General features: G+C 53.2%; 5 protein-coding genes across 17 annotated transcripts in view; 2 read left to right on the top strand and 3 right to left on the bottom strand.

Moving 5' to 3' along the window:
• Cfap157 (cilia and flagella associated protein 157) overlaps positions 1-8924 on the top strand; it is a 9061-nt gene extending 137 nt beyond the window's left edge. The window contains exons 1-9 of the mRNA XM_059260090.1: positions 1-95; positions 5332-5603; positions 6186-6339; positions 6702-6969; positions 7236-7366; positions 7542-7692; positions 8029-8195; positions 8290-8476; positions 8739-8924. The exon at positions 1-95 is cut by the window's left edge and continues 137 nt beyond it. Of these exons, the coding sequence (XP_059116073.1) occupies positions 1-95; positions 5332-5603; positions 6186-6339; positions 6702-6969; positions 7236-7366; positions 7542-7692; positions 8029-8195; positions 8290-8476; positions 8739-8810 (1497 nt within the window). The 3' untranslated portion in view covers positions 8811-8924. The remainder of the gene's footprint in view (positions 96-5331; positions 5604-6185; positions 6340-6701; positions 6970-7235; positions 7367-7541; positions 7693-8028; positions 8196-8289; positions 8477-8738) is intronic.
• On the bottom strand, positions 8710-10877 carry Ptrh1 (peptidyl-tRNA hydrolase 1 homolog). Of its 2 annotated transcripts, none has more exons than XM_059260095.1 (5): positions 10506-10877; positions 9774-9993; positions 9497-9596; positions 9283-9328; positions 8710-9091 (listed from the first exon to the last, which is right to left on the bottom strand). In XM_059260095.1, exons 1-5 carry the CDS (start codon positions 10599-10601, stop codon positions 9002-9004), a joined length of 552 nt encoding a protein of 183 aa, XP_059116078.1. In that variant the 5' UTR covers positions 10602-10877; the 3' UTR covers positions 8710-9001. The 2 variants fall into 2 exon arrangements, with proteins under 2 accessions (XP_059116078.1, XP_059116077.1); XM_059260094.1 differs by having other exon boundaries at positions 8710-9184; positions 10506-10856.
• Ttc16 (tetratricopeptide repeat domain 16) lies at positions 10779-25417 on the top strand. 10 transcript variants are annotated; one of them, XM_059260081.1, is made up of 14 exons: positions 10779-11036; positions 12674-12801; positions 13071-13161; positions 13342-13485; positions 15266-15366; positions 15449-15578; positions 17350-17564; positions 18266-18510; positions 18617-18758; positions 19825-19990; positions 20334-20476; positions 20633-20801; positions 23626-23701; positions 24553-25417. In XM_059260081.1, exons 1-14 carry the CDS (start codon positions 11019-11021, stop codon positions 25263-25265), a joined length of 2481 nt encoding a protein of 826 aa, XP_059116064.1. In that variant the 5' UTR covers positions 10779-11018; the 3' UTR covers positions 25266-25417. The 10 variants fall into 10 exon arrangements, with proteins under 10 accessions (XP_059116064.1, XP_059116063.1, XP_059116065.1 ...); XM_059260080.1 differs by having other exon boundaries at positions 10781-11036; positions 12638-12801; positions 13346-13485; positions 15454-15578; XM_059260082.1 differs by having other exon boundaries at positions 10782-11036; positions 12638-12801; positions 17410-17564.
• Positions 25349-29699, bottom strand: Tor2a (torsin family 2 member A). Of its 3 annotated transcripts, none has more exons than XM_059260091.1 (5): positions 29349-29599; positions 28002-28267; positions 27242-27417; positions 26410-26537; positions 25349-26061 (listed from the first exon to the last, which is right to left on the bottom strand). In XM_059260091.1, exons 1-5 carry the CDS (start codon positions 29497-29499, stop codon positions 25817-25819), a joined length of 966 nt encoding a protein of 321 aa, XP_059116074.1. In that variant the 5' UTR covers positions 29500-29599; the 3' UTR covers positions 25349-25816. The 3 variants fall into 3 exon arrangements, with proteins under 3 accessions (XP_059116074.1, XP_059116075.1, XP_059116076.1); XM_059260093.1 differs by having other exon boundaries at positions 25959-26061; positions 26406-26537; positions 29349-29603; XM_059260092.1 differs by lacking the exon at positions 28002-28267 and having other exon boundaries at positions 29349-29699.
• A 1665-nt stretch (positions 29700-31364) lies between these two features.
• On the bottom strand, positions 31365-67100 carry Sh2d3c (SH2 domain containing 3C). Its single transcript, XM_059260078.1, has 12 exons — positions 66923-67100; positions 64394-64871; positions 50452-50491; positions 42592-42720; positions 40880-41334; positions 40066-40190; positions 36884-37416; positions 35543-35658; positions 34957-35128; positions 33626-33737; positions 33140-33346; positions 31365-31943 (listed from the first exon to the last, which is right to left on the bottom strand). Exons 1-12 carry the CDS (start codon positions 66957-66959, stop codon positions 31768-31770), a joined length of 2580 nt encoding a protein of 859 aa, XP_059116061.1. The 5' UTR covers positions 66960-67100; the 3' UTR covers positions 31365-31767.
• Positions 67101-67445: the final 345 nt, after the last annotated feature.

The following is a 67445-nucleotide window of genomic DNA, read 5'->3' as shown; positions in this document are numbered from 1 at the left end:
AGTGCCGTCGCCAAGTCTACAGACCCCACCGTGGTGGAGGAGCTGAAGGAGTTCTACCACAAACAGATCCAAGACCTGGAGGACCGGCTGGCCCGGTGGGTGGGCGCCAGGGATGCTACTGTGCCAGGCCAGAAGCCCACACAGGCTCAGACAGGGGCCTTAGATCTGGGTTCTGGCCTCCTATGGGATGTTCAGACCACTCGTAAGTGGTGAATGGATCCCCCCACCCCTTCACAGCTCCCAGAGCTTGGGGAGCACTCCGCTAATTAGCATCTCAATCACAGGTAACCCCACCCCCGCTCCAGCAGAATGGGACCTTTTAGTTTGGTTGGTTGTTTTTGTTTTGTTTTGGGGGTTTTTTGAGACAGGGTTTCTCTGTGTAGCTCTGGCTATCCTGGAACTCGCTCTGTAGACCAGGCTGGCCTCAAACTCAGAGATCTGCCTGCCTTTGCCTCCTGAGTGCTGGGATTAAAGGCATATGCCACTGAGCTGGATTTTAAGCATTATTAGTTTAGTAAGTGGGATGAATCAGAAATGGCTCCCCCTGGTGGCCAGGGAGGTCATTCATTCCCTCTTTCCTTATGCCAAGCCCCAATCAGTGTGTTTCTCTAGGTTGGGGCTGTTTCCTTAAGGGTATTTGCTTTGTTTTAGAGACAGGGTCTTACTCTGTAGCCCAGGCTAGCCTCGAACTCATGTTAATCCACCTGCCTCAGCCTCCCAAGTGCTGAGATTACAAGTGTGACCCACTACAGGTCCTAAATGGGAACCTGGGAAGGGGATTTTCTACATGGGGTTTTAGAGCTGGGTTTGGAGGTGACAGAAGCGTCAGGGAAAGGACCTTCCTAACATTTAATAAGAGATGCTGCATTTGCCCATCATTTTTCTTACTTTAAAACTAGTTTCAGAGCCAGTGAGATGGCTCGGAGGCCCTGGCCACGCATCCCGGCCCACGTGCTGGAGAGAGGACTCCTGCAGTTGTCCTCTGATACGGCCCACACGCACGCATGCACATACACAGTCAATAAGTAAAATATGATAAGAGCCGGGCGGTGGTGGCGCACGCCTTTAATCCCAGCACTCGGGAGGCAGAGCCAGGCGGATCTCTGTGAGTTCGAGGCCAGCCTGGTCTACAGCGCGAGATCCAGGAAAGGCGCAAAGCTACACAGAGAAACCCTGTCTTGAAAAACCAAAATATATATATATGATAAGAATTACCGAAATGTCCCCGGGGGCTGCCCTGAGGAGATTTCTCCAGCGTCCTGGGAAGATGCTACAAACAGCAGGGGTAATCTGAGGGAATGAATCTACAGTGCACCGAGCTCTACAGTCCATTCACTTGATTCCTCTAAGACAAAACTATCTACACAGCTTCAACTCTGCCCTCTACTTAGCTCCTCTCTGTCCCTTCTCCTGCTGCCCCTCATAGCTCTAACTAGGTTCTTCATGTCTCATCCTCATTTGTCTTCATCTTCGGTCCCCTGCATCTTCGTTCCTCCTCATTCTTCCCCGGAACCAGTCTCTCTACACCTACAATCTGCAAACTCTGCCCTTTCTGGTCGGGTGGGGTAGCTCTGCTTGGAGCTAGGAAACCTGCCCCAGAGCCTCACTGCACCAGGTATGCACAGAGCCCTTTTGTTCTAAGTTGCTCGAGGTTGCCACTTTGGGCTGTGAGAGGAAGGGGGGTCCTTGCTTAATTTGCACATAAAGCAAGGCTATGTACCTAACCCCCGCCTGGCCTAGGAGACAGGCAGTGTCTCTATATGGGTGTTTCCCTTAATTCAGGAGACCAGGTTGGCCGGACATGCTTTGTCCTTAGATGTTAGCTAAAGGAGATATTGTTATGCCCAGATCATGACCCCAAAGAGACCATCAAAGACCGAGGTGTCCAGAATCCAACAGCAAGGTTTATTCTATAGATACAAGTCTAGACAGGGAACTCATTCCTACACCCAATAGAGTGAGGCAGGGAAGAGTTGCTCTTTCTTTGTGAGGCTAGCTTTTTGTTTTGTTTTGTTTTGTTTTTGTTTTTTTGGAGACAGGGTTTCTCTGTGTAGCTTTGCGCCTTTCCTGGAACTCACTTGGTAGTCCAGGCTGGCCTCGAACTCACAGAGATCCACCTGGCTCTGCCTCCTACGTGCTGGGATTAAAGGCGTGTGCCACCACCGCCTGGCCTGAGGCTAGCTTTTTAAAGGCAAAAACTGCAAGCCCTTCAGGGTGGTTGGGGGTTACAATTATCATTTTGGGGGCAGTCCAGCACAAGTCCCAGGCTTTGTCCTTGAGCTGCCGTGGAGGCTGGCAGGCCTAGCACGTACTGACTGTGGGGGCTGGCTCAGTGGTCCAGGCTCTGTCCTTGACTCATGCACATAACTCTAAGTTGGTGAGGGGTCCCAGACAGTAAACAACTGACTGAACCTTGAGCGGTCAGAGTACGCGCAGAAAGGGAGCTACTGCAAGGACTGTGTCTTTTGTTCATGGCCCTCCCAGAGACTGCTTGTTCAAGTCTCAGGAAACTGAAATGCAGGCCTGATCTCTGAGAGAAGACTGAGCAGCCTGTTATGATATCTGCTTGGTCCTTTCAATATCTGGTTTTAATGCTAAAAAAGGAAAGCAGAAGGCAGAAAACCTTGCCTATGTGACTGTATCCAAGTACCTTAAGTGTATATACCCAAGGAATGATCAAATCCACAGTTAGAAATTCTTGGGGAGGCTGTGAGAGTGCACTTGAAATTCATGGCAGGAAACAGCTGATATATCAAAAGCCGAATAACACCAACTTCTCCTTGAGATATGGCTTTTCCTCTGGAAGAATTTCTTGATTCTTTCAGGTACAGCTTTACCATACTCAGCTGAACTCCTACTACATTCCTGTGGCCTGCAGCATAGAATGTTTGTAAAAATCTAGTTTCTAACCTGGGAACAGTGGCACATGCCTACAACCTCAGCACTTGGGAGGCAGAGGCAGGTTTGTTCTAAATTCAAGGCCAGCTTCAAGGCTACCCAGTAATTTCCAGGCCAGCCTGGGCTATAGGTGTGGGAGCCCATTTTCAGGTTCCTCGTGGCTTTACCCAGCAGGTCCACATAGAGAGGATGATTAGGACCACGGGCCTGAGTGCAGGTGTCTGAAATGGTCTGCACTTGGCTGTGCTGGGGGGGAGGAGGTCTTTTGCTCCACCCCTTGGTGTCTCTATAAATACCCTGGGGCAGAGACAGTCAGGGCCCGTTGGAATAGGTTCCAGGCCCTCTCTAGGCTATCCTGTATTTTCTATTTGTTTATCTCCACAATCTAAATCCTTCTATTTCCTGCTGCTCACACTCAAGAAAACTCTGGGGAGCTGTGGGGTTGGTGGATAAATGCCCCAAATATAGGGTAACACCCTGTCTCAAAAGAACAAAAGCTCTGGACAGCAGTAGTGGTGCACACCTTTAATCCCAGTTCTTAGGAGGCAAAGGCAGACAGACCTGAGTTCGAGGCCAGCCTGGTCTACAGAGTGAGTTCCAGGACAGCTGGGACTACACAGAGAAACCCTGTCTCAAAAAAACAAAACAAAACAAAACAAAACAAAACAAAACAAAACAAAACAACAACAACAAAAAAACCAAAAAGCTATCTTGCTGACACTATGAAGCTCCTGCCCCAGCCCCAGGGCCCCACTCCCACTAAAAGAGATGGCCCAGTGACTAAATCACCTGCCACTCAGAGTGAGGACTGGAATTTGAATCCCCAGTACCCATACAAACGAGTAGGTATGGTGCCCACCTGTAACCCCAGAGTCAGAAAGGATCCCCTACAGCAAACCAGCTAGACTGGTGAACTCCTGAGCACTGGGTTCAAGTGGGAGACCCTGCTTCTATATAGAAGGTGGAGAGCCTCCCTTTCCTTATCTATAAAATGGGTATAATTATCACAGCACCTACATCCTTGTCATTGGGGATCTCAGCAAATGTCTACCTCTGACCTCCACACACATACACACACGTGAATGTGCATATATGTGTGAATACCACACGCCTGTAATAAATAAACATATAAGTCCAATACAAGAAGGCGGAGCTGCTCATGACTGAGGCTGCAGAAAATCATGGCTGGTGTTGAGTCTGTGTGGACTCGGACAGCCCTGTGCTGTCCCGTTTTATACCAGTTCCAGAAGAGAAGCACAGCCAGGGTCACTGAGGCTCAGAGAAGAGGAGGAAGCAGGATGACAGCCCTGGCCTCTCTGACTCCTGTTTTCTCTCCCAACAAAGGCACCCATACCCTGAAATGCCTTGTACGCAGAATCCATTCAAAAGACTTATGAATACTTAAATATTTGTGCATAAAACAACTTCCAAATGCTTTAATTCTCCCATCTGAAACCAGTAAACATGGTATTCTTAAAATTCACAAATGTCCTTTGACCGAACACAACAGATAGAATGCATCGTGAAAAACAGATTTAGCACATGGTTAGTGGGTGCTTACTACTGGCTAAGCCGTTAGGCCCCGCGATGCAGAGGCGGGGCTGCCAAGTGCAGAAGGGCTCTCCCGGCCGACTGGCTGCACTGTAGGGCCAGGCACTATGCTTTCAGGTAGCCTGGCTGGGGTCAAGTTCTAGGATTATCACTTTCTAGTTCCTTCGTCTCTCCAACCTCAATTTCCCCGTGTGTGTTGCTGGGGACAAATGCACACCACCTACAACCCGGAAACAGATGGGAACATCTGTTACCACTGTGAGCAGAGTAGAGGCTCAGTCCCCACAGGACTTACATTTGAGTGAGGTAACCAGGCATGGTGGTGGCGCACGCCTTTAATCCCAGCACTCAGGAGGCAGAGTCAGGTACATTTCTGTGAGTTTGAGGCCCTGTCTCAAAACAAACAACAAAAAACATCTGAGTGAGGTAGTAAATATAAAATACTGGCTGCGAGATGACTCAGGGAGTGAAGTCCTGACAAGCAGGAGAACTGGGGCCCAGATCCCCAGAAGCCTGGAGAAAAGCCAGGCATGGCAAGGAGTCCCTGAACCCTGGTATTGACGGGAACGGAGACAGCTCACCAGCTAGTCAGCCTAGCCAAACCATCACACTGTAGATTGAGGGAGAGACTCTGCCTCAGAAACTAAAGGTGGAAGACCATCAAAGAGGATGCCCAACACTGACTTCAGGGCTTTTATGTGCTCGCTCGCTCGCTCGCTCGCTCGCTCGCTCACTCGGTCTCTGTCTCTCTCTGTCTCTCTCTCTTGGCCCGAGGCACAGTTAGTAGAGGCTGGATTCAGATCATGAGGAACTTCAAATGGCCCTTTACAGACCGGGCCTAGCCTGCCTTGACCCTGCATCTCCCTTCATCCCCAACCCTAGGTACCAGCGGAAGTGGGATGAGCTGGCTGTGCAAGAGAAGCTCTTCCGCCAGGAGTTCGAGCAGCTGGCCAACAACAAGAAGGAGATTGTGGCCTTCCTCAAGCGCACACTCAACCAGAGGGTGGATGAGATCACGGAGCTCAACGACCAGCTGCAGAGCCTTCAGCTGGCAAAGGAGATGGAGAAGGACGCTTTCGAGGCACAGCTGGCCCAGGTGCGCCATGAATTCCAGGAGACCAAGGACCAGCTCACCACAGAGAACATTGCCCTCGGTGAGGGGACCAGGGGACCAGTCAACACACCTCTGTCAATTTGCCACTGAAGGCTGCGAGACCCAAACCCACAGCTGTCACGGAGCGAGGCTGGGCCTCACTTGGGAACTGGGGCTAACACAGCTACCTTGAGTAGTAACAGCAGCATGCTACTTCAAACACTATCTGCCTTAAGTGTCCATGCAAGGCCAGAAATGTCCCCCTTCCCGTTTGTAGATGAGGAAGTGCTAAAAAAGGTGGTCTTATCTATGGCACCCATTTGGAAGGGGGCACTAAGACCTGACTGCCCAGATTCAGCTGAGGTTGTCATGGTCACCCTCACGTGGGGAGGTATCAGGGAGGCTTCTTGAGAAGATGGGCTGAACAAGGCTTGGTGATTAGCAGAGTGGTGGGAAGGCACTCCAGGAAAGGCTGCCCATGTGCAGGGCCAGCTCTGTCCTGTGCAGCCTAGTCCTGTTGGAGCAGAAAGCATGTGTGGGGAAGGGTAGGCAGGAAGACATGGGCAAGGTTGAGCCCTCGGAGGGGGTCACTCACGGCTCTCAGGGGCAGCTCCTCACCAGCCTTGTGGCCCCTGATGGGCAGGGGTAAAGCTGGCTGCCCTGGAAGAATTTCGGCTGCAGAAAGAGGAACTCACAGACAAGTACTTGATGCTAGAGGAGCAGCTGAAAAAGCAGGAGAGTGAATACAAGGACTACGTGTACAACCTGGAGAAGAAGTCTGTGCTGGACAAGGACAGGTGGGCGGGCTGGGGACCGGCTGGGGCCACACACACCCGTCTCCACATTCCTCCTCACTTCCTACAAGGGGCTCATGGACTCCCCAGACTGTCCCCCAAACCCTGATTGGGATTTAGTGGGGGAGGGAAGGAAGGAAGGAGTTAGGTCCCGCCAGTTCCCTGGGCTGGCACTGAACATTACTTCTGTGTCACTTCCTGTTACTTAATTGCATTTACTAAGAATGTGTTTCAATGGTTCAAATTCCAAGGGCTCAGAGATTCTGAGGGAAAGCTCAGATCCCTCTTGGATCCCCACCCAAAAAAAGGGGTTCCAAGACATACCCATCTGCTTGACTTCCTTCCAATCGCACCCTCCTGGTCAGGCTAAGGAAAGAGATCATCCAGCGTGTGAACCTAGTGGCCACTGAGTTCCGCAAGGTGGCCACTAACCAGATGTGGGAGACGACCAGGCGGGCCATCCTGGAGAACAACAACGTGACTCTGCAGCTGTCCTGGGTGTCTCAGCAAGGGGTGCAGCTACTGCAGGAGAACGAGCAGCTCAAGGGCGTGCATGATAAACTGTACCAGCAGGTGGAGCTCCTGGAGAACACCCAAGAGATCATGGCCAGAAACAACAGAGGCCATAAGAAGGTGTGACCACACGCCCTCCTCACGTGAAATGACAGTGGTCCCCATGCCAGAGCCAAGTCATGAGGTGTGGGGGAGGGTTTGCAGTGAGGGCCCAGGCTTTCCTTGTGGGGATGCTGGCCCTGGCTCTGGAGCCCATTTGCATGGGCAGCCCACCTTCCGGCCTAGCTGTTATCCAGAGGTGGTGCTGGCTGTATCTCCAGCAGGGAGGAAGGGTGGGCTGGGGTCCCACCGTAAGTCCGCACACGGACACCTGCCCACCGCTGCAGGTCATTCTCATGCTGACAGAGAAGTGCCGCCAGCAGAGGCAGGTCACAGAGGAGGCAGAGCAGCTTCGCCTCCTGCTGGCCGAACTGGAGCAGAACTTCCAGAAGCTGCAGAAGGACGACCAGACCCTGAGGTGAGCCTGAGTTGGGTGGAAGCCGGCCTGGGAATTCCCTTGTCTACACAGCCTCAGGGTTTGGTCTATCAGACAGGCTGAAGCCTGGATTTAGATAGGCTGCACAGACCAGGCAGGGCCCCGGCCAGAGCCGGGAGATGGGGCAAGCAGTGGGCTCTATCTCGTCCTGGCCCAGGAGTGAGAAAGACCAGCTGGAACAGCAGCTGAGGGAACAGCAGGCAGAGGTGAATCGGCTCCGAAAGAAGCTGGCTGAGGAACAGAAGGTTCGGGCCAGGCTGGAAACGGTCCTGGCCCAGGCCACCTCCCTCCTACAGGAAATTGTGCAGGTGAGCAGTGGCGGCGGGAGAGGCCAAGAGGCCACCGGGGCCAAGCTTAGAGAGTTCTTTCCTGAGAGGCACAGGGCCAGACTCCTTTTCTGATTCTGGACCTCAAAGATCCATTCGAGAGTTGGTTCTGATCATACAAGCCACTGAGGAGGCCGAGGCAGGATCCAAATTCAAGACCTGACTGGGGCTACAGACTGAGTTCAAGGCCAGCCTGGGCAACTTAGCATCTTAAAATAACAAGGCGGGCGTGGCGGCAGTGCACACCTTTCGTCCCAGCGCTTGGGAAGGGTGGGTATCGGCCACTGGTATGTAACCCGTCTCACGTCACACCGACAGATGCGAACAGATGCGGAGGATGGGGACTTTGACGTAGTGTTCCAACTGCAGCGGAAGGAGCTGCTGCAGCAGTTGCTGGCCCTGCTCATCTCAGCTGTGGCTTCCAAACTGCAGCTGGCTATGCACTGCCACCAGGAAAACCAGCCCCAGGGCCCAACCAAAGAGAGGTGAGCAGACCCCGACTCTCCGTTCTCTCAGAACCTCAGCCTCCTCTGTGGAGATGGAGGTGATGACCCAGGGTTCTTCCCACACCCGACTCAGCACCCAGATGATATCCAGGACCTCGGCTGCTTCTCTGATGCAGGAGCTCTCAGCCATCACAACCTACAAGCCTGGGGATCTCGGGCTGGTGCCTCGCCGGGTCCACATCCCACCCAACCCCCAGGACCTCAGGGCTCTTTCCTATGTCACCCGAATGGGGATCTGCCAGTTACAGAACACTAATGAGGTAGGAGTGCCAGGGACCCTGGGGACAGCAAGCTGACAGCTGGCCCTAGTTTTTCCATGCGTAGTTGGGCAGCTTCAGGGACCTCTCTGGTCCTCCCTACCTGTCAAATGGCCCGACGAAAACAGGCAAACCTATGTTACCCTTGGGAGAGGGTCTGCTAGACCCTTCTGTCTCAACCCCATTGGTACGGAATGGGTTAGGAGGTTACCCCACCCACCCAAGGAGGCTTCAGATTTCAAGCAAGCATCTTTTAATCTTGCAGATCTCCCCATCTGGCGCTCTCAAAAGATTCAGAAAGTTCAGCCTTCCTAAACCTTTCCTACACCGTAAGTAGCGCACGGAGAGACCAAGCCAGCGCAGACATAGACTGTTGTGGCCACAGTTCCTCCTTCACCTGCGAGTGGCCTGGGGCAACCCAGAAGTTATATAAAGAGTGGGTACCACATGAGTCATGGCAGTTCTGTGGCTGTGTCTGGGCTCCAGGGTACCGGCAGGCAGTCAAACAGGTAGATAAGTCCACTGGTGTCAGAGGCCCAATGATGGCTCCTGGCTTCGAGCACGGATGTGGTCCAGAAGCAGGTCGGTGGCCTGATCCAGCAACGGAGACAGTAGCTCCTGCTCCTCAGGGGAAAAGCAGCCCAGGACGTGGGCCTGTATCATACTAGGGTGTGTGGGGCGCCCAATGCCCACCCGCAGCCTCGGCATTGCCTGTGGGGTGCCAGAGGGATGAGGGGGCCTTGGTAAGATACACTGGGGACCCCATGCTGGCCACCCCCACCCAGGGCAGGGCAGAGGGGTGGACTTACACTGGAGTTCAGACAGCTAATGCAGGACCGGACTCCATTGTGGCCTCTTGGAGGGATTTGAGGAGCAGTTAGTACTTCCTGAGGCAGCCCCCTCACTTCCCTTGCCCAGGCTTCCTTCGGAGCACCCCAGCCTGTAGAGATAGGCTCAGCAACCCTACTCCACCCCAACAAAGGCCAGCATCCCTACCCAAACCTGAGCACATGCAAGCCTCACCTTGCGCTGCCCCCTAGCTTCAGAGCCAGCTTCCCCAGGGGCTTGTCAAGTTCATCGTGCACCAGATAGATCTCCTCTGCAGCCAGCCCAAACAGCTCCGCTTGGCACAGGGAAACACCCTAGTTACCGCCTATCTGCTCAGAGGGATCACAACGACCCCCACATAGAAACAGGTCCCAAGTCCTCACTGTAGTAACTGGGGTTCACCGGGCACTTGTCACAGTGGAAACCCTTCTCTAGTCCCTGTGCCCTCTTATCCATGAAGGCCAAAACTCACCAGCTTGGGCCACGCTGCGCCCATTGACGTTCATGAGGCGCCGTGGCAGGAGCAATACCAACTGGGCATCCCCAAACGGGGCCAGGGCAAGGTCGGCAGCACAGCGCGAGTCGCGAGCCCAGCTCTCCGCCACTCCCAGTCGCCTCGCTATTTGCCCCAGCACCGCCATACCCACGCTGTGCCGTGTGCCAGGCATCCCATGGTTCCCCAGGCCAGCCACCTGCAGCAACACCACAGAAAACAGACCGAATAACCTATCACATAGGACCCAAAACAGTGATTAGGAAACAGAGGAGCGCCAGGGTCGGGAAGGAGCACTTAAGGGTTTGGGAACTCCTGGAGGCCCCACCAAGTTGGAGGTGCTGCACTCTGGTGCGGGAGCAGAACTCCTAAAAAGTTTGGAGCCGGCCAATACTGCCGGTCATCTACTTAACTAAGCAGAAAATCTGAGAAGGGGCTCGGTAAGGTGGCTGAGAGGGTAAGGGCACTTGCTGTCCTACAACTTAGGTTCGATCCCCGAGACCCACATGGTGGAAGGAGAGAACTGACTTCCAAGTTGCCCTCTGACAGACACACGGCACATGCACACACAAACGTAACCTAAAATCTTAAATGTTAAAAAAAAAAAAGAGGGTGGGGGCTGGCAAGGAACTCGGGAGACTTTACCCGGGAGACAGAGGCAACATCGGAGCCGGGCCCGAATCCCTGCGTAGTCACCCACACCCCACTCACCAGCCACCGCCTCCCGGGGAACCGAGCCTCCGAAACGCGCTGCCTCAAAGCCCAACTCCGCCGCATCCCGGAGCGAAAAAGGCCGGTCGGCACCATGCCGCCCCAATTCACGGCCAGGACCCCGCCCCTTGACGTCAGGCAGCCCTAAGCCAATAGCATCGCCACGTGTCTAGCGACGGCCAATCCGGGCCGAGTTCGGCGGCCTCCATGTTTTTGCGGGGAGGAAGTGGGCGGGGCGCCGGCCGCGGCGGGCCTCCGGGTGCGTTCCACGGCGGCGCGTCACCCGGTGTCGCCCGCTCCTCCCTACGTTTTCACCCCGCCCAGCTCGGCGCGCACAGCTCGCAGGTTCTTTCCCTGACGTAGGCCTCGCCCGGCCTTGTGATGTTTCTACTGACGGTCGAGGCGTGGCCAAATGGGCGGAGCCTCTGGGCATCCTGAAGCTGGTGCCTAGCAACAAGGGAGGCAGGGAAACGGGAAGTTAGCTCAGCCCAGAGGTCCGTCTGGAAACCAGTCATGACAGACGACAGCAAGGTGAGGGCTGAGAAGGGGAAAGCCGGCCGAGGCAGAGGGCAGGGCCACAAGAAAGGCTTGAGGCAGAGCCGGCCAAGCCCTTCAGGGGACCTAGGAGAGTTCATCGTTTGTAGTGTGGGAGGGGAGAAGGGTGACTGGCCGCCTACTCCAAAAGGAGAAGGCAGAGAAGTTTTTAATTGTAGTTGTTCTGTGTTTGTTTGTTGTTTTGGTTTTTCCAGACAGGGTTTCTCTGTGTAGCCCTGGCTGCCCTGGAACTCGCTCTGTAGACCAGGCTGGCTTCTAACTCAGAGATCCGCCTCCCTCTGTCTCCTGAGTGATGGGATTAAAGGCGTGCGCCACCACCACCCGGCTTGTTTTGTTTTTTATAGACAGGTTTTCATTATACAGACCAGGCTGGCCTCTAACACAGAGAAATCTGCCTGCCTCTGACTCTCAAGTGCAGGTTGTAAGTGTTGGAACTCGGATGGTAAAGTATCCTGGCAGTCGGCAGTGACCACAAAGTCACTGTAAGCATGGCAGCTTACAGCTTTGCTCCAGGGAAAGGTTTCCCCAGTGCAAGTGTTCACAACGGAAAGTACTAGAGTTCTGCTCCGCTCTGCTCCAGCGAAGTGTTACAGCTCTGCTTAGGTCCCCTGGAGTGTAACAACTCTGCTCTGCTAGGGGAAAGCTTCCCCAGCCAACAAAAAGGTCACACCTCACTACAAACCCCGCTCAAGAGATTTATTGGGAAGGGAAGATACATAAGAGTGGCTGCCTCGAGGGTGAGAAGCAGCAACAAAACTAAACAGAGTTCATATAAGGCTGGGGTGTGGGGGTGGCGCTTTCCAGGGTGGCTTGGGATTGGTGGGGTTTTGTAGCCTGATTCTGGAGCAAGCAAGATTCTGGTGGGATTTAGTGTTCAGAGATTGTGGGATTCTGCAGTCTGACTTTGGGGGCCAGGTCAGGGGTTGGTGGGATTTCAAGCCCTGGTCCTGGGGTCAAATCCGGGTCAGGGTGTTTTTCCTTGGCCCAGGTCTCCAGAGGGTCTAGTCAGGGGCATGGTGTGTTTTCCTTGGCCCTTTTCGCTCTACACAGGTATTAAAGGTGTGTGTCACCACTGCTCAGCCCAAGTGGAGAGCTTTTAAGGAGTGAAACACCGGACTTGAGAACAGATGATAATAGGTCCCTGATTCTGGTGACGGACGATGGGGAGGGTAACCACACAGAAGTGAGAAGTCAGGGGAAGTGCTTGCTCAGTTGTGTCCAGCTGAGTGTGAGAGTACTGGGGGATTTATAAGGAATCTCAGAGCCCAGATGTGGAGCTGGATCTGAGCTGGGGTGCTGAGAACAAGGGGCAGCTATAACACAAGAGGAGAGCGGTCCGGGGCTGCGGTGGCTGTGAGGACTCTTATCCCTTCATCTTGACCACAGGAGAGGGAGAGAGGCAGGGCTAGAGAAATGTTGGGATGTCTGGAGGACAGTCGCACCCCAGACTGGATGTTCCTTCTACCGGGGGCTTCCCCACACCTCCTCCACCGGGCAGCATCCCTGGGGAAAGTGTAGGAGTGATGTGGGGTAGTCCCTGAGGCCTTCCAAGCTTATTGCCCCTGATTTGGTTCTAGGAGCCTGACAATGCTCACTCACAGAAAATCCCAAAGCTACAGGTTCCTGAAGCCCCAGAGAACACCATGCAACGTATTTTCGGGACCAGCCAGGTGTTCTACAGCGTGAGTGATATGAAAGCAAGGTTGACCGGGTCAACAGTGCCTGTCAAAGTCAAGGAATAGTAAGTGACTTCCTTGTCCCCAGCCCCAGGCTCCTGTTCCACACAGCCATTAAGGGGGAATGCAGCCCTGAGCTGGCTGCTGTCCCTCTCTGGGCCTCAGAACACTAATGGATAAAAAGTAAAGAGAGCCCTCTCTGGAACTCTGCTGACTCTTCCAGCCTCTTCACTTCTGCCCACCCTCCCACCTGCCCCACTGTAGCCCACAGAATGTCCTGGGCTGGTCCAAGACCAAGGCCAGCCCCGCTGCCTGAACTCTCCTGTCCTCACAGCTATCACCAAGGCCACATGTGCCTAGAACAGGAGGACTGGGAGATGGCTGTCCTCTACTTCTCCCGTGCCCTCCACCTGGACCCCCAACTGGTAAGAGGAGAGTGAGTCAGAAGGGCCACTGGAAGCTCCTCCCTCACTGGCACACCTGCTAGGCTCTTCCTCCCAGGACCACCAAGCTCTTTTAAGGCTTGAGGAGCCAGACACTCCCTCTCCTTGCCCTGAGGGGCGGATGGTGGAGAGGACACAGCAGCCTGGGTCTCTTTCCTTCAGGTAGACTTCTATGTTTTCCGTGCGGAGGCCTTCATCCAACTCTGTGACTTCTCCTCTGCCCTCCAGAACCTGCGCAGGGCCTACTCCTACCAACCAGATAATACCAAATACCTGGAACGGCTGGCCTTTGTGCTGTACCTACAGGTGCCTGGGCTGCTCCCACCCAGAGGAGTGCACACCTTACGCCAGCCGCAGGCTCGCCTGCCCTCCAGCTGTCTGGAGCCTTTCTGGAATCAGATCTGAGTGCTTGGGGACTCCTCTCCTCGTGTCTGTGCCCCCCCCACCTGCTGCCCCCTCACAGACTTACTAGTTTAGACAGCTAGGGGTGTCTCAATAGAGCTTTGCAGGGAGGACATTAGCCGCTCGCCACAGTCCAGTAGGTTTGCCACCACCCACGTGGAAATGGTGAGCTGTCAAAATGGGGCAAGTATAACAACAAAATTTGAAATTTGATTGGTTTGTACCGGCAGGGGTGTGGCTCAGAGGCACGATGCCTACCTCACCTACAGGGGTCCCTGGGTACTGTGCCTAGTACTAAGTGAAAGGTTCATTGCTTAAAATTAACCTTGAAACAATAAATTTATTTTTACATTTATTTATTCATGCCGTAGTCAGTCGTGGGTCCTGGGCATCACACTCAGGTCATGAGGCTTGGTGACAACGCACCTTTACCACTGAGTCACCTCGCTACCCTCAGTGTCCACTTTTGTTCTTTGGGGGTTTGGGGTTTTTTTTTTGTTTTGTTTGTTTTTTGTTTTGTTGTTGTTTGTTTTTGTTTTTGAGAGAGGGTTTCTCTGTGTAACAGCCCTGGCTGTTCTGGAACTCTCTCTGTAGTCCAGGCTGGCCTCGAACTCACAGAGATCCACCTGCCTCTGCCTCCCGAGTGCTGGGATTAAAGGCGTGCACCACCATCGCCAAGCAATGTCTGTTTTTGTTGTTTTGAAAGCCAAATATTGATTGGATAGAAGCTGAGTTGGGGGGGCTGGAGAAATGGCTCAGCGGTTAAGAGCACTGGCTGTTCTTCCAGAGGTCCCGAGTTCAATTCCCAGCAACCATATGGTGGCTCACAACCATCTGTAATGAGATCTGGTGCCCTCTTCTGGCCTGCAGGGATATGTGCAGACAGAACACTGTATACATAATAAATAAATAAATCTTTAAAAAAAAAAAAAAAAAAAAAAAAAAGAAGCTGAGTTGGGGCACGGCAGTGGTAGATCATTGCCTAGCGTCAGTAAGATGGCTCTGCAGATAAGCGTGCTTGCCTCTAAATCTGACAACCTGAGTTTGCTATCTGAGACCTACATGGTGGAAAGAACTGACTCCTGCAAGTTACCTAGGACTTCCACGTATGTGCCGCTACGGGTGTCTGCCCCCACTCATACACAAAATAAATCAATGTAATAGAAAAGAAACACTGGGCCAGACGTGGTGACTCAGGTTTACAGTCCCACACTCCAGACACAGGCAGGAAGATTGTCCTGAGTTCAAAGTCTGCCTGGGTTACGTAGTTCCAGGCCAGTGTGGGCTACAGTGTGAATCACTATCTAACCAAACAGTCATACCTGAGAAGGAGAAAGGGGACCCCTTGAGGCACTCAAATAACTGTGTCCTGCCTCCCACTTCCTGTGTGACCCCGGGAAAGTCACTTCACCTCTCTGAGCCTCTTTCCTCCGTCTGAAAGGGAGATGCTGTGAGTGCCAGACTTTTGGCCAGAGGCCTAGCTCGCTCACTCACTGCCCCACTCTGTCTCGTTAGCTGTGTGCTGCTGTGTTCCTCTTGCTTCTTGGTATCTCTGCGAAGTTCTGCATCTCTCCATCTCAGTGTCTTGAAGTCTCTGTCCAGGTTTCTCTCCCTGTCCTCTGCCAACTGTGGAGTTCATTGGAGCTGGAGTTATAAGCAGAACTGACAGTCCCTGTCTCCTCAGGGCCAGTGCCTGTATGAGCTGTGTGACTTCCAGGAAGCCCTGTACGTCTTCCTGCAGGCCTCTGACCTCCAGCCCCAGAACCCTTCTTTCAGTTACCGATGGTGAGTGCACAGCACCTCTCCTCTCCCAGCAGCCTGCCCCTCACTGCCCCAGGCTGAGTACACGCCTGCCCTTTGCCCCCAGCATAGCCTGCCTGCTGGCCCTCAAGCGGCATCAGGACTGCCTCTCACTCATCACCAGGGAGGTGAAGCAGGGCAGGGCCAGTGCTGATGTCTACATTCTCCGGGCCCGGATCTACAACTTCTTCCAGAAGGTAGTGAACAGTGGGCAGGGCAGGGGTTGTGGGCTGGAGCCTCCAGTGTGCCCCAGGATCATAGAGGGGCAAGGCCAGCTGGAAGTCTTATCCCCATCAGTCCACATAGAGCCCGAGGCCCTGCCTACTGAGATAGCTGTCCTTGGTCACTCAGCCCTGGCTTTGTGTCACACTGCACTAGGCTCTGTGGTAACCACAAAAGGGGCAGGAGTGCGTATGTCCCGCTATCCCTGTGACTTAGAGTCTTGACTGAGACTTGGGTTCTGGGGATCCAAACTGTGGTCCTCAAGCCTGAGTGGGAAGCACTCCGCCAGTAACTGTCCCCAGCCCTCAGCTGTGTGGCATCCAGGACACCATAGACATTGGCTGATGCAGTCTTCCCTGCCTTGCTTTTATCCCTTTTCTTTCTTTTTTTGGGGGTGGGGGGCTCTTTTGGTTTTTTTAGAGACAGGGTTTCTCTGTGTAGCTCTGGCTGTCTTGGAACTCTGTAGAGCAGGCTGGCCTTGAACTCAGAGCTCCGCCTGCCTGTGCTGGGATTAGACCTGGCCCGCCACCACACCTGGCATCCCACTTTCCTTTCTTATTTGCGCAGTGGAGAAGTTCTAAAGCTCCTTGCCTCCCTGCTGGGCTGAGCATGGGTACAGAGTACAGGGCAGAGCTGGGGACAAGGGATACAGGCTGGCAGGGAGCAGGTTAAGGAGAATGGAGGCGGAGAGGAGGGGCCTGCAGTCTTTCTAGAGTGTTCCCTGGGGCAGTGAGCTCTAGGGGATGGGGCCAGCTGTGGAGACTCAGTTGAGAGGAGGGTGGAGAGGGAGTGAGGAGTGGGTCCTGCAGTGCGATCCAGTGGAGGAAAGAGACTCCAGAAGAGTGTGCAGCGTTCTAGGTGGACTGGGTGTTGGCACCAGGAAGGGGAGGAGCCAGAGAGGATGAGAGGAAAGGGCCGGTCTGGTCGGTTCACTTCATTTCACCAGGCAAGGAGAGGGAGGGGCTGAGGAAGGGCACCCAGACAGGCTCTAGTCAGAGGCTGGGCCTCAGTGGAGTCCCCTTCTCAGGCACGCGGGTGTTCACCATCACTGTTTATTGCTCACTCCCACGTCCACTCTTGTCCTGTGAAAGGCTGTTCTGAACCCAGATCTTTGTCCAGTTCGTCCCCAAGACTGTTGGGAACTCTTGGAACATAAACAATAAAGCAGCCCCGAGGTGACTTGACTAAGGCCATGTAGTCGTTCTCCAGCTCAAGCCCACCTCAGCCGCTCCGTCTCTCACCACTGCCCAGTCCTCCCAGTGTGCCCTCCAACCAAACCCGAAGGAGAAAGGGCTACTTGCTAAGACCGTGGACCAGCCAGCCGACCTGCACAGCAGTGGAAGACATTTTGTCTAGGGATGTTCTCTGCTCATCCCCAGACCTCAGTCTGTCCTTGGTCACAGCTGCTGTTGGTGTAAAGGACAGGGGTGGAGGAGGAATGCAGGAGGAGGAGGAGGCAGCAGCACAGTGCCCTCTCCACAGACTGCTGCTCCGAGATGACATTAACACAAACCACTGATGCTGACCCGCTTCACTGAGGTCACACCTGGAAAGGAGCTATTAATGTTGAGGCTGGGATTGGGTTTCCCCCAATACTTCCTGCCTCATTCAAGAGGCTGGAAATGTAGAACAATGATGCAGGGGACACAGGAGGGATGGTGTGGTGCCAGCCTGTCACCTAGAGGCCTGCCCTTCTCTACTGCTGGGATAGTACCACCCCACCATGCCACCCCTCCACCCCTCCAGGCCAAGCTTTGCTATCAGGACCTTCGAAGCGCCTTGCTCTTTGATCCCACGCACCCACAGGCCAAAGGGCTGCTCCAGATGATGGTGGACCAGGCCAAGCAGTCCCTCCAAGATGCCAGCATCCTGGCTGTGCAGGGCAAGCTGCACCGCGCACTGAGGCGTATCAGCTGTGCCATTGAGAACAACCCCCTGGACCCCAACCTCTTCCTCTTCCGGTACCAGGGTGGAGAGGGGCTGGTCCTCCTGCAGATCTGTTGTACGGTCTCAGAAGAGTCTCTGACCCTCCCTAGGCCTCAGTTTCTCTCTCTAGCCCCTAATAACCTTCACCTGCTTTCGACTGGGGTCATGACATCATAGAGGTAGTCTCCATGATAACCTGGGAATCCTAGTACCCCAGCCAGGCCTGCTGAGTAGTTCATGCTGGGAGGGCAAGAGACTAGGGGTTGTATCTGGTCCCCCAAGGATTTGGTGTCATTCAATCTCCCTAATCCTTGGTTTTCTCATCTCAACAGTTGGCTAAAGTATGTGTACACGAAGGCCTGAACAGGGGCATGTGAGATGGCTCAGTGGGTAAAGTAGCCTGAGGAACAAACCTGTCAACCTGAGTTCAAGTCCCAGAAACCACATAAATGTGGAAGGAGAAAACTGACTCCATAAAGCTGTCCTGAACATACAGGCCAGCACATAGCTGGTTTCCAAAATGGGAAACTATCCTTGAGAAATGACAAATACTGGTGACTAATAGGTTATGCAGGCAGCAATTGTGGACCAGTACCAGAGGACAGACGGAGGGCTTGAGGCAGAATTCATGACTGTAGTCAAAGGTCATGGATCAGAACGCCCAGGGTGGCCAGTGGCCTTCTAGCCAAATAGGATGCTTTGATCCTCCCTCTACCTGCCATATCCACCACCACAGGGGCACCTTGTACAGACGACTCCAGCAATTCGACCCAGCTGTGGAAGACTTCCTGAAGGCGCTGGACATGGTGACTGACAGCCAGGACAGCCTGGTGCAGAAGGTACAGCGTCAGCTGCTGCTGACCTACAACGACTTTGCCGTGCACTGCTACACCCAGGGTGCCTATCAGGAGGGTGTGCTGCTGCTGAACAAGGCGATCAGGGATGAGCAGAATGAGAAGGGCCTGTACATCAACCGTGGGGGTGAGCTGGGTGGTCAGACCCTGGCTAATGCCTGAGGCGGCCAGGCTGGGTCCTGGCTTTGCTCTGGGAGTTGGGGATGCACTCAGACTTCGCCCTCGGGTCCTAGATTGCTTCTTCCAGCTGGGCAACCTGTCCTTCGCGGAGGCGGACTACAAGCAGGCGCTGGCACTGAGCCCACACGATGAGGGAGCCAACATACGCATGGGTGTGCTGCAGGAGAAGATGGGATTCTGTGAGCAGACACGCAGGTGTCTGGGGGGGCATGGCCAGGGAGGGTGTGGTCAGAGAGTGCAGCTAAGGAGGGTGGTGGGCAGGGAATGGGCTCACCAAAAGCCACCTGCTGCTTGTCTTCTGGACAGATTTTATTCACATCCTCACCACAAATACTTTCATTTGATTATTTTAGCGATTAAAGCTTTTTAATGAAAAAATTAAATATTCAATAATGTATGATTCAGAATGTCTTTTTTGTTTGTTTTTGAGACTGTTTCTTTGTGTAGCTTTGGCTGTCCTTGGAACTAGTTCTGTAGCCCAGGCTGGCCTCGAACTCACAGAGCTCTGCCTGCCTCTGCCTCCTGAGTGCTGGGATTAAAGGTGTGTGCCACCACCAAGGGTTTTGGAATGTATTTTCAAGGCCTGCCTACCCACCCACTAGCCTCCCTCTGAAGATCCCTCCAGGACTTCTGTTGATTCCCAGCACCCACGTGGCAGCTCACAGCCGCCTGTACCCCAGTTCCAAGTGATCAAGCATGTAAATGGTTCCCAAACATACAGGCAAAATACCCATACACATTTCAAAAAATGTTAGCTCTAGATGTAGTGGCCCACACCTTTAATACTAGTGCTTGGGAGGCAGAGGCAGGTGGACCGCTAAGAGTTCTAGGCCAGCCTAGTCTACATACTGAATCCCAGTAATGCTAAAACTACATAGTGAGACCTTGTTTCAAAAAACTGAAATAAAGAAAACAAAACAAGCCGGGCGGTGGTGGCACACACCTTTAATCCCAGCACTCAGGAGGCAGAGGCAGGCAGATCTCTGTGAGTTCAAGGTCAACCTGGTCTACAGAGTGAGTTCTAAGACAGCCAGAGCTGTTATATAGAGAAACCCTATCTTGAAAAACCAAAAAAAGAAGAAAAAAGAAAGAAAACAAAAACTATTAGGGTATACCAAAGTTATAGTACCCAAGTGTCCAGTCCATCGAGGGTGTGGCCAGCAGGAGTGAGAGGGAGCAGAGGCCCTGGTTCCCTTCAGCTCCTTGGTGCTCACCGCTCCTGGGTGGCCCAGCTCATGGCAGCCTTGGGCATGTCCCTCAGGCAGTTCCAGATGGCCGAGGAACACTTCACAGCAGCCATCAGGCACAACCCTGACAAAGCCCAGTACTACCTGCACAGGGCCAAGAGCCGACAGCTCCTGCAGAACACTTTGGGGGCCCGCCAGGATGTTGCCACTGTGCTGCTCCTGAACCCCAACCAACCAAAGGTGGGCTCCTGCTGAACCAGAAAGGCCCACACCCTGGCCACTTGATTGCTGTTCCTGTCCCTAAAAGAAACTGGCGACAATGAGCTGCTACTCCCACTAGCCTTCCTCCCTCCCCACTAGTATTACCCTCCCTCCATTCCGTACACGGGTGTAGAGTGAGACTCATCGGTACAGGCCCAGCTGCCCCAAAGCTAGGCCCTGCTCCCCATTAGGGACCGGTCACCTGCTCCTTCTGGGGCAAAGGCCCCAGTTTAGAAAGTTTGCAGATGCCTTCCCTGTTCATCCCTAGGACAAGGTAGCACCACCCCTCTACTCACCATCCTACCCTGCTGTTCCCTGGCAGATGGCCCCACTGATGAACAACCTCTTCCCCGGCATGACTGTGGAAGAAGTGCTTCACAGCCAAGTGGCCCATCTGGCCAGGCTCCAGCTGCGTCAGACAATAGAAAGCAGTCCAAGGACCAGCCACCCACAAAGCATAGTGGCGTAAGCTTGTGGGAGCCCTGGCCAGCAGTGGGAGCAGGTGGGGACTCAGAACTCCTCTGATCTAGTTGCCTCATAAGGCCTGCAGCTGTCTGGTCCCTGGGGACAGCAGGCTGGATCTAGAGACTGATCAAAGACCCTGGGACCATGACTTGTCAGGCAGAGGTTAATGGAGCGCCAGAAAGCCCGAGCCTTGCTGGAGTCCTGGAATCAGAAACATCCTTTCACTGAGATCCCGGAAGAGGAAGTGGCTATTTTCCAGACCCCGCAGGATGAGACCCTGGAAGATAAGACTGAACTCGAGAGAGAGGAAGCAGAAGAGAAAAAGGTGAGTGGAACTTATGCTAGGGCCTAGACCCTTGGAGCCTAGTGTGGCTGACCTCATTTGAGACGGAGACCAGCAAGGAGTGCCCTGTGACTGTGACTGTCTTCTCAGCAGGAGAGTGATAGGGTCCGGTTGGCCTCACCTAATCACCCACCCCACAAGGTTTCTCTGTGTAGCCATGGCTGGCCTGGAACTCACACCTGACCCAGATTTGCTTCCTGTGAGGTCACTCTCCATTGGTACAGTTGCTTCTAGAACTTCAGCATATGGGGCTGGGGACGGAACTCTGGTCCAAGTGACATGGGACATGAGGGCCTCCCCATAGAGATGGTGGCTGCAGCAGAGCCAGGTGGAGAGGGGAGGGTGCTAGATTCCCTGTAGAAGTTCTTGGACACTCAACAAGGCTGAACTGCAATGCCAAAGGTGATTGACGTCACGTGCTCTGGGAGCATCGGCAATATCATGTACCTAGAACTGTGAGCCCCCCTGTCTGATCGTAAGATGATGCTATGATCACACACTGCTTGGAACACTGGCCACTTGTGCCTTGCTTTCCTTACTAAACTGTTCATGAAGTCTTTTCATTGACTACAGCATGGACAAGCACACGAAGTATGTGTGTGCGTGTGTATGTGTGTGTGTCTTGTGTTATTTGTATGTTGTCTGTGCAGGACACATGCCCACATGGAGGCCAGAGGACAACATTGGGTGTCCTTCCTTCTCTATCATGTTCCACCTTACTGAGAATAAGAGAGCCTCAGAATCCTCCTGTCTCCACTTGCTCCAGTTCTGGCATTACAGGTGCACATAGCCATCCCCAGACCGTTTGTAGGTGTTGGGGATTTCAACTCAGGTGCTCACACTTGCATAACCCTTTACCTACTGATCTCTCTTCCCTGCCTGTCGTTATCATTACTTTTCAAGCCAGGGTCTCACTACATAGCCCTAGCTAGCCTGGAACTCACTATATAGACAAAACAAAGCTGGCTTCAGACTCACAGAGGTCTGCGTGCCTCTGCCTCCCTGGGCTAGGGTTAAAGGCGTGCCCAGCACACCTGGCCCCTAGCCTGTTTGTTTTTGAGTCAGTGTCTTGCTATGTAGCCCGGCTGGCCTAGAACTCCTTATGCAGTTAGGCTGGCCATCCCCCACCATAGCTTCCGAAGTGCCGGGCCCGCAGGCACGCACCACCACAGCTGAACTCCAGTGTCCGTCTTAAGTGAAGGGCTGGCTGAATTTTTACAAACTACGTCTGCCACGGCCTCATCACACAGGGGAACAAACACATTCTCAGCTCCCAGAAGGCCCTTTGTGCGTGCATCCTCCTTGGCCCCTGCCCCGCTCCCCACTTCTGCACAAGGCTGCGCCAATTCCTAACTCCATACGTGAGGTTTACCTTTGCTTTAAATGAACAAGTGTGGCCTGCCGTCCTGTCTCTGGTTCCTTTCCCTAAGTGTTACATTTATACAGTTCACCCAAGGAATGTCTCGCCTGTCTATAACCTGTTTTGCTGTCAACAAACACCAAGTAAGTCTGTGTTCGAGGATGTTATGCAGTTGTGGTGAATGCTCTACCAGTGTCCTTCCCAGCTCACACCCAACAGACAATAACAGACATGCATCTGTGTACCCACTAAAGTCATTGTGGGCATCATCTCTGTGGGAAATAAGCTGAGATGGGCACCGTGAAGAGGCCCGGGTCAAGGGGATGGCGGCACCTGCTGTATGTACCCTGCCCCTCAGCTTCACCTTTTCTCCCACTACAGATGTCATTGTGGGTGGAGGAGGCCACAAGTCCTGCTGGGTACAAAACTTATTCTCTCCTCAGCAACAAGTGGCCCCAGCAGGTTGCTTAGGTGCTTGGAGGCTTTGTTCTCTGAATTATGAAATAGTCATGGGGCTGGCGAGATGGCTCAGTGGTTAAGAGCACTGGCTGCTCTTCCAGAGGACCTGGGTTCAATTCCCAGCACCCACATGGCAGCTAACAACTGTCTATAACTCCAGTTCCAGGGAATCTGACACCTTCACACAGACATACATGAAAGCAAAACATCAATGCACATAAAATAAGAATAAATGAATCATTTAGAAAATGTTAAAAGAAAGAAGTAGTTATGGCAGAAGTATCCCCACTGGGAACGAAAGAGTGAAATGTGGGAAACAGATTCCTCAGTTCCTAATGTGCATTTCCAGGGCTCAGCACTTCAGTTTGCAGAAGCCTGGCCCCCATGTGAACCAAGGTTCACAGGTATTGCCTGTCTAGCCTGACTACTCCCCGGCCTGCAGTCTCAGTTCCTGGGTGCTCCCACCCATCCTAGAGTCTGTGAGGAACTCTAAGCTTGAGAGAAAGACTGCTAGAGTGGGGAAAAAAAAAAGGAGGAGCTGGCGACATGACTCAGTGATTAAAAGTCAACACTGCTTTTGTAGAGGATCTGAGTTTGGTTCCCAGCACCCACACTGGGCTGCTCACAACTGCCTGTAACTCCAGCTCCAGGAGACCTGACGTCCTTTTCTGGCCTCTGTGGGCACCTGTACTCTTGTGTACACACAATCACTTGTGCGCACACATTTTTAAAAGTAGAAAATAAGCTGGGTGGTGGTGGCACACACTTTTAATCCTAGCACTCTAGAGGCAGAGGTAGGCAGCTCTCTGAGTTCAAGGCCAAGGCTACACAGAGAAACCCTGTCTGGGGAAGGGGGGGGGGGGAGGCGGGGGGGGGGGGGGACGACGACGGGGACTATGGCTGGACTGTCCTGTGACCTTCCAGACACAGGGCTGTGAGTGTAAGGGTCTCCCAATCTGCAGCTCCCCAGCCTGATTCTTGCTATAGGTGAAGATCCCCCGCAAGGTGACATCCCTGTCAGACAGCTACGTGGACCAGACCTCCTCAGGCTCAGTCTTCAGCAGTAAGTCCTTGATGTTCCTAAGCCTAGTAGACCAAAGCAGCAGAGAGGTCAGAGGTTAATGCTGAACCTTGGGTTCTGCCCTGGATAGCTCTGACACTGCACAAGTGTCTCTTAAGTTAGAAGTGACAGTCCTGACCTCACAAAGCATGTGGTAGGGACTGTGTCCCTGAACGAAGTCACACACCTCATACGTATCCAACAGGTGTTGACTCCCAATTTTGCTGTCACCAGCCAAGAGGGGATGAAAGGGCAAAGCAAGAAGGCTGCTCCCCAGAAAGCATGGTGTGGAGTGGCAGCCTCAGAGACGGCTGTCCCCAGTGCTCCGTGGTGCAGGGTGGCAGTGTTAGTCCCCTTTCTTCCATTTGGTTATCGTCTCCAATCTGCTCTGTGCTGGTCTAAGTGCCCTGAGACAGGCTTGTGCCTAACAACTGGTGATGTGTGGCCCAGTCCTTGTCCAAGGAGATGAACCCTAAGTCAGCTAGGGGAGCAGCCAGACAGACAGACAGGCATATGGGGCTGGGTTTCAGAGGGCAGGGGTGTGATTAGACCTTTCAAGAGCTCATGGTGGACGTCAAGGAGCTGAAGGAAGAGTAGGGAGGTAGCTGCTGTAAGCAGGGATGGGTAGGGCACTGCTGGGGCCGAGTTCGGAGGTTTATGGGAGAACGGGGCTGGGGAGAGACAGGAGAGAGGCCAGGGAGGGTGAGCAGTGCTTAGGCGGCTACTCATCCTGTGCACAGCCCAGGCCAATGGAGGAGGGCCTGGTGGGAGCTGGGAGGCTCCAGAAGCCCCCTCTTCCCAGAGCCCTCTGGAGAGGCAAGCAGGCCTAATGGCTGCTCTCCACACTTTCCCAGTCCTGAGCATGAGCACCTTAGTGTCGGAGACGTCAACCAGTCAGGAGTATTGGAGTTCTTCCAACACAGCTGTGACATCGTCTGAATACTCACTGCCTAAGTCCTCACAGCCCAGGAAACAGGCAATGACGACGACCCAAGGCCTCAGCAGGGCTCCCAAGGTCATCCAGTTCTCTGACCTAAACCAGAGCGTGACTGAGACCACACCTCCCTGTAGCCAAAGGCACTACTCCAGCAAGGCAGAGGCCCCCCAAGGCCCAAAGCCAAAGCCCAAGAAGACAGGGCCTCCCCATAGCCCAGGAAAACAGGGCCCCAGCCAGAGCTGCAGAGTGACAGAAGCCACTGAGGGTCCAAAGTCTAGAAAGAACAGGGCTGACCTGACCCCGAGGCAGAGGGTCAGGAGAGCCAAGGCTCTTCGTGCCCAGAGCTGGAGAGTCAAGAGCCAGAAATCAGCAAAGACTTCCAGCAAGACCCTCCTTTCCCATGGCAGGGGCGGGAGTAGGTCCAGTGAGGCCCAGGGCCAGAGTTCAGGGCCCAGTAAGGCCGAGGAGGCCTCAAGCTCCACTGAGAGCACAGCGACAAGCTCCAGCAAGACTGACACCATCTTGGACCTGAGTTCACATCTCAGCAAACCCAAGAATTCCCAGGACCAGAGCCTGAGCCCCAGGAAGGCCGAGCTCTCACCCACCCCTAGCCACTCTGCTGCTCCCTGAAAAGGAGAGAACAGATTTTGCCCAACACCCTAGCTTTCAGAAAAGCTGCCTCCTCCAAGTGCAACAAGAAATCCTGGTCAATGTTCCGATCCTATGGCTAAGTTTATTACCCCTGTTCTCTTCTTGTACAAAATTAAAAACTTTGAAATCCAGGCCCAGGTGGCAGCTAGAGTCCCTCCATTTGGTGAAACTGTGAGGTTCCAGTCTGGGCTTGCTGGGTTTCCAGGTCCAGCCACAGGCTGCGATCTGGCCATGGAGCCAGGCAAGGTGTGCAGGTAAAAGCCCCTGATGGGAGCAGCCACGAGCCTTTGTCCTGAGTTACAGTTCACATTGAGAAGGCTCGGGCTGCAGGACTACGGCAAGGCTGCTGTGAAGTTCTGTGGTGCCCAGGAGTTTCCCGGAGAAGATGTCTTCCAGGCCTTTCTTCATCTTAACTCTGTGCTCTGGGTCCCACTTGCCAGCCAGCCTAGGAAAGAACCCTTCAGGAGACGCCCAGGACTTTCCTGCTTGTTCCGTCTAGACAGAGGTGGCAATGATGCCACCTGGGGTTCTCAGAGGAAAAAGGTGATTCGGGAGGCCACCGTCTTGCAGCCATTGGAGGAGAAGAGCTGCTCATCCTCTGGGAAGTAGGTGGTGCTGTCCAGCACAGCCTGAACCACTTCCTCCTGGGGCTCCAGGCCCAGCTGAGCCAGCTCATTGAGTACACAGTGGCGCACGTGATGCCGCTGCAGAGGGAGAAAGGGCACCACAGCATCCAGCAGGTGTTCCTCCATGATGCCAGACTGCCAGAAGCCATCTGCAGGAAGGGCAGGTAGGCATAGAAGGCATGGTGAGCTTTTCAAGTCGGGAGCTCATGCCCCCTAGGGGTAGTGGTGGTGTAGTGCAAGCTGCAGGAGTCAGGCTGTTTATATGCCCCGTTCAGGTCACAGAGAGGTAGGGATGTGTGTGTGTGTGTGTGTGTGTGTGTGTGTGACAGAGGGGTGTGTGTGTGTGTGTGTGTGTGTGTGTGTGTGACAGAGGGGTGTGTGTGTGTGTGTGTGTGTGACAGAGGGGTGTGTGTGTGTGTGATGTGTGTGTGTTTCAGACTTAGGGGTCCAGCCCACATGTGTGAAGGCCCCACGAGGACGGCCCAGGGCCAACTTACGGTGAGGGTTGTTTAGCACAGCTCGGGAGACAGCTGGCTCCAGCTCCTGCAGGCTGATTTCTTCCCTGTCCCTGCGGCTGCGCCATGCTTCCAGGGCCACCTGGTTGATCTGCTCGCCACCAGTATTGCTAAAATCACAGGAATCCAAGCTGAGTCTCACTGAGAGACTAGAGGGTAAGACCTAACATGATTCAGGAAGCAAAGTGGCCCATTTCCGTCTCCCCCCAGGTCCTATGACAACCAAGTCTCCATAACATGTACGTCCCCATGCACTTTACAATTCACAAAACAGTTTGGGGGGTGGGGTTGACAGCGTGTCTTGCTACTGAAGCCACCCTCCTGACTCAGGGTCCAGAGTGCTGGGATTACAAGTGTGTGCCATCACACTCGGGCCAAAGAATCCTTTTATCTATGAATGTACCCTTTACCTAGCTTTCCCCAAGAGGGCAATGGAGCATTAGCACTGATCCAGATTCAGAAGCAGAGGACAGAGCTCAGAGGCTCAGCAGTTTGTCTTAAGGAGTCACAGCTTGGAAACAGGGCTGGGGTAGAGGGTGGGGCCACTGGTCCCCTCCTCCCAGGCCTGTGTCCTCTCAGTTCCCGGAGGGATGACCAGGCAGGGATCCACACAGAAGCAAGGATCTAAAAGAGCCCAGAAGGGCTTTGAGGATGTGTCTAAGGGGTAGTCAGCCACCTCTCCACAGTCACTGGGACAGTGTGAGGAGCTGGGAGAGCCTGTGAGGGCTCTAGGGAAGAGTACCCTGCTGGGGTCACAGGTCCAAGCTGACAGCGGACCTCTGACAGTGTCCCCCACTCAGCCTGCTTGAAATACCTGATAAAGATAAAAATGGCTTTGCGATAGTTGGTCCCGTACACAACCCAAGAGGGGCCCAGGAAGGGCTGCAGGACTTCCATCAGGCCAGGGGGCAGCTTGTCCATCTCATCAAAGAGGAAGAGAGATCGGCCACAGGCAGTGAGGTTCCCCTGGACCCAGCTCTTGAGATCCTTCTATGGGGTAGAGACAGGAGTTCCAAAGAAATGCAAGACACGCCCCCAACCCCCAACTTCTTCCCAAACCAAGTAAAATCCCCAGAGAGATGATCTGTGTTTCCAGAGAACACCAACCCCTTGAGACATGGTAAAAGGGTATCTAGAGGGGCGCAGAGAGGCTTGTCCAAGGTCACACAGCCAGTCAACAGGAGAGCAGGGACACAAATCCACGTGCCCCAATTGTCTGTTTGTGACAGCTACTGACTGTGCCACGGGGATGCCGAACCTGCCCCACAGTGTAGACCGCTAAGACACGAGGAGCAACAGTAATCAGAGGCGGCAGTCACAGGGAGTGCTTTCTGAGCAGGGGGCCTGAGAATGCAGACAGATACTCTGTAAGTAATGTCTGCCCTGGACAGTCCTCATGTCCCCCATGTCTCTGGTGCACAGCACAGGTGCCAATAATGCCTCCTCCCCTGTATCCGAGAGAGCAAGCTCTGTTCCATACAGGTTTTGAAGGCTGACGCTCCAGCTGGCTGTGTGGTTTGGAACCCTCTCTGGATTAGAACTGAGGGAAGGGATCCCGGGCACATCCATCATACCTTGTACTGCTCAATGTGGCTGGGGTGTGGGAAATGGATGATGGGTGAAAAGTGGTGCACATGAGGACTGCGAAGGCCCCCCTGGAAGAGATACTGTGCCAGCAGGGAGCTAACGTAGGACTTCCCAGTGCCTGTCCAGCCGTGCAGGGAAAGGACCAGGGGTTTGCTGGGGGCCGGGTCCTGTACAAAGGCCTTCAGTGACTTCACCACCAGGGCCTTGGCCAAGTGCTGGCCAGCCAGGTGTTGGGCCAGGTCACATTCCAGACCTAGGGCCACAGAAGGAATATATATCAAAACAGATGACAGGGCTGGTGACTCATGTCTGTAATCTCAACATCTGGGAGGCAGAGGCAGCAATTTTCCAGCTAATCAAAGGCTAGCCTGGGCTTACAGTGAGTTCCAACCGGCCTTTAATCCCAGCATTTGGGAGGCAAAGGCAGGGGAATCTCTGAGTTCCAGGCCACCAGCCTGGTCTACATAATGAGTTCCAGTCCAAGAAGGTTTACATGGTGAGACACAGTCTCAAAACAAACCAAGGAAGGAGGGAGGGAGGGAGGGAAGGAGAGAGGGAGAGGGAGAGAGAGGGAGAAGAAAGGGAGAGAGAGACACACACAGAGAGACACAGAGAGAGAGAGACAGAGAGAGACAGAGAGAGAGAGAGACAGAGAGAGAGAGAGAGGAGAGAGAGACAGAGACAGAGAGACAGAGACAGAGAGAGACAGAGAGAGAGACAGAGACAGAGAGAGACAGAGAGAGAAATCAGCCAGACATGGTGGCACAAACCCTTAATCCAGCACTCAGGAGGCAGAGCCAAGTGGATCTCTGTGAGTTTGAGACCAGCCTGGTTTACATAGTTCCAGGACAGCCAGCGCTACGTAGAGAAACCCTGTCTCAAAAACAAAACAACAAAACAACCCCCAAACCCCAAAGCCCATCAAGGCAGAGTTTCAAGGGGAAAGGCATGTCTGAGACCTCGGGGGTATTTGTCCAAACGAGGGACAGGGGCAGCCACCTCAGCAAGAGCCGGCGCGGCAGCGCCCCCTCCAGGCGGGTCTCTGGATTGCACCAGCCCCGAGTGAGCGCCAGCTGTCCACAGGTTCAGCTCAGACCCGGGCCATTTGCAGGTTTCTCCTCGGGCGACAAGTTCGCTCAAGGGAGGCCTTCCATGAGCCACCGGGCGCCCCGCTGTCAAAGGCCTCTCTCCACAGGGCACCCCTAAACCGCTGCCTCAGGTTTGTTGCCGGAGGCTCTCTGACCGCCGCCTCCCCCGCCGGTCCCGGCCGCAGCTGCTTCGGCCCCCCGCGAGCTCCCGGCTGCCCAACCCCCGGCCTGGCTCCCATCCCTCACCCGGCAAGTCCGGCCAGAAGTCGCACTCGCAGAACGAGCCGAAGCTGCAGCGCAGAGAAGCCACGTCCCAGGCGGTGGCGGTGGCCAAGACCAGTGCGAGCAGCCCGAATATAGAGCCCCAGGGCCGGCAGCCTCGCCTAGCAACCGCCATCCGGTTGAGGCCCGATTTCGGTCTGAGGCCGCCCACTGCCTGGACCTGTAAACTACAACTCCCGGTGCGCACCGCTCCGCGGCAGCCACGCCCATTGCCTGCAACGCCCGTCTTCCCTTCCTAGCTTCTCTAAAGCCCGAAGCGTTGTCTAGCAGCAGTACCGGAAATAGGCCTCCAGGGGGAGCCCGCGAACCGCCCGATCCGAGGCTGTGGTCTGCGTTTCCATGGTCACGGGTAACTAGGGGCCGTCACCTTACCTCAGAAAGAATAAAGGATTGTTAAGAGGGCAACAATAATAACAAAAACTTGTGCGGAACCTTACACTTTGCTGAGCGCCTTTTCCAAGCTCTTTAAAAAAATGTATGTGACAAAAGCGTGCTCACTTAGAACAGCTTTTTGAGAGCTTCTGCCAGTGTCAGGTGCCGTACATGTCCTGTAACACCTGCTGTATCCAGGGATGGTGATACTCAATGGAATGTGGTCAGTGTTTTGGCTCAAAAAATAGTCAGCAGGGCCCGTGAGATGGCTCAGTGGGTAAAAACGCTTGCCACCAAGCCTGAGGTCAATCCCCAGAGCCTGCCTAGTGGAAAGAGAACCGATTCAGGCTGGGGAGATGGCTCAGGGGTTAAGAGCACTGACTGCTCGTCCAGAGGTTCTGAGTTCAATTCCCTGCACCCACATGGCAGCTCACAGCCATCTGTAATGAGATCTGGTGCCCTCTTCTGTATACATAATAAATAATTCTAAAAAAAAAAAAAAGAGAGAGAGAGAACCGATTCCTGCAAATTGTCCTCTGATCTCCACACATGCGTGCACACACGGACTACATGGATAAAAGAGCAAATTAAAAGGAAGTAATGCAGTTTCTTAAGTCTGAGTAATTCAGAAAAGTGTAACTTTTCCTTTTCTTTCTTCTGTTTCATTTTTCAAGACAGGATTTCCCTGTGTAGCCCTGGCTGTCCTGGATCCTCGCTCTGTAGACCAGGCTGGCCTCGAACTTAGAGATCTGCCTGCCTCTGCCTCCCGGGTGCTGGGATTTAAAAGCGTGCAACTACAATGTCTAGAATCTGATGAACAGGCTCCTGAGGTCTGAGGCTTGAGCGGGGGTCCTCACCAGCCGACCCACACTCCCCATCTGCTTGCTTATTCTGCTGCTGTGGCTCAAGAAGAGTCCCTTCTCCCACTAGGTGTCAGTCTCTAAAGGAAATTGGGATCCTTTTCTAAAAGATTTTTTTTGAGGGGTGTGTGTGGGGTCTCACTATGCAGCCTAGGCTGACCTTGAACTCAAAGATCTGCCTGCTTCTGCCTCCAAAGTGATGGGATTAAATGTGTGAGTCACCACATCCAGTTGAAAGATTTTTTTTTTAATTTTAATTTAATTGTATGTGTATGGGTGTTTTGCTTGCACATCACAAGTGTGTCTGATAATCACAGAGGCCAGAAGAGGGCATCAGATCCCCTGGGACTGGTGTTAGAGATTGTAAACCACCATGTGGGTGCTGGGAATTGAACCTGAGTTCTCTGGAATATTAGCCAATGCTCTTAACCACTGAGCCACCTCTCTCGAATCCTAACTTCTAAGAGCTCTTTTACCCCAGACTCTGGGCTTCTTGCTTGTCTATGGCTTCTCTGGACAGGCCCTGGGCTCAGAGAAGAGTGAGGAGTGGGCCCCACTTCCTGCACTGGCTTGGACTGACTGCCTGAGCTCTGGAGATCAGGGAGTGGCTTCTCACCTGCCGTAACCCTGGCTCCCTGTATAATATGGAAAGTCCTTGGTACTAGCCAGGTATTTGTTGAAGTTTTTCACCGTTCACCTGAGAAAAAGGGCCTCTTTTGACCCAGGCCTCACAGAAGAAAAACAGAAGAAAGAGCCATTAAAGTTTATTATATGAAAGAGAGAACATGGCTTCTGTACATGTATTTACAGGTCAGACTTATTTACAGCCAGATAGAGACCTAGAGGAAGGAAGAGGGGTGGGGAGCCTCCCATGGCTCAAAAACAGGGAACCTCTGTGGAAATGGGGGGCAGCGGAAGCCGGTGGGAGGAACAGAGGTTCCTGTCCTTCTGGAAGGGAGACTCAGTGCATGTGATGGGAGGCTGGAGTTTTCGGAGTCCATTCAGGACCCTGGAAGTGCAAGGGCGATCCTGGAGCTGAACCCAGAACATTCTTGGGCTGATCACAGTGTCCCTGTGGTGCTCTGGGGAAAGTCCTGAGCCCCTCTGCCCCCAATGCTGCCCGCAGCTGCAGAGAGGCAAGGTCTCCGGGGTCACAGCTCGCTGGAGCGGATGGCAGGTTCCAGCTTGTGAGAGAGGGCAGTGAGGACCTTGTCAAACTTCTCATAGCGCCGGGCCTGGCTGCTGTTGGCACCCTGGCTGCCCCAGAGGAGACGCATCTGGAACTCTGTACTGAACACTTCCAGGAGCTCCGGCCGGGCCTGGAACCCTGCAGGAGTAAGCGGGGGGAGCACATGGTCAGGGGTCTCCTCACATCCTTCTGGCCTCACTCTTAGGGATCTTTCCCTAGCCCTGCAGGGACCCAACCAAATACACTGGAGAACAGGGCCTGGCCATCAGCACCTAGTCTTTCTTCAGCTATTTGCAACTCATGATTTGTAAACGACTAGACAATAACTGACGTGTGTACATGTGCGGGTGGTGCTGGGGGTGGGACCTAGTATTTGTGTATTTTAAACACATACTCAACCTCTCAGCTACCTCAGCCCTTAAAAGGTAAAATATGGGTTGGGGATTTAGCTCAGTGGTAGAGCGCTTGCCTAGTAAGTGCAAGGTCCTGGGTTCGGTCCTCAGCTCCGACAAAAAAAAAAAAAAAAAAGTAAAATATTCCTGTAAATTTGAGGGAAGATCTCAGAAGATTCTTCTTGTGTTTTTCTGTAAGTTACTTTTTTTAAAGAAACATATTTTTAAAGTACATATAATTCTTTTCTTTCTGAAAAGAAAAAGATGAAAAAGATAAACTAGAATATTCACACCATGTATCTCTGGGCAAGTGGGTAATTTTCTAAATCTTTATTGTTATTGTTATTATTATTTGAGATAGTCTCCCTATATATTTGGAACTTGCTATGTAGACCAGGCTGGCCTTGAACTCAGAGAACTGCCTGCATTCCAGGCTGGCCTTGAATTCAGTATGAAGCTGGGGGTGATATTGAACTACTGATGCTCTGAGTGCTGGGATTGAACCCAGGGCTTTGCATGCCAGGTGTGTGCCCTCTGGGTTTTTTGTGGTCTGAATAATGCCCAAAGGAGGAAAAGAGACATTGTTTGAAGCTATTTTCTCTGCTCCTTTCCCAGAATTCTATGTTCCCCCAGCCAAGGCTCCCTGAAGACTAGGCAGGTCTGTCTTCATCATGGGCCTTGGCTGGGCACCTTGCAAACATCTGTGGAAAGACAGCTGCTTACTTCCTAGATAAGAGCACCGAGGCCCAAGGCAAAGGTGTCCAGTGTCTCTCAGCCCACCTCACTTGATGGCCTCACCAACAACTGCTTGTGGAATGCATGAGTGACGAGATAGAGTAGATTAGGGAGCCAGGAGTCATGACTGAGGTGTGGAAAATGTCAGTGGTTGGAGACAGGGAAAGCCAGGGAGGGCAGGATCCTTGGGACCCAGCAGCTACTCACCCTGCAGCTTGACCTCGGCGTTGGTGTGGTAAAGGCCTCCGTGGTGTGCCACAGTGCGGGCAGCCTCCAAGTGGGCTAGTACAATCTCCACACCATGCTCTGTGCTGCCCCAAGGTTCAGGACCCTCGGCGGGGGCAGAGTCACACTCCAATAGAGTAATGAATGGCAGCACGTGTGGAAACGTGGTGTTGCTCAGTGGAGGGCTTTCTGTGGAGAGCGGCAGCGTGCACTTAGACCCGAAGACCCTGCCACCCACTACAGCCCCAGAGATGCTTGAGGCCCCAGGAGGAGCATGGAGGTCACATGGGACAGTCCCTTCTTTCCCTGGTGACCCCACCCTGGATGCGGACAGGACATACCTGGCTACCCCATGGGGAAAAGTAAAGAAGTCAAGCTCTCACCCTCGCCACCCCATGAAAGACTTTAGCAGCCCAGAGAAGGTTGAAGCCTATGCAAACTCACACAGCAAGATGGACCGTAAAGTACCTTTGCCCTCATTGAGGCTTTTGAGGAAAGGCTTGAGCTTCTTCTCATACAGAATGGCGCCCTCCGTGTGTCGCTGCCGCAGGGTCACCCATGTCTGTTCGAGCCTCGAGATCTGGGAAGACCAGACTATTAGAGACTGGCTGAGGAAGGAGCCTCCAGCGGCAGCTGGCCACAGGCCACCCCACTGAATGAACACCCAGATGTTGGGATAATGATTATTTTTTCTGGCTGTCACTCATGAAATGGGTAACGGTGTTAAACTGTTTTTCATGTCATCCATGAAGCCATTGCAACACATTTTACAAATCCTAACTCTCAGCTTTGGGCTATGTAACATCCCCTGGTTACGCTCTGCCTCAGATGCCCATGCTGTAAGATAGGACAATACAGGACCTCCCTCGCGGGCTGATTGAGGGATCAGCACCAGTGGAGTGCTGTGTGGAAATGAGCATGCAGAAAGCTCATCAAATGATAGACATTGTATGTCCTGGTTGTTTTGAAGCAGGGTGTCATGTATTAAATTTCTGATACCCCTGCTTCTACCTCCCAAGTGCTGGGGTTACAAGCACTTGGTTTATGAGGTGCTGGCAATCAAATCCATGCTTGGCAAGCACTTGATTAACTGAGTTGTAATCTGGTCCCACTATTCTATTTGTTTTGTTTTGTTTTTGTTTTTGTTTTCCAGACAGGGTTTCTCTGTGTAGCTTTGTACCTTTCCTGGAGGTACCGTTGTACCTTTTCTGTAGCCCAGGCTGGCCTCAAACTCACAGAAATCCGCCTTCCTCTGCCTCCCGAGTGCTGGGTTTAAAGGTGTGGGCTACCACCACCTGGCTATATGCTCTATTTTTTTTAATGACTTTTTTATGTGCATGTGTGTGCCTTATTGTATTTTTGTGCATCATGTGCATGCAAGTGCCTGTGGAGACTAGAAGGGGGAGTCGGAGTTATAAGCAGTTGTGAGCTGTTTAACATGGGTACTGGGAATGGACCCTGCATCTTCTAGCAAGAACAGTATGCTCTCTCAAAGGCTGAGCCATCTCTACAGCCCACACTCCACCCCGCCCCACCAACACGCTGTATATCCTTTAACCTCACTGTTTCTAATTCATTTTACAGGTGGGGAAACAGAGGCCCAGAGAAGGGATCAGATCATGACACCTGGGAGGACTCGACTCTCCTGGTTGGTCTTTCACAGAGGGAGCCTAGAGACTCTGGAAGCTCTTGTATTTTCCATGCACAGTCTTTCCTACCGCCCCCACCCCACCCCGGGGAGAACGCGCCCCGGGGCTCCAGCAGACAGCCTAGTGGATGCCCCGCGGATCCCGCAGTACCTGGGCCATCTCCAGGGCGCCCATGACCGCGGCGAAGCTGAACATGTTGCCCATCGTCCCCCGCAGCTCAGCCGCCAGCTGGATAGTCTTATGCAGTAACGCTGCCCGCTCCTCCGCAGAGCCTGTGCAGCCCAGGATATCCACCGCCAGCATGATGGACATGGTATGGAACCTGTGAGAGAGGTCGGATCAGAGGGGGGACGTGACAAACGGCGGGGCTGGGCCCGAAAGCACAGAGTACGGATAAGGGGCGCAGTCAGAGTACAGGCAAGGCGAAGGGAGCCCAATTGGACAGTATAAGTTAGGGGCGGGATTGGGATGCCAGGAGGAGGGGCTTGTAATTGACGGGCGAAATCCAAACGGCAGAGTTTTAGAATGAACACAGTTGACAGCAATGGTGGGCGGGGCCAAGGTTGATGGACATGGGTATTCGAGAAAAGAAACCGATCGATAAGCTGCAGTCTTTAGGAAATGAAGCTGGCTTTGAGCCGAGTACCACGGGGCTGCGATTGGCTAATGGGATGGGGGAGTGGTCAGAAGCCCTGGGACAGCCCGTAAGGTAGCCGTGGGCTGGTGCACACCTTACCTTTCCAGCAGGTCTAGTCTCAGCTGCCGGCCGTGGGGGAGGGTGAGCAGCTCCATGCCCCAGCGGACTCCCATTAGGGTCTGCATCTCCTTGGTAACGCCCAGTATCCTAGCAACCTGCAAAGACGCCCAAAGGGCTGATTAATTTCCTGTCAGGGTTGGCCCAAGCCATCTGGGAGTCAGAGCTTCATCTTAGAGGGTCGCCTGACTACGAGGCCGGGGTGCAGGGCAGGGGGCGGGTTGAATCCCAGCTCCACTGAGAACATGGAGCAAGTGATTTCCCCCTTGCTGAGTGAGCCTCAGTTTCCTCATCTGTAAAATGGGGAATGGGAAAATGCCCAGAGGTATATACCATGTTAAATATTCACTTAAGATTAAGAGCCAGGGGGCTGGAGAGATGGCTCAGTGGTTAAGAGCACTGGCTGCTCTTCCAGAGGTCCTGAGTTCAATTCCCAGCAACCACATGGTGGCTCACAACCATCTGTAATAGGATCTGATGCCCTCTTCTGGCGTCAGGCATATATGTAGAGCACTCATACATAAAATATAATTAAATAAAATTTTTAAAAAGATTAAGAGCCAGGATGCCATTATCCTTGATTGCCAACCCAAGGCCCAGGGAGGGAATTGCCCAAGTTCATACACTTGGGCGGGCAACCCAGTTTCTCCCTCTTCCCGCCCACTTCTGTTCTTTTCTCACTTCCTGATTTCTCGGACCAGCATACACCCCAAACTACAGAGCGAGAAACTGAGGTACGGAAAGAACGGGGGCTCATAGCAGGGTCAAAACCTCACACCGCGGGACCTTGACAGTTTGCTTTGTTGTCCACTAGGGGGTGTGGGGGCGGGTCCAGGTTTCTCTCTTCCCTAAAGCAGCCACTGACTTTCTTCAGGCGGGAGCCAGGACATTCTCTATGTTCCCCCAAAACGTCAGTCCTCATTCCAAGCCAACATCTAGAGGCTGTAGGAATATCTTGGTTTTGGCTTTTTGAAAGAAGAAAATGGGCAGGGCTGGTGGCGCATGCCTTTAATTTCAGCGCTGGGAGGCAGAGGCAGGTGGATTTCTGTGAGTTCAAGGCCAGCCTGGCCTACAGAGTGAGATCCAGTCCAGCCACAGCTACACTGTGAGATTCTAACAAAACAATCTAAAAGAAAAAAATGGAGGCCCACGTGCCAGGTGATAGATAAACCCAGAGTCCCAGAACCAAGACGTCAGAAGCCGGGCCACTGGCTTCACTGTCCTTGGGGTATTTGAGAATCAGTTCCTCACCATCCTGACTCCTGACCCCAAAGTCAGAAGACAAAGGTACTGTTCCCTCCCAAGTGCATTCCTAACACCTACCAGGCAGTCAACCTTGGTGACATGCCGGGCCAGTGTCCTGGCATCGGCCTCTGACAGCAGCTCCTTGACCTTGCGCAGAAGCCCCACCTCCAGAGGCCGGTTCTCCTTGGGGATCAGCTGTGACTGGAAGGTAGCCAGGTTGAAAGAAGAGGTGGCCTCCACTACAGGGACCGTGAAGGTTTTGCCCCATTCCCCATCAGAGACCCCATTTTCGGACAGTTCCTTTTGCCTCTCTCCAGAGCTTCTGGTCTTCCGGGAGGCCTCTCCTGCTGCCCACTCTCGGCTGCCACGGACAGGAGGCTGGAGCTGACAGTAATGACCAGAGTCCGGGTCACTGTAGCTGTTGAGTGATGGTGATGGCGAGGCTTTGCAGAGGGTGTGAGAAGGGCTTGCATGGGGGCCCCTGTCTGACTCCCCAGGAGGCTTTGGAGCATTTCCGTGAGATAGCTGAGGTTCACTGGAGCGGCGGGCAACTGGCGAGGCAGACTGTGCTGTGGTAGAGGGGGTGGCGGGGGCAGCATGGACACGGGTTACTGCAGAGAGGAGGAAGAAGACTAGTTATCTCAGCTGCCCTTAAAAAGGGAGCTCCACCTTCTCTATTTCCCCAAAGAACAGTCTCCATCCTGTGTAAGAAGGTGGTGTCCCCACCTCCCAGCATGTAGGGGCAGACCTGTGATACTCAGCAGTTCCCTGAGCCAATGGGGCTTGCATGCCCCTGTCTGGAAGAGGCTGCAACATCAGAAAGCCACAAAGGTGGTCCAGGGAAGCTAAGCCTGCTGAAGTCTATTATGCCTGTGGAACTATCACCCAACACGTTAGCAATAATGACTTACTGGATGTGGGGTGTGTGCCCAGAGCTGGCAAAGTGCTGGAGACTCATTGTCAACAGTAAAGCCACCAACAAAAAGAGGTGAATGCCAGGCATGGTGGCACACGTCTATAACCACAGCACTGGGGAGGCAGGGCTGGAAGGACAGCCTTGAGTTGGACACCAGCCAGAGCTAATGAGTTCCAAACCAGCTTGAGGTACTTAGAGAGCTCCTGTCTCAAAGCGGGGGTGTCTAGATGGCTCAGTGAGCAAAGGCATTCGTCACCAGCTCTAAGAACCAGTTAGACCCCTGAGACCCGCACAGTGGAAAGAGAGACAGCACTCTGAGAAGTTGTCATTTGACCTCCACACACGTGCTGTGGTCCATTTGTGTCCCCCCACACCACACACACAAATAAGGACATAAATATAAAGGAATTTAAAAACAAAACAATAACTCAGGTGTGGTGGCCCACGCCTGCAATCCTGGCCTCACAAGGCAGAGACAACCAAGTCTCTATAAATTCAAGGCCAGCCTGGTCTACTTAGCAAGTTTCAGGCCAGCCAAGAACCTTTATTGTGAGACCTTTTCTCAAAAAACAAACAAAATGTCCCACTCTTTGGCAGTAAGGACTTTTATGGTCCCCAGTCTACAGCTGAGAAAAAGCTCAGAGAATGTAAGAGATTCCTGCAGTCACTCAGTTTGCAAGGAACAGGGCTAGGATTGAAGCTTAGAAATTGTCCCATCAAGCCGGGCAGAGATGGCACACACCTTTGCTCCTAGCACTCTTGAAGCAGAGGTGGACAGATCTCTGTGAGTGGAGGCCAGCCTGGTCTACAAAGCAAGTTCCAGAACATCCAGGATTATTACACAGAGAAACCCTGTCTTGAAACACCTCCCTCCCCTTTCCAAAAAAGAAAGAATTTGTCCTGTTACTTATTTCTAGTTAAAAAATAAATAAACATAAGGTGTGGTGGTGCACACCTTTAATTCCAGCATTCATGAGGCAGAAGCAGTCACAGTTCTATGAGTTGAGGCCAGCCTGGTCTGCATAGTGAGCCCCAGGCCAGCCAGGGCTATACAGTATCTCTGTCTAGAAACATATAAGTAAAAATATAACTGTTCTCACCCGGAGGTGCTGTTTTGAAAGCAAATGTATGCAACCACGAAGCCAGTGGCCTGAAGTTAAAGGGAGCCTCTGGGGCTCACAGTAACATTCTAGAAGCACAGAGCGCTTCCGCCAGGCCCCAGGCTCCCAGGAGACAGCCCCTGTCACAACTTTTTTTTTTTTTTTTTTTTTTTTTTTTTGGTTTTTCGAGACAGGGTTTCTCTGTGTAGCTTTGCGCCTTTCCTGGAACTCACTCTGTAGACCAGGTTGGCCTCAAACTCACAGAGATCCGCCTGCCTCTGCCTCCCGAGTGCTGGGATTAAAGGCGTGCGCCACCACAACCCGGCCTCTCACAACTCTTTGATCACTTTGGGGGTAAGACATTTTGTTGGACAGTTTGGGTTTTGTTTTGCTATGTTTTCAGAAATAAACTGGGGGCATATTTTTACTTTTCTTTGAATTTATAAGCACAGTATACCATGATTTCTGTTACGTTATATATCTTTTTTTTTTTTTTTTTTTTTTTTTTTTTTTTGGTTTTTCGAGACAGGGTTTCTCTGTGTAGCTTTGCGCCTTTTCCTGGAACTCACTTGGTAACCCAGGCTGGCCTCGAACTCACAGAGATCCGCCTGGCTCTGCCTCCCGAGTGCTGGGATTAAAGGCGTGCGCCACCACCGCCCGGCACGTTATATATCTTAAACTACTCCGAAGTGTAAAATGTTTGCTGAGTAGTTAGGTTTAGGTTTGTTAGACACCTTTAATCCCAGCACTCAGGAGGCAGAAGCAGGTGGAGCTCTGTGAGTTTGAAGCCAGCCTGGTCTACAGAGTGTGTTCCAGGACAGCCAGGGCTACACAGAGAAACCCTGTCTCAAACAACAAACAAACAGCAGCAGAGCACGTTAGCCTGGGTTAGCCTGATCTAAGCTAACACTAGGACCTAGGGATGCACTTGTTACCAGGTCCTTGCTAAGGCAGCTGCAGTGGGAACTTTGCCTGCTGGGGCCAAGCACTGTGGCATGAGTGCCCTGGCCCCAGGCTGCACCTCCACTGAGAACCCACTTTGTGCCCATTGCCTGGCACCCACGGGAACACTATCAATGGTTGCCGCATGAACAGTTGCTTATGTATCAACACCAGCAATTCTGCCACAGGCTTTTCTAGCACATTCCTGAGGGTACTGCTCCCAGCACAGAGGCAGAAACACAGGTAACAGACACTGCCCACCAAAGACAACCGGGCTTCAGCCCACACCCTCTGCAGCTTACCGGTGCTGTAGGCAGGGGAGCTGGGGCTCTCGGAGATAGGAGACAGGGGTGAGTGTAGATCTGGGATCTGATCCATGCTGAGGGCACAGTTTCTGATGGAGTCCCGAGGATGGGGTAGTGAGGTGCTGTAGAAAGGGATTCCATGAGCCCAGCGGTCAGAAATCAGGGGACGTGACCCACCGTAGGCCCCTACTCCCCACCCCCTGAACTTCAGAAGCAGAAAAAGTGATTGTCAAGTTCAGTCTCTCAATGGGCAGATGCAAAAGCTGGAGAAGAGAGAGCTAAGGTGAAAGAGATGATTCCCAGCCCTGGCCCCAGCTGGCCTTGACCACAGCTCACCCATAGCAGGTCCCAGCTCCCCGAGACAACCCCAGTGGGCCAGCTCCCACAGACCTGACCCACAGTCCTGCTTCCACTTGCTCACTCTCTAGTTACCTCCCCCGCCCCCTGCTTTCCCTCTCTATCCCTACCCAAAATTCTCTTCTAGGCTCAGCGACACGGAGACACAGCTCGGGGACACCTGGCTAAGCGGAGGCTTCTCAGCTCCTCTGTCTCTCCTGTCCCCAGAGGGATGACAGGAAGAGACACGCAGGCCGGAACCCAGCTTACCCTCATGGTCTCTGTAAATCAGACCATAGACCCCGCTGTCTGCCTAGACAGCCTCTCACTGGTGCCCTCAGCAAGTGCAGACCTGTGTTCCAGCCTCCCCTCCCCTGCACAGAGCCCCACATAGCTCAGCGAAGCCGGGCCTCTCCCTTGTTTCTCACTATCGACACCCCATTTAACAAACCAGGAGAGTGGGGACCTGACTGACCTGTTGGGGCAGCCATCACTGCGGGTGACCTTGTCAGAGGTGAGCCCATCCGTCATGGTAATGCTTCGTCTCTTCATGTGGCTGCCCTTGGAGCCTGAGGGGCTGACTGGGCTGGCGGCCTTGCTGCTGGCCTGGCTCAAGCCATAGCTGGCCTCGAGGTAGCGAAGTGGGAAGGTGCGGTTGACAGGGCAGTAGATGATGGCCCCGCTCTGTTCGGACACGGCCTTACGGCTGCCCACGTGGTAGCGCACGAGGGCAGGCACATGGTCGAAGCTCTCCTGCTCAAACAGGTACTGGATGTGGGTGTAGCTCTCACCCGCCTTCACCACCACCTTGTTAATCTTGAAGTGCAAGGCCTGGTTGTGCCAGCGACACGTGAGCACATAGTCCCCGAGGCTGGTGAGTGAGTCACGGATGAGGAAGTCACCATTGCGCTGCACCAGGGTCTCAGAGACCTACAGAAGGTACGGAGGAACTAAGTTTACCGGAATACCAGAACCGGGGTCAGGAGACATGGTGACGTTGAACTGGGGACACCAAGACAGCATCCAGAGCAGTTAGTAGACACCAGACATCTTAGAACCAGATTCCGAGGTGGCACTCAGTTGAGGCCATGGGTCAGGGACACAGAGGCTCAGGGAAGACAGGAAGTGGCACTTGGAATGCACACAGGGCACAAGGACTGGAAATGTTGGAATCACTGTGACTAGAGACCTAGGTCTCAGACCCAGCCACTCTTGGGGTTCTTGCCAAGCAAAGTGAGTTCCAGACACTCTCTCCTCTACCCACTCCAGACCCCAGGACACACCCCAGCTCTGGGTGTGTCTGCTCCCTTGAGATGCCCTCTCTGCCTAGAATACAGCTGATGAACCTGCGTGTCTCCCAAGGGCTCCACTCGGGACCCTTCCTGGTGACCGCCTGCATTTCTGCACAGCACTCTGTCCTTACACTTCTGTGAAAGACTTGATGCTCTGCACACATTCAGAGCCACCAGCCTCCAACGAAGCTGCCACCTTATTTATCCATCTCCACAAATTTGATCCCCTGTGCTAGGGCACAGGACCAGGTGACCCATCAGTCCAGGTCTGTGATTTACAAATTCCCCTAAGCCCAGATATTCAACATGTCCAAAACTGAGTGTCCCCAAAATGGATGTACTCAGCCAGGCAGTGGTGGTGCATGCCTGGATTACCAGTACTCAGGCAGAGGCAGGTGACTCTCTTGAGTTTGAGGCCAGTCTGGTCTACAAAGTGAGTTCCAGGACAGCCAGGGCTACACAGAGAAACCTGTCTCGAAAAACCAAAAGGTTGTTCTCTAACCAAACTCACATGAGGCTGACCTATAAGCCAGGAATAACAAACACAGTAAGAACAACACTCCTTGTGCTCACATTCACTGGTGCCGGACATCTTACCTTACCTGCATTCATTCACTTCGCCTTCGCGATAGTCCCTCCCTTTTGAGATAGAGTCTCACTATGTAGTGCACAACTACCTTCAAAGGGGATGTGCTCTCCATGGTACAGATGAGGACACCAGGGCCTCGCAGGCTGACAGGACTCTCTCAAGGTCACACAGTAAATGGTAAAGCTAAGCCTCATCCTCACCAGTGAACATGCCAGAGCCTCTCTGGTGACCGGAGCCCGGGCTGAGGTTGGGAAGGGTGTGGGTGGAAGGGTCCAGGGCTGAGATCCCTGCCTGGGGCCTGCTCACCTCCCGAGGGATGCGTCCGTGGTACCAGGCATGGCTGCGGAGGTCTGTGCTGTTGAGTTTCAGCTCTTCTTCCAGCTCCTTGTGCAGTTTCTCTGGTGAGGAGTCCAGAATGTACTTCTCCTTGGAGAACTGCATGGGGATAGTGAGGTTGGCACCTCTTTCCCTCCCAGCTCATCCTGCCCCAGGTCATCTTTAATCATCCTGGGATTGATGAGAACACTAAAACACTAAAACGCTTGCGTGGCTCCTCACCCGTGGGTCCCTATCCCAGCTAGAGTAAAATCTCAACTTATTCTACCAGAAGCACCTGTACAAGGGCTGGGTGCAGCGACACACAAGTCAGGCCCTGTTCTCCAGTAAGTCCCCGAGCTAAGAGGTGAGCCAAAGGGGCCGGAGGAGGTGGCTGCCATCAGCACCAGGGTGCTGGACAGCGCCAAAGAGCCCTTGCTCTCTCCTGGCCAGGGGATTGAGTCTGTGAGAAGTGAGGGACTAGACAAGGGACTTTCTGAAGGAGACCAGTATGAAACCCTCTAGAACAGCAGGGCCATCCTGAAGAGAGGCCGCCTACAAGTCAGTCTGAGAGGCAGCAAGTGTCTGGACCAACTGGCTGAACAGATGAGGCTACATCCGGGAACGTGCGTGGTGGGGTAGAAGGGCTGACAGCAGCCATGACATGGGCAGGGACCCTCACAGACATCCTCACTGCCCATTACAGTCCTCCAGGCCCCTCTTCTTGCAGTCTCAAGTGATCCTGCCAGATTGGAAAGTGTCGCCCTGTGGGGCATCTAAGGTCACTCCCTGAAGTAGAGCCCAGGGCTCTACCTTCCCAGCTACCTATGGTGGGCAGCCCTGGTTTTAGAGGTTACCCAACCCCAGGGACCTTATCGCCAGGAGAGTCCCATGGCCAGGCACACCCCATGGTAGAGGCAAGCTCACCCTGAGCAGTCTAGGCCTTAACTCTTTCCTCAGTAAAATGAGGGGGACTCCAGGATCTGCCTCACCTCACGGCTACTCTTGTCACTGTACGGCTTTACCAGTCCCTAAAGATGGCTGCTCCAGGACACGCATTCTAGAACTAGTCAGAAGTGTACAGACAGGTAAGGCCAGGATATGGAGTCTCTCCTAGCTACTTCTAGTGTGTGGCAAGCCACTCCTCAGACATTTCCAGACCTAAGACCCACACTCCACACAGACGTCATCCTTATCTCCACTGTTTCCCAACAACCATGATTCCAGCTCCAGTAACAGCTAGACTCTCCAACTTCAGTCATTCAACATGGACCAGCCTCAACCTGGGTACTATGCTGGGGCTGGAGCCCAAGGTGACCAGGATAGTCCACTGCCCTAGAGGAGCCATGCAGACTCCCACACTCAATTCCAGGTGTCTACATCTTCAGAGATGCAGTGTCCAGAGACTGGTAGAAGCCAGTTGTGCAGGGAAGGGCTGAGGCAAAGGTGGGGGGTGGGCTGTGGGCAGATTTGGGTCTCTGATGGTGGGGCAAGTTGGACAGATCTGTGGCACTGCCTGGGGAGCTGGGAAGCCACCCAGAAGCCTCAGGACAGTGCAGTGTGGCGTCAGGCTCACTCCCCTGCCTGTAGAGAGTGCCTGAGCACCTCAGTCAGTGGCGGAGGAGCAGGAGCACTGACGCAGCAACAAGGAAGGGATGTTAGGTGGCCGATGGTTGAGTGTAAGGGAAGAAGGCTGGGGGCCAGACAGGATGGATGCCAGTGGAAATCCCGAGAGGAGGATGGCTCGTTCTTTGAAAGGCAGCTAGAGCAGAAACAGGAGCATGCGGCAGTGGGTCTGAGGCTCTGAGATGCCTTCCGAGTTCTGGAGACAGAGGGAGTCATCTGGTCGCACAGGGGAAAGGCAGGGACTGTGGCTGGACTTGCTGCAAGGCCTCTGCCCTCAGCACAGTAGAAAGCAATGCCCTACCAGGGCAGAGAGGGCTTGGCAACACGGAGATTTGGGCCTTCTCAGACTCCCACACTTCCCCAAGAGGTCCTCTTATTCCTTAGGGTCATTAGCCTCCTCCCTTTTATTCTGAAGCGCTCACACCAGCCCAGGCCTCCTCCCACCCCACCCCTTCGAACCTCACAGGATTCTGGGAAAGAAAGGTGAGAGGCACAGGGAAATGGATCCTGTACCCAGCCTTACACATACACACACACACACCACTCTCTGCTCTTAACACAGCACACACTGGAACTCCTCTCCCAATTCTGGAGCAAAGTAGGGGCAGACTGTCCCAAAGAACGTGGACACAACACTGTGTGACCTTGGGCAAGTCACTTCCCCTGGCTGGGCCTGAGTGGCTTCATCTGTAAAAGGGTTCTGGAGACTGGCACCTCATTTTCAGCCCTAATCAAAAGTCAGAGTTGAGGTTGAAGGGACCAACCTCCCATATACCCGGGGGTAGGAAGCCCTAGGACCCCTGTGACCTCCTCCTCACCCTGGGCCTCAGGGTCCTCAGCTGCCAAGAGTTTGGGGGGGGGGGGGGCGGGTAGGTGCAAATGCAGCATCCCTGAGCTCCGAGCACTGCGATTGGCCAGAGATGATCTCACCGCCTCCCGGCCTGCGCACGCCTGATTGGCCCGTGCGGGGATGCTGCGCTCCGCTGCTGGCGGGGCCGTCATTCAGGCGGGCTTGGAGCAAGTGTGTGTGTGAGGTTGGGGGAGCTCAGAGGTGAGGCGCCCCGCGTCTCCCAGGAAGCCCGAGAGGCAGGAGTGTAGAGAACCTCTGTCAGGGTCTCAGCCTCTTCCCACCAGCCAGTGCCCAGCACTACTCCCCAGCTCCCTTAGGTATCCCAACCCCTGGCACAGCTACCCAAGAGGATGCTCCGCAGAGAGGCGGGGTCCAGGTCCTCCCCTCCACCCCCTTCCGTTTAACCCTCGCACCGCCGCTGCGAGCCCCTGCACTGCTGGGCCAGCTGAGCTGGGAGACCTGCACCCCCAACACCCTGAATCCACCCAGATGGCAGGAGGGTGGTGACACTGTGGTCTCCGCCGCGTGCCCTGTAGCATACTGCCCCTAACTCAGCTTCTAGACACCAGCTCTGCGTCCCTGGTACAATGGGGACTCAGGTGGCCCGGGGTCAGCAGCAGGGACCCCATAGCGTACTGGAGGAAGCCCACCTCCCAGCCCGAGTCCCAGCTCCAACTCGCTTCCACGTCTCCTGCAGTCCAGAGTCGAAGGAATGACCGACCCCCTGGACCCGCGCCCCGCGGAGCGCCCTGGGTACCCCGAGGTGAGCTTGGAGCGACCCCGCCCCCTCCCTTCGCCCATGGCCGGACCCGCACAACCCTGCGGGGATGCTCTCGGACTGCAGTCCCCATCACAGCGGCCGGGCGCAGTGACCCGGGTCCCCGCGCCGCCTCCTCACCTGCACCTGCACCAGTGAGCCCCGGTAGAAGCAGCAGGCTGCCGCGGACAGCGCACTCCACAGGCTGCAGCGCTCCGTCATGGTGCGGCCGGGAGACCCAGGTCCCCCGAGCGTGCCGGGGGTGGAGGCCGAAGGGGCAGGGGCGCGGGGACCGACCGGGCTGGGCACCGGCTGCGCGTGCCTCTCAGCGGCGCGATTACCTCATCGCCTGGTCGGGGGAGGAGCGGGGAGGCGGGGCGGGGAGACCCCACCCTCCAGCCAGCTGAGTAGGGAGGGGAGCGAGGAGAGGGAGGGGAGGGCACCATTGTTCCTCCCTCCAACACCACCCCATTCCCTTATGCGGGTTCCCCAGGACCTGCCAAGAGGGATGCTACCCAGGGCAGCAGCGTGGAGTGGGGACCCCGAGGTGGGCGATGAGGTTCCTGCTTTTCGCCACTCTCGTACCCCTCCGGGTCTTGCAGACCCAGAGCCAGCAGGGACTCTGAATTCAATTCGATCTAAAGCTACAAAAATCCCCATGTTTAAGCCAATCCTTTGTGGCTTCGGGTTTCTCATCTCTGGTTGAGAATATAGCAGGGTTAGACCAGCTGACTCTGGCAGTGCTACAGTCCGGAGGCTGAGTGCCAAGCGCAGCTCACCCACCTGCCTCTCTAACTCCCAGGCTTCCCACCCTGGGGCCCTTCTCTTTGAACCCGGACTGGCTTGTGTGGAGGTGTCTGGAATACAAGGTGAAGACCTGTGCAGAACTTTGAGTGTCACCAGGCTCGATCACAAAAGTTGCCTGGTGAAGATAATGAGCCGGTAAAGACGTCCTATTTCTTAGCTAGGTATCACAAAGCCTGGGTTGGGGTAAGAGCTCGCCTACAGTGTGTGCCTAGCAAGGGTTAGGCGTCCACTGTCAGCACATAAGGAATCACACCGTCAAAATCTGGACTCGAAGGCTGTGGATGTGTTTCAGCTGGTAGAACACTTGCTTGCCCAGCATGCAATCACCAGCACTACACCAACTGGGTGTGGTGGCACACACCTGTAATCTCAACACTCAGAGGGTAGAAGCAGGAATATCACAAGTTCAAGATCATCTTTGGCTACATGTTAAACTCAAGGCCAGTCTGGGCTACATGAGACCTATTCTAATAATAATAATAATAACCCAAAAAAACTAGATATGGCATCCAAACCTGTCTGTGACCTTAAGCAGGTGAGTCCACCTCTCTGGGCCCCAGATAACTATTTCCTATAGATATACCTGGAGCTCCGCATGGAGCTTGAAACTTTATAGGCTTGGTATTTTTTTTGAAAGATTTATTTATTTATTTATTTATTTATTTATTTATTTAAATTTTTTTTTTTTTTTTTTGGTTTTTCGAGACAGGGTTTCTCTGTGTAGCTTTGCTCCTTTCCTGGAACTCACTTGGTAGCCCAGGCTGGCCTCGAACTCACAGAGATCCGCCTGCCTCTGCCTCCCGAGTGCTGGGATTAAAGGCGTGCGCCACCACCGCCCGGCAAGATTTATTTATTATGTATCTGTATGTACACCATTATGTCAGAAGAGGACATCACATCCCACTATAGATGGTTGTGAGACTCCATGTGGTTACTGGGAATTGAACTCAGGACCTCTGGAAGAACAGGCAGTGCTCCTAACTGCTGAGCCATCTGTCCAGCCCCCTGGGCTTGGTATTTTGAAATCCTGAGTGTCATTGTTTGGGGATTGTGGAGTTTTAGATACTCTTCAGTGTTGAACACTTCAGGGCAGAAATGGAGTTTGGAAACTACTGATTCCAACCCTCACCAGCAGAGACTTTAAAAACAAAGCTAAGCTTGCTTTGAGTACTTCCCAGCAGTCCCAGCGAGCAGGTGGTGCTCCTCGTAGGGTTTTTTAAAGTCTTTTCCTTTTTGTAATGGAGATGGAACCCAGGGTCTCAAGCAAGGTAGGATGTACCCCAGCTCCACCCTCAACCCTGAGATCTACATTTTAATTCCAGAAAGAGACAAAAGAGTCCCCAAACTTCATAAAGTTCTCACTGCCTTGCCCAACGTAGCTGATCTGTGACATTCAAGTCCCACTCTGGCTCTGCTCCCCCATGTAACCCCTCCCCTGTGTTACAGCAGCTCAGTGACTTGATGTCCCTGAAATTTGGGGCCAGGCCAGCCTGCCCTGGTCCAGACTCAAGCATTCCCTTGTGGGCACTGTCTCATTGAGCCCCCCAAAGTCCCCTGTTTCACATGAGCAAATGCTAAGTCCCAGAGAAGCAAGTCACTGCCAAACTTGAGACCAAAATCTAGACTGGGGAGATATAGCTTTGTGAGCAGGTGCTGACCTTGCCTGCAGGAAGCCTTGGGTTTGATGCTCAGCACCATATAAACCAAGCACGGTGGTGAATGGCTGAAATGCTAGTACTCTGGAAGTCGAGGTGAGAGGGTAAGAAGTAGTCCCAGGTCATCTTTGGCTATATAGTAAGATTGAGGCTACCCTCGGCTACATGAGACCCTGTCATGTGTACACACACACACACACACACACACACACACACACACACACAAGCTGTTGGCACATATCTTTAATCCCAGCACTGGAGAGGTAGAAGCTGGTGTTTGAGACCAACTTTTTCTATATAGTGAATTCCAGAGCTACATTATAAGACTGTCTGAAAATAAATAAACCAGCCGGGCGGCGGTGGCTCACGCCTTTAATCCCAGCACTCGGGAGGCAGAGGCAGGAGGATCTCTGTGAGTTGGAGGCCAGCCTGGTCTGCAGAGAAAGTTCCAGGACAGCCAGGGCTACAGACAGAAAAACTCTGTTTCAAAAAACCAAATAAATAAATAAATGATAATAATAATAATAAATCATAAGTCTGGATTATAAAATGTGCCCAAACCCTGAGTAACTCTTCTCTGGTTCCTGCCTTGTCTGAGAGCCCAGGTCTGGCATGTTTCCTTCCCGCTGCAGTATCTGCTGCTCTTCCAAGGCCTGGCTCGGAGGGAGCCTCTGACGGTGGAAGGGCCAAGGACATGGTCTTGAGTCTGAGCATCAAGCTTGGGGCACAGTGCCAGCTCTGCCCCTACAGAATCCCCTGTGAGTGTGAGAAAGTTGTGTGTTTCTAATCTGCAAATGGAAAACCCAAAAACAACAACCAAGAGTCAGGACGGCACAGTGGGTAAAGGCCCTGCTGCCAAGGCTGGCCACCCGAGTCCCAGCCCAGAACCCACGTGGTGGAAGGAGAGAACTGACTCCCACAATTTCTCCTCTGACTCCGATGTGCACACTAAATAAATAAATAAATAAACAGACAAATATAAATAAATATTTTTTAAGTTTACAAAAGAGCAAACCGGCCCCTGCCGGCACTCAGCAGCCAGCATGCTTTTGCAGAAAATCAGCTTTCAAAATGTTTCTTAGCCTTTGTTATTATTATGGTTACTTCAAAACCGATGTTTTCCTGGGTCTTCCGCTATAGTCCACGTGGCCTGGAAATACCTGCAGTCCTCCTACCTCAACCTCCCAAGTTGTAGACGCGCAATCACGTGTCATTGTGCTCAGCAAACACCACCACCACCCTATATTGTGTGGCTGGCTCACTCTGTAAAGTGTTTGGCACACAAGCATGGGTACAATGAGTTCAATCTCCAGCAGCCATATTTAAGCAAAACAAAAACAAAACAACAACAAAAAATAGGTGTGATGTCGCTGGTGCGTAACCTCAGCATTGGGAGTGAACACAGAAAGATCCTGGGGGCTCATGGGCCTGCCAGCGTAACCTGATCAGCAAGCCCCCAGGTCACAGGAGCCCCACAGTGGACAGGAACAACTATGAGGTCTACTGCGTGCACGTGCATGCACACACACACACACACACACACACGTATGCACGCACGCACACGCACTCACACACACAAACTACACTGTAAACACTCTCAGTGCCTAGAACAAGTTAGGCATTTTGCTTGTTTGTTTTACCCAAGCTGGCCTCAAAACTCATTATGTAGCTAAGGATGACCTTGAAGTTAACCTTCTGCCCCTTGAGTGCTGGGATTATAGGCATGCATGACCATTCAATGTATGTGGTGCTGGGGATTGACCCCCCAAGGCCTTCTGCAGACTGGGCAAGCACTCTATCAACTGAGCCATAGTCCCAGCCACCAAATTAGGCTCTTGATGTCTGCGAATTGTGCCCCGTCTATGCTGAAGAGCTGAGTCACCCCTCCTGCTGCCCCCTCCCAGCACCAGTACTCAGTAGATGCCCCGAGGCTGGGTGGGATCTCACTGTGGTGGCCACTGCATGGGGACACCCTTGGGATACTGTCCAGCTAGTGGGTTTGGGGCCAGCGGAGTGACGGGAAGCATGGGAAATAGCTGGACAGAATGACCCCTGTCCCCGGAGGCTGCCCACCCTCTGACCAGGAGGAAGTTTGGTTCATAACAGGCACCGAGCACTCTGTCACACCAGGGCCACCCCCAGCCTGCCTCTCCTACCTTCACATAGTCCCCAGCAGCCTCCGGTTCTCCAGCGGCCCTGGAAGAAGGGAAAGAGGTAAATATTCTCAGTGCTTCTCAGATCTCCTGTGTGTCCGCCTGCCTGCCTGCCTGCCTGCCTGCCGGCCGGCCTGGGACCTGGCCCTGGCCTTGGGAGTCCAGAATGTTATCCCTAGGGCAGGAGGATGGACTGTGTGGCTGCTCCACCCCTGCCAGCTGTGCAACCCTGAGGAGGTTCCTTCACCTCTCTGATCCTAGGTTTCCTCTCCATAGATCAGAACAAAGATAGCCACTGCCTAATGGAGGTGTCTGGAGGACTGAGGCTAAGTGTTCACCCAGCTCATGATGCTTCCTCTCCCTGCCTCCCCAACCCGATCCCTATTCCTGACTGAGGCTCAGCCCCTCTCCTCTGGCCCTTTGGTCCACGTTGCCAGTGTATTAGCTAGCCACTGCTGGTTACAGCCTGCACACACCTATTCTCTCTGCCTTCAGGGCAGCACGGATGAAGCCTACAGAGGCCAGAGGACGGTGGTGGCTGTTTTTCCAGGATGCTGAGCAAACAGCCTTCCCCCTTCCCCTTTGTGAGTCAGTTCCCCCAGCCAGGGCCGTGTCTGTGTGTGTGTGTGTGTGTGTGTGTGTGTGTGTGTGTTTTGCATTCGTTTTGAGACGGGGTCTCACATAGCCCAGACTGGACTCAAATGTACTAGGCAGGTGAAACTGACTTTGAACTTCTGATCCTCCTGCCTCCACCTGAATCCTGGGATTCTAGAGGCACATCACCACACTCAGCCCAGTCGTGGACTAAAGAACTTAAACCATCGTCTAATGCAGCCCCATTTCTCACCAGGGCCCTCCTGTTCCCTTCGGTCCTCTCCACAGCTGAGGCATCTCCAATTTGCCGCCTACCAGCAGCTGCTGCCCCTCCACTCTCTTCCCTTCTCCGGGTACCAGCTCCCTCCTTCCCGCTGCGACAGCCAGAGCCTCAGGTCCACTCTCTGTTTTGTTTTTGTTGTTGTTGTTGTTTTGTTTGTTTGTTTTTTGTTTTACTGAGACAGGGTTTCTCTGTGTAGCTTTGCGCCTTTCCTGAAACTCTCTTTGTAGACCAGGCTGGCCTCGAACTCACAGAGATCCACCTGCCTCTGCCTCCCGAGTGCTGGGATTAAAGGTGTGCACCACCACCGCCTGGCCCTCAGGTCCACTTTCTACCCTTGGCTTACCAGCAGGCTATCCCCCATTCAACAAGCCTTGATCCATGCCACAGGCCACATCCTGCCCAGTAGGAAATCCTCCCTTCAGAGCAGAGTATGACCAAGTCTCTCCCTGCAGCCAGCCCCCACTTCCACCCCACCCCGTCTCCTCCATGGGCTTTCTTGCTGGTTCGTGTCCACTCACCCATACTGTCAGCTTCAGTTCTGATATCAGACATCAACTAAGCATACAGCCAAAGCAGGGCCGCAATCTCCAGCAGTTCCCCTCACCCACCAAGGCTCACTCTGCTGCTCAGTCTGGCCTGACTAGACTCAAGCAATCCCCCTGCCGCAGACTCTGGAGTAACTGAAATTGTAAGTGCACAACTGCAGACCTGTCTAAGATTCTTTCCCTTTTCCAGTGCTGGGAGGAGAGCCCTGGCCTTGCACACCTAGGCAAGCACTCTACAGCTGAGCTGTGTCCTCAGCCGCGTCTGCTAAAGAATAAAACACATACTTCCCCACACACACACACACACACAACATTGCAGCTTATCATCCAAATCAGAGCTCCTGGAGAATGGGCGCTGTTACTGATAGAAAATGGGCGTGACTGGTCCGGAGGCCTCAACCTCTACGGCTCTGTGTGCTGGTGGTGCCTGACAGCACACCTCACCAACACAACCATCCTGCCCCTCATTCTGCACCAGCTGCGTTGGCCTTGCCAACTGGTTCCTGCCACGGGGCCTTTGCGCTTACTTGGGAGAAACTGCTTGGAACTCTCTTTTCCCAGGTTTTCACAGGGCTTTTTCCTCCCCCTCCTTCTTCAGGGCTCAGTTTAAAGGCACCTCCTCAGAGAAGCCTTCCCGGGACACCCTACCTACAACAGGCCTTGTCCTCACTCGCTGCTTCCACCGGCCTCCGTTCCTCTAGTCTCACAGACCCCCACCTGCAACAGCCATTTCAAATTTATTTCTCAACTGAAAATTAACGAAGACTGTGAGGGTGTGGACTGTCATTCACCAGTGAACCCCAGTCCCCAGTGTGGCCACAGCTTAATGGAGAACACAAACAGTAAGCAGCCCCTGCCAGCGGCCATCACGCTCCATCACTCTCTTAGACTCAACACTGAGCTTAAGATTCAAAACAAAAGATGAGCTGAAAGAAAAACAGAAGGAAGGAAAGAGGGAAGGAAAGAATGACCCCAGTTCCTGAGGCCAGGGGTCCCACTGCTGCCCCCGTTCTGACATTCTGAAGTCGATCAGACTTTCCTCCTCCAAAGCCCTCCCTGGCCTCTAACTGTCTTTTAAGCTGCGGTCCGCAATGGCACAGGCTTCCAGGGCCTTTTGGATGCTCCCTGGCCAGTGACACTGTCAGTGGGGTGGAGTAGGGAGGCCCTCCCCTGTCCACTCTTCCCGGGTGAGGTGTCCCATCCCAACGTTTCCGGCCATTCAGGCCCGGAAATCCTCCCACTGCTGGGAACAAATTGTCAGGGACACAGTGGGATTAACCCGGTGCTTCCTCCTGCTTCCTGTCCACTTCCTCTTAGGTTCTAGGGCAGGAATACAGCCTTGAGGATGGGGTGCTGCCCTAGGGATCAGCAGCCAGGGAGGTTGCCCAAGGCAGAGCCCCAGGCCAAGGGGCTTCGATCTGTCAACCTACCTTGCCAGTCACAACACTCCATCATTCCAGTACCCAACATGACAGTTCACACACACACACACACCAACTCCTGGTGGCCCTGTTAAAAGTTGGAGCACAGCTTCCCTTGCCCCACCCTCTGGCAGCATGGGCCCAGCTCCATCAGCCTGGGAGTCAAGGTTCCTAACAAACTCCTGGGGATGGGCTCCTTCTGCCATGCCCAGACACACTCACTCCACGGGCTGCTCCAGCCAAGGACAGTTGGCAAGTCCCCAACCAGCACCAACTCCTCAGGGGCTTTGTTCTTTTTCTTTTCCTTCTTCCCTTTTTCTTTCTCCCTTTCTCCCTTTCTTCCTTCCTTTCTTTCTTTCTTTCTTTCTTTCTTTCTTTTCTTCCTTCCTTCCTTCCTTCCTCCCTTCCTTCCTTCCTTCATTCTTTTTTCTTTTCCAAATTTTGAAACAGGGTTCCTCTTTGTAACAGTTCTGGCTGTCCTAGAACTTGCTCTGTAGACCAGGCTGGCCTCGAACTCAGAGATCTGCCTGCCTCTGCCTCCTGAGTGCTGGGATTAAAGGCGTGTGCCACCACCACCTGGCAGGGCTTTGCTCTTTCTGTTCCCTATACTTTTCCCTCCAGACATCAGCTCAGAACAATGCTGAGACACTAACAAGCACCTGGTGTGTGTGTGTATGATGTGTGTGTGTGTGTGTATGATGTGTGTGTTTTTGTGTGTGTGTGTGTTCGCATGTGTGAATGCAGGCCCATGCATACCACTGTACTCATGTGGAGATCAGAGGATAACCTGGAGTGCCGGTCTTCACCTTCTGCCTTGGGATGGGGTCTCTGTTGGCTTCCTACCGCATTCGCCATGCTAGCTGGCCAGCGAGTTTCCAAGGATTCTCCTGTCTCCATCTCCCATTAAGAACACAGATTAGCTGGGCGGTGGTGGCACACGCCTTTAATCCCAGCACTTGGGAGGCAGAGCCAGGCGAATCTCTGTGAGTTCGAGGCCAGCCTGGGCTACCAAGTGAGTCCCAGGAAAGGAGCAAAGCTACACAGAGAAACCCTGTCTTGAAAAACCAAAACCAAAAAAAAAAAAAAAAAAAAGAACACAGATTAGAGTCTCATGCTTATGCATCTGGATATCTTGTGGGTTCTAGAGGTTTGAACTTAGGTCCTCACACTCATGAAGGAAGTGCTTTAGTACACTGAACCATCTTCCCAGTCCCAGCACCCAATGCCTCATGTATGACCAGCAAGCACTCTACCGACGAAGTACATGCCTACTCTAGACGCGTGTCCTCTCCCTCTTTACCTCTTCTTCTTTCCAGGCTCCATGAACTATTTCCAAAGAACTCCAGGGTCTGCAACCTCTGGCCCTTTGCACATGACATTCCCTCTGCCTGGGCTATCCTGTCTGCTTACAGCCTGGGGCCAGGATGATTCCTGCAGCTGTCAGTGTGCTAGGGGATTTTTAGAATACACTTCCTCTCATTGTAATGATCAAATCCAGGAATCAAAGTGTCTTTAAAACGCAGCTCCATGAATTAATTCATTATTTCTTACATTATATACTTAAAAGACACTTCCTTCTTAATATTAGCGGTGAAATCAATTAACAAGCAATAGGGACAACTGAGCTGTATCAGGCCCATTCATCAGCAGCATTCATTATTTAAATAACCAACCCTTTAACTGCCTGTAGTAACTGATTTGTTCTGATAACTGATACCATGCATGGCATATATCAGTTTAATTAATTGCATTAATGAGTAGTAATTAGTACCCATTATCCTTTATTTCCCTAATGCATGCTGGAACCAGAACTTCAGAGACCTCTGGCCTGCACCAGAAGGAAGGGTAAACTTCCACAAAGATCCTGGAGAAGTGGAGGGGGAGGTTGCCCCACCCTCAACCAGGCATGGCCTTTGCATCTGCACAGGCCTGGCTGCCCTCTCTCTGTCCCAAGTTTGTTCCTTTGGGCCTTAGGGTCTGGTCATATGGCCTGAGAAAAGAATTGCCAAGCTCTGCCATCTGCCTTACGCTCTCTGGGGCTCAGCTTCCTCATCTTCAGAGGGTACATCATGTCTGTCCTGGAAGGCCGTGATGCTCAGATGAGGATGAGAGCCGGGTTCCTTTGCCCGTGTGGGCTCCAGATTCCGATGCCACTCTCCTGGGGGATAGAGCTTTCCTAGCACAGATCCAGTTTCTATCTTTTCTAAGTAAAAGCCTAGGCTGGTCTCAAACTTGCTATATACCTAAGACTGGCCTTGAACTCCTGATCCTCCTGCCTCCACTTCCCAAGTACTAGGTAGGATTACAACAGGTGTTTGCTATCACACACTTATGGCTGGCTTGTCTTTAGATTTTGAGACAGGGTCTCACTCTGTGATTCAGGCTGGACTTGAACTCATAATCCCCTTGCTTCTTCTTCTTCCCAAATGGTGGGATTACAGATGGGCAATACCTCAGCCATCTTCCTCTAAGTTTTGAGCACTCCTCAGGGAGTGACAGCGGGCGCTCTGATGTGCGCCTTCAGCTTCAGTGACCTATGCAGAGAAAGCTGGGTCCCTCCCGAGACAGCGAGAGCTATGGGGGCTGAGAGTCTCTGCGAAGAAGTCTCTGGATTTACTCCCTGCCCCACCCCATACATAGCACAGGCTGCCACTGGCTCAGCCACATCCCTGCCGTCCTCCTGGCTGTCGGGAGCCATCAGGAAAGGCACTGGTCTAGGAGGAAGAGCAGAGTCAAGGAGGCTGAGCCTGAGCCGCTAAAGGTGGCTGGGAACCTGCCGGAGAGAGCCACAGGGAGGCCCCTAGAGGGAGGAGCTGGCTGTGGTGGCCAAAACTGTACAGCAGGGAGAGGCCAGCTGAAGCACGGTGCTGGCCCCAGGCACAGAGCTCAGGCTACAGCTGAAGTGGCTTGAGGTCAGTGTCTGTTGTGCCCCTCATATGGAATGACACCTCTGGAAATGAGGGGCCAATCCTGGGTGGAAACAGCAGGAAGCTGGGAGGGGATGGGAGTAAACAGCATTTTACCCAGACGGGCAGAGACAGAGTTGGGAACAGGAAATGGTGTGGGTAGGGCTTGCAGAAGATTCTTGGGGATTCTGAAAGGCACCTAAGCAGGAAGTAGGAAGCTGTGACCCTGACTGCAACCCTTCTCTTCTGTGAGACTCAGTTTCCCCTTCTATAGCATGAGCAACTGCCACGTACTGCACTTGGTCCAGGCCCACGCCCTCTACCTGCCATCCTATCCAGTGATCACCACGCAGGGAGGCTCAGAGGGAGAAAAGAACTTACTCAATGACACACGTTTCCTGGGTGTCTGACCCTGTCCTGCTCAGCCCTCACCCCACACAGGTCCAGCAACCTGCAGAAAGGGTCCCGCAAGGGCTGGAAGCAATGAGGACGTCAGTGTGGGGAACAGCTCATCTTTCCTGAGATAGTCAGGTTCCCACAGCCCAAGGCATCTTGGGGTCTCGGGGACTGTGAGAAAGTCTCCACAGGAAATGAGAGCCAGGAGCAGCTGGACCCCTTCACAAGACATGGACCAGCCACCCTGAGCCCAGGGAGGCTGCGCAGGCTAGGCCCACAGTGACCCCCCTCTCCACGGGTAATCGGGTAATAGCTACCAGATGCCTGGCAGCTGACGTCACTCTGCAGGGCCGAGAGGGTCGTGGGACTCTGGGGAGACTTGGAAATTCTTGAATCAGAATCAACATTCCAAAAGGAAATGTGGAAGGGGGGCGTCCTGGCCTGTTTACAGGGCCTGGCACTGTGGCCTGGACAGTATAGGGTGCCCTAGCTCTCTTTTAGGGTGTCTTTCACCCCGGTCTCAGTGTCCTTCCAAATATCTGTCTTGGGGTTGGGTCTGGTGGTCTGGGAGGATGGCAAAGGACATTCGAGGGAGTCACTGCAAGGACAGAGTTCAGATCCCTGCAGATGTGCCCCTGGCTGCATGAGGCTGAGGACAGCTGTGAATGCAGCCCAACACTCACTGAAAACTTGCTTTGTAGACAACCAAGTCACAGTCGGAAGGCGGACACAGCCCGGTGGGTGAAGTGGTGCCCAGCACGCAGGAAGCCCTGGGTTCCACCCCCACATCCCATGGGACCAGGCCTGGTGCTGTGCACCTGTCACCCCAGCACTTGAGAGGTGGAGCCAGGAAGATCAGATGGTCAAGGTCACCCTCAGTTCTGTAGTGACTTCAAGGCCAATCTGGCCTATATGAGACCCTGACACAAAAATAAACAAAAAGTTGACCACATCTGCAAGGAGAGTCTCCTGAAACCAGTCAGTAAGGGACCCCGAACTCATTTCCTCTCTGCTTTCTTCTCCCACCCTCCGCTTCAGGCATCCTGATCTCTACTGATGATCAAACAGGCCGAAGGTGCTCCCACCTCATGGGTGCTCCCACCTCATGGGTGCTCCCACCTCAGGGGTGCTCCCACCTCAGGAGTGCTCCCGGCTCAGGGGTGCTCCTGCCTCAGGGATGCTCCCACCTCAGGAGTGCTCCTGGCTCAGGGGTGCTCCCACCTCATGACCTCTGCATACACCATTCTCACTTCTTGGCTCACTTTTTCCCCAGACAGCAAGTACATTTGTTTTTTCTTTATTCAATTATTTTTCCTCCCTAACCTTTTCTCCCCCCTCCTCTGCCCCATAACCCAGACATGGTTTCTCAGTGTAGCCCCGACTGTCCTGGAACTCTCTCTGTAGACCTGGCTGGCCTCAAATTTAGAGAACTGCCTGCCTCTGCCTCCCGAGTGCAGGTGTGCGCCCCCACCGCCGGCTCCTTTCTAAATGGACATCACTTCCCCTGAGACCGGTTGGTTCCTCGCTGATTGCAAATCTGCTTGACAGCTCTTCTCTGGTTGCCCCTCATCTATCTGGTTTGCCATCTGACTCTCTGGCTCTGGGACGAGGTTTCCATGAGGATCAACCGTCTGTGCTCACTGCCCTCTGCTCAGAGCCTAGGACAAGTTTGAAGCCTGGGGATAGCTCAGGAAACAGTAAAATAAATGACGTCTGGTGGGATGGCCCAGTGAGTAGAGTGCTTGGGATTGCCCTGCAACATGACTGGTCAGAGCTCAGGCCCTGGGTCCCACACCCAGGAGAGAGGTACAAAGCTGTCCTCTGGCCTCCACACACACACACATTTGGACAGGACCCACGCCAATGTAATCATAAACACAAGCTTAAAATATAGATAAAAAATAAAATCAGCCGGGCAGGGGTGGCACACTTGGGAGGTAGAGGCAGGCAGATCTCTGTGAGTTCAAGGCCAGCCTGATCTACAGAGTGAGTTCCAGGATAGCCAGGACTGTTTCACAGAGAAACCTTGTCTCAAAAAACAAAAATTAAAATAAAATAAATAAATAAAAATAAAGTAAAATCAACGAAGTGTTGACTCAGCTTAAATGGTGCGACCCTAAGTGTGCTCTTCTGGGAAATAAGCCCCGATACCAGAACACCGTGGAAAGTCATTTGAATGGTAGTAGGAAAAACTTAGAGGCTTTCTTTGAGGGAGGGAAGTATGGCCTGGTGGTTAAGGTCTTGAGCTGAGAGTTGGTCATGCCTGCGAGCAAACTTAGGTTCTCACAGATACGCAATCCACAACCCCAGGAGAATCCTCCTCTTTAGGCTTGGTCTAACCTGGGGAAATGGAGCAATAGAGTCACTCACCTCAGGGCCTTGCTAGGTGGTAAGTAACGGGACCCTGGCTTGACATTTCTGTGTGGGCAGATGGCGCATGTATAGTTCCTCTCCTTTTCTAGGCCCAGCCTTGTCCTCTGTCACACTGATTCTCTCGGGCCCGCTGTGTCATTTCCTCCAGCAGAAGGCTGTGAGGAGGATGTAGGCTAGGCTGGTGTGCTCCATTTGGCCAGCTGAAGGCCCCCTCTGCCTCCTTCTACCTCATCCTCCATGATCTCAGCGGACAGGGCACCAGGAAACCCCTGCAGCCTCACCTCTTCCTTCCTCCTGCTCCAGGTGCACCCTGACTTCCCAGGATGGGGGAGGGACACCATCTCCCCAGCCTGGGCTGCTCTGACATTCACTAGAATGACCCATTGGGACACTCAGGAAGGTGGGCCCCATCCTGCTCACTGGTACTCTCAGCTAGCCATCTGTCCAGCTGGAAGCGCCTCAGAGAGCATCTCAGACCCATGTGGGCGCCTGGAGAACCAGAGGCCCATTGCGGGGCAGAGCTAGCCTGCGACCCACAGTGCTCTCCTGACTCCAAGGGACTCCTGTGACAAACGTTCAATTGCCCCCGGAGGTTGGGGCTGGGGCGGGGACACTGGGTCCTGGTCCAGGAGAGGGCTTGATCTGCGTCTGCTAGCCCCACCCTGGAACCTCTGAACACTTCAGATAGGAGGCAGAGTATCTCAAATGTTTTTCTTGGTCCAGTCCGGGTGAAGCCCTGATGTCAGGCAACCGTGGGACAGACCTCGAAGTTAAACCCATGGCAGTGTGTCAGCTGCCCCAGCGACCCCCACTGGCCCACTCCTGCTGTCCCCCGGCCCTCCCTAGAGCCAATGTCGTCACTCACCTTCGGGGCCCCAGCGCAGAGCACCTTCGGCCCACTGCAGTCATGGTTCCCCGTGGTCACCGCTTGCAGCCCGGGAACCGACTCAGTCTGACACCAATCCCGCTAAGACTCAGGAGAGGAGCTACGGAGCCGAGAGTAGGACCCAGGGGCAGGGCCAGACCTGAAGACCACGCCCCGCCCGGACACGCCCCCGGGCCGCTGCGATCCAACGAAGAACACACCCTCCTCCATCTAGTTCCGACCTCGCTCCGCCTCCTCTCCCTGTCAGTCATTGTCCCGGCTGAAGATCACGCCCCCTGCCGGACACACCCCTCTGCCTTGTCCTGCCCTGCTTCGGCGAACCAATCAGCGTCTCTGAGTGGGAGGAGCCAAGCTATGGGCGAACCCTCAAACCAGGGAAAGCTCACAGCCTCAAGGATCTGGCTGCCCTCTTGACCAAGAGATCTTTGCCCTTAACTGCAGAACAAGTCGAATTTTGGAGAGGGTGGATGGAGAAGGCAGCCTGAGACAGCGAGAGATGGTGGAAAAGCCTTAATTTTATTAACCATGAAAATATAGCCGGGCGGTGGTGGCGCACGCCTTTAACCCCAGCACTCGGGAGGCAGAGCCAGGCGGATCTCTGTGAGTTTGAGGCCAATCTGGGCTACCAAGTGAGTTCCAGGAAAGGCGCAAAGCTACACAGAGAAACCCTGTCTCGAAAAACCAAAAAAAAAAAAAAAAAAAAGAAAAGAAAATAGTATTTCCAAAGTCTGGTCTGGTGCTAATTGTGCACGTTTACAAAGTTCTGTTGCCAGGGCTGGAGGTGGCTCAGCGGTTAAGAATATTTGCCAGCCGGCTGTGGTGGTGCACGCCTTTAATCCTAGCACTTGAGAGGAAGAGGCAGGCGGATTTCTGTGAGTACAAGGCCAGCCTGGTCTACAGACAGCCAAGGCTACACAAAGAAACGCTGTCTTGAAAAAAAAACAAAACAAAAACAACAAAAAATACTTGTTTTTCTAGAGGACCCAGGTTCAGCTTCCAGGATCCACGTGGTGACTCACAAACATATGTAACCAGACCCAGAGATCTGACGCCCTCTTCTGGCCTCTGTGGGCACTGCAAGCATGTGGTGTACAGACGTGCATGTAGGCAAAATATTCATACACATACAATAAAAATACATCTTTTAAAAAATTTCCCAGTGTGGCGATGCAGACTTTTAATCTCAGCACTAGGCAGGCAGAGGCAGGTAAATCTCTGTGAGTTCAAGTCCAGCCTGGTCTACAAAGCGAGTTCTAGGACAGCCAGGGCTATACTGTGAAACCTTGTCTAAACAAACAAACCTTACTGGGCGGTGGTGGCGCATGCCTTTAATCCCAGCACTCGGGAGGCAGAGCCAGGCGGATCTCTGCGAGTTCGAGGCCAGCCTGGTCTACAAAGCGAGATCCAGGAAAGGCACAAAGCTACACAGAGAAACCCTGTCTCAAAAAACCAAAACAAACAAACAAACCTTATCTAAAATTCTTTTGCCACTGAACTGGGGGTCTGGCTTGGTGACAGGGGTCTGAACCTAGCTGCATCTTAGCACATGGAAGCTGAGTTTGGTGTTCCAGGGAAAAACTGTCCAGAGAGGCCTCACACTGGCTCCAGACTCACTGTTGTTCAACTCATCTGGCATGTTTGGTTTGAGCAAAGACTCTGAAGTTTGCAAAGCTGGAGTTGAGGGGTGTGAAGTCCACAACCCTGGAGTTTAGAAGGTGACCACAAGTGTGTGAATGCCTAGCCAGTGGAGAGAGGCAGTGTTCAAACCCTACATAACAGTATTAAAAAAACAGCAACTATGTGGGGCTGTGTAGCCCAGGCTAACATTGAACTGGTGATCTTCCTGATTCCACTTCTAGAGTGCTGAATTAAAGACATCTGGGCTGGAGAGATGGCTCAGAGGTTAAGAGCACTGGCTTCTCTTCCAGAGGTCCTGAGTTTAATTCCCAGCAACCACATGGTGGCTCACAACCATCTGTAATGAGATCTGGTGCCCTCTTCTGGAGTGCAGTTGTACATGGAGACAGAACACTGTAATATGATAAATAAATAAACCTTTAAAAAAAAAAAAAAAGACATCCACCACAACACTCAACAATAGAATTTTTTAAAGTACTCAGTGAGTGCTGGGTGTAATGGCTCACACCTTTAATCCCAGCACTCTAGGGGCAGAGGCAGGAGAATCTGTGATGTGAGTTCCAGGTCAGCCTGGTCTGCATAGTGAGTTCCAGGACAGCCCAGACTAAATAGAGACCCTGTCTGCTCCGCCCCAAAAAAGTAAAAACAAAAAACAAACAAACAAACAAAAACCAAATAGACAAAAACCAATCAATCATAAAGTGCTCAATGAGTTATTGTCTATCTTATCACTATTTGTGCTTTTTTGGGGGGAGCACAGGTGAACATGCCAGTTCTCTCCCTCCACCATGTGGGTACTGGGGATCACACTTATACTGCCACTTGGTAAGATGTGTCTTTACCAACTGAGCCATCTTGTTGGCCCACTACTTATGTATATCTTTTCATGAGCTCAGTTTATAGGGTGCTATAAGTAAATCCATTGTCAAGTGGCTTTATAGACCAGGCCTTTCCTTGTTGGTCCAGAACTAAAGGTGAGGGGCTCTGGGGGTGGGATCCTGTGCCTGTGCCCAGGGCCCACCTGGCTGCTGAGCTGGTGTGGGCGTTAGCTCTGGGCTCTGAGTCAGGTGGGCCTCAGTTCAAACACAGCTTCCTTGCTGGCTCAACGATGTGGAGCCTGGCTGGGGCAGATGACTTTTCCCCTCCCCCGAGTCTGTGTCCTTATCTGCTGTAGAAACAGTGTATCTCTAGCTGGTTTTCTTTTGAGAATTAGTTACAATGTTTCCAAACAGTGCCTAGTCTGTGGGAAGCACTACCATCTCCTGCCCTATTTACCCCCGACCCCTAGGTCCATGTGTTCCAGGCTGGCCTGAAACTCCATATCAAGCCAAGGATTATCCTGAACTTCTGATCCTCTGGCTTCCAGCCCCCAAGTACCACCACACCAATTTATGTGGGGATTGTGCTGGACAGTTTTTTTTTAAGATTTATTTATTTATTATGTATACAGAAGAGGATGCCAGCTCTCATTACAGATGGTTGTGAGCCACCATGTGGTTGCTGGGAATTGAACTCAGGGTCTCTGGAAGAACAGTCAGTGCTCTTAACCTCTGAGCCATCTCTCCAGCCCATGCTGGACAGTTTTATGTCAACTTGACAGGAGCTAAAGTCATCTGAAAGGAGGGAACCTCACTTAAAAAAATGCTTCCATAAGATGGCACTGTTGAGCCTGACAGTGGTGGCACATGCTTTATCCCAGCACTTGGGAGGCAGATGCAGGCAGATCTCTGTGAGTTCAAGGTCATCCTGGTCTACAGAGCAAGTCCCGGGACAGCCAGGGCTACACAGAGAAACCCTGTCTCCAAACAACAAAAAAACTAAAAACAAAACTAAAAATAAAAAAAAAAAAAAATGGAGCCAGGCGGTGGTGGCGCACGCCTTTAATCCCAGCACTCGGGAGGCAGAGCCAGGTGGATCTCTGTGAGTTCAAGGCCAGCCTGGACTACCAAGTGAGTTCCAGGAAAGGCGCAAAGCTACACAGAGAAACCCTGTCTCAAAAAAAAAAAAAAAAAAAAAAAAAAAAAAAAAAAAAAAAGGGCTGAATACAAGCCTAAAGGGCATTTTCTTAATTAGTGATTGATGTGGGAGGGCCCAGCCCATTGTGGGTGGGGCCATCCCCTGGGCTGATGGTCCTAGGTTCTATAAACAGACTGAGCAAGCCATGTGGAGCAAGCCAGTAAGCAGCACTCCTCCCTGGCCTCTGCATCAGCTCCTGCCTCCAGGATCCTGACCTGTCCTGACTTCCTTCAATGATGAACAGCAATGTGGAAATGTAAGCCCAATAAACCCTTTCCTCCCCAACTTGCTTTTTGGTCATGCATGGTGTTTCATTGCAGTAATAGAAACCCAAACTAGCCAGGTGGTGGTGGTGGTGGTGGTGGTGGTGGTGGTGGTGGTGGTGGTGGCGGCGGCGGCGGCGGCGGCGGCGGCGGCGGCGGCGGCGGCGGCCGCCGCGAGGCAGGCAGGTCTCTGTGAGTTTGAGGCCAGCCTGGGCTACAGAGCAAGTTCCAGGAAAGGCTCCAAAGCTGCACAGAGAAACTGTCTCAAAAAACAAACAAACAAAAAGAAACCCACGCTAAGGCAGGGATCAAACTCGGCTTCCTGTGTGCTAGGCAAGCACCCTATCAAGTGCTCTGTATACCTAATCCACTCACTTTATTTGCTTATTTTGTTTTGTGTTTTGTTCTTTTTGTTTTGAGACAGGGTCTTATTCTGTAGTCCAGGCTGACCTCTAACTCACAGCAATCCTCCAGCCTCAGCTATCTCATTGCTGGGATTGCAGGATGCACCACTCCCTACACCCTAGCGGTGGTTTATTTTCAGCCCAGGTCGTTTGTGCTGGTTAGAGACGACTAGAAACCCTGCAGGGCACTCCTGCCCTCCCTGCCTCTCTTGGCACCTACCTTTCCGGGTACACATCCCCAGGAATTTGTTCCTCCTTTGTGCCTACTGTGGGGTCCTCAGGCTTCCTCGTAGGGTCCACCTCTACCGCCGAAGGTGTGGGTCCCACTCCTGGGGTGTCCTCCAGTGGGACATCGATTCCCTCCACCGCCTCCTTGGCTGCCTCTGAGCCTGGTGGGTCTGGCAGTGCTCGAGGCACCGGGTGGGACTCAAGGCTGACCTCTTGGGCCTTCCGGGCAGCCTGTTGCTTTCGTGCCTTCTTGGTGTTAGGGCGAGGCATGGTACCCATGTGGCTGTACATGTCACTGGAACGAGCGTAGGCAGGAGGACTCTTCGGGACTGTCACCAGGTCATCCTGTGTGCTTTCAAAGGTGTCAGGCTCCAGATGAGAGCGGATGCTAAGGGGGGCTGAAGACCGTCTCAGAGAAAAGGACCGAGGGAGACTGGAAAGGCTCCCAAGGCCCTTGAACTTGAAGAACCCTGGCGGGAGAGGAGGAGAGGAGGAAGAATGAATGGCAATGGCAGCAGAAATGTAGTAACAATAAAATCAGCACAGGCCCACTCAATGAAGGTACAAAGAAGCTCCGGGAACAGCAAGGACAGCTCCTCACTCTCCACCCCACCCCCTGTTTTGTTCTTGTTTTTCAAGACAGGGTTTCTCTGGGTAGCCCTGGCTGTCCTGGATCCCGCTCTGTAGACCAGGCTGGCCTCGACTCACAGAGATCCGCCTGCTCTGCCTCCTGGGTGCTGGGATTAATGGCGTGTACCACCACTCTCCAACGATACAATTTTTTAATACAATTTTATAAAGAAATCTGTTTTAAAAATAAGACAAGGAGAGATCAAAGAAGACACCTGCTGTTGTACCCGAACATATTCATGCACACACATGAACAAGCACACATGCAAACCTTGTAAATAACATGCTTCATGTGCTGTCTAGCATACAGAATATTCTTGAAAAGATATCAAAAATTAAGACAATAATGACCAAAAATGCCTCTCACTTGTCAAACACAGTGTTTGAATTCTTAGCATATGCATGATATCCCACTTTCCACTTAAGAAAATTGACATTCAGAGGAGTGAAATGAATGGTCTGAGGCCCCCCAGCATGCCCCACAGCCTGGACCAGAGTGAGAGAGAGAGAGAGAGAGAGAGAGAGAGAGAGAGAGAGAGAGTTGGGTAAGGAGTGGTGTCAAGGTAGCCGCTGGCACCTGGGTTGAAAGGAGATAGACATGGCGGCCAGCCTGAGGATTGCTGGCCCTTGTCTATGGGTGTTTTTCTCCCTGCTGTGGGCTGAGCCCACGTTCCAAACGCCACAGGCAGGGCTCCTGTGACAGCATCTTCCAGCAGGGACGGAAGTACATTCTATACAATCACTCCTTCCTGCATCCCCCCCAGGCTGTGGGACTGTGCCTTGTCACAGCACCACCTTCTGACTTCCGTAGGGCCTCCAGATGAGATGAGCAAAAGGGGGAAACTCTGGCCTTTCCACTTCTCTGGCCTCCTCTGCATCCTCCACCCCTGATGGAATAGAAGCAGCATGCCCACGTTTGACAAGGACAGAATCAGGCCCAGAGAGGGGAAGGGCTTTGCCTACAGTCACACAGTGAGAACAGGGCTGAGCTCTGGGCTCAGGACCTCAGAAATGTTTCCTGCCATTCCCCCTGGTCCCAGTCCGGACAGTCCTGGCTACTGCCCTGCTTCTAGAAGGGTTGGCCTGGGACAGAGATTTCACTAGTATTTAAAAAAACAAAAACAAAAACAAAAAAACAAAAAACAAGGGGCCACTGATTGCCTCCCTTCTCGGTACTATAGGTTTTGTTTATTTTGTGTGTTTATGTGAGACAGTGTCTCACTCTGTAGCCTAGTGTGGTCTGCTCATGAGCCTCCGGCCTCTGCCTTCTGAGTGCTGGGATTACAGATCTGTGTGTCTTCATCTGTGAGATATAGTCCCGGCACACTCACACACACACAGGGTGGATAGATAGAGAGAGATGGAAGATCAGAGGAGTCAAGGGACCGGAGAAGTTTGGGTCCCCTAAATGGATAGACCTGGAGAAAGAAACAGCAGTGAATGGGTGTAGTTCACTCAGGAACTTGGTTCTAGTTGCTCCCAGCCTCACTACTGGTGGGGACATGACAGCATCTGTAGTCCCCAGATCCACTAGCTCCCTAGAGATCTCTCTGAGATCTGGTGTCGAGCTGATTTCCAGACAAGATAGGGTCTGTGGGGGTCTCTCCACACACAGCCTCAAGGTCAGAGAGAGGCCAGGATGACACAGTAGACGTAAGTGTTGAGGGGCTGGGCGTAGCAAGAAGGAAGCAGAGGTGTGGGGGAGAGAGAGAGAAAGAAAGAAACGGGAAGACAGAAAGAGATGGAGAGACAGCCTGGGCTCCACCATGAGTGGACAGTAACACTCTGGGGAGGGACAGATGGACAGAAAGAGAAACAAGGAGACAGTGACGAGGAGATGCAGAGATGCCAAGCTGAAGGAACGGAGGGAAGGTGGACAGTCCGTACTCACTGAACTTTTTGCCGCTTTTCTTGGGCATCTCCGTCATGTTGGCGAGTTGTGCAAAGCCCCTGGCCTGCTCGCATGTGCCTGCTCCAGGCTCAAGACATCAAGGGTGAAGGGCCTCCCCCACACCCCTTCCCCTTTCTCTTGCCCTCTCAACTGCTTCCTCTGTGTATTTTTAAACTAGCGAAACTCCCACAGCCCCACCCTCCCACCCTCTCCACAGGAGGCGGGGGCAGGGGCCTCCCCAGGCCAGCCCCTGAGGGCCTCCTCAGCCAGCGGCAGGAGCAGGGGGCACACCACAAACCCAGGGGACCTGGAAGGCCTGAGGAACCAACCGCAGGCTCTGGGAACGGAGCCCACTAGGCTGGGGGCCACAGGGGACCTGCCAACAGCTGTCGGGGGCCTGGCCCACAGGATGGGAGGACAGGCCCAGGGCTGGGCAGTGTATCCCAAGGCCCAGTACCCAGGAGACGGACTGGCAGTGATACAGAAGAGAATGCTGGGGTAAGCCCGTGGGCTCCGGTCACCC

The sequence above is a fragment of the Peromyscus eremicus genome, chromosome 4, assembly GCF_949786415.1.
Source record: "Peromyscus eremicus chromosome 4, PerEre_H2_v1, whole genome shotgun sequence".
NCBI lineage: Eukaryota > Metazoa > Chordata > Mammalia > Rodentia > Cricetidae > Peromyscus > Peromyscus eremicus.
This window is presented reverse-complemented; position numbering and strand designations above follow the sequence as displayed.

Bases quoted from the DNA above. Each gene is read 5' to 3' on its own strand.
- Tor2a (XM_059260091.1), bottom strand. From the start codon at position 29,499: ATGGCGGTTGCTAGGCGAGGCTGCCGGCCCTGGGGCTCTATATTCGGG. The intron at 27,418-28,001 runs GTATGATGGATG...TCTACCCCATAG, and splicing joins GCCACATTGAGCAGTACAAG to AAGGATCTCAAGAGCTGGGT. The intron at 26,538-27,241 runs GTATTTCAAGCA...CTGTGATTTTAG, and splicing joins GCCATTTTTATCTTTATCAG to CAATACTGGTGGCGAGCAGA.
- Ptrh1 (XM_059260094.1), bottom strand. From the start codon at position 10,601: ATGGTGCCGACCGGCCTTTTTCGCTCCGGGATGCGGCGGAGTTGGGCT. The intron at 9,329-9,496 runs GTGAGGCTTGCA...AATCCCTCCAAG, and splicing joins AAGCTAGGGGGCAGCGCAAG to AGGCCACAATGGAGTCCGGT. The intron at 9,185-9,282 runs GTAAGTCCACCC...GGCACCCCACAG, and splicing joins TTAGCTGTCTGAACTCCAGT to GCAATGCCGAGGCTGCGGGT.
- Sh2d3c (XM_059260078.1), bottom strand. From the start codon at position 66,959: ATGACGGAGATGCCCAAGAAAAGCGGCAAAAAGTTCA. The intron at 42,721-50,451 runs GTAGGAGAGGCA...ATCCCCATGCAG, and splicing joins CTGCTGGGGACTATGTGAAG to TTCTCCAAGGAGAAGTACAT. The intron at 35,129-35,542 runs GTAAGGTGTGCA...CCTCTCTCACAG, and splicing joins AGACTAGACCTGCTGGAAAG to GTTCCATACCATGTCCATCA.
- Ttc16 (XM_059260079.1), top strand. The intron at 20,802-23,625 runs GTGAGTGGAACT...TTCTTGCTATAG, and splicing joins AGGAAGCAGAAGAGAAAAAG to GTGAAGATCCCCCGCAAGGT. The intron at 23,702-24,552 runs GTAAGTCCTTGA...ACACTTTCCCAG, and splicing joins CTCAGGCTCAGTCTTCAGCA to TCCTGAGCATGAGCACCTTA.